The sequence below is a fragment of the Esox lucius genome, chromosome 1 (genome assembly GCF_011004845.1).
Source record: "Esox lucius isolate fEsoLuc1 chromosome 1, fEsoLuc1.pri, whole genome shotgun sequence".
Lineage (NCBI taxonomy): Eukaryota > Metazoa > Chordata > Actinopteri > Esociformes > Esocidae > Esox > Esox lucius.
This window is the reverse complement of record NC_047569.1, coordinates 7,193,018-7,261,917: the sequence shown is the minus strand read 5'-3', so window position 1 is coordinate 7,261,917 and position 68,900 is coordinate 7,193,018. Positions and strand designations below refer to the sequence as shown.

The window sequence follows — 68,900 nt, the reverse complement described above, 5'->3', positions numbered from 1 at the left end:
CAGAGAAAGAGAGAGCGACAGACAAATCTAAGACTGGCCTTACTCTGAAGATCGGTTTACCATGGCCAAGCGTACGCGCTGACACACATGTACACCCACAATAATTATAATTTGAGTGAAATATTTAACCTTTCAAGAAACAATAATTCTGTTTTGCTTTTTTGAAAGGTGTTGGTGCACCCCAACAACAGAATTGACGGAAATAATATGACTCATAATCCCCATAAAATAGTATGACTCAATATCCCCATAAAACCTAGTGGCAAAATACTCAACTGTCTAGTTTTCTAGTTTCTGGTTCTTTTGGCATTTTCCCCATTCATTTTTCCCATAGTGGATTTTTAGATCCAGTTCAAATGATCTCTGTGTTTCGTGTAGGATTACAACACCTCGCCATCTTGATAACTGTGTAAATATATATAAGACAAGGTGACTTACGTTCGATGTCATCACCAAGTGCCGCCTGTGGTAGCTGGAAAACTGTTCCTGTTTCCCACAGAGGAGAATTTAAACAGCAAGAATATAGTTTGATTGTTGAGCTTTTTTGTCCAAATCACCCCTTTATAGTTTCTAATTTTAATAATTGGATTGGCTGAGCACAAGTTAATCTTCGCTGGAGCCATGTGTTAAGGTACAGTACTGTAAAATAAGTTAGCTGCAAACAGCATTTTGTATAATTTGTCGCAAAAAGATATTCATGATGTGTAGTATGGAATTAGGTTTTCCACCAGGCCATATATATAAATATATGCTACCTAGCATGCTATCATGTTTTGAGTTTTGGAAAACTTTGTTCTGTACACTAACTTAATTATGCAAACGTTAGCTATGCTTGTATGCATCATTTCCAGTGTGTTCCAGTTAACTCCGGTTGAAATTGGATTTCAACCAGATAGATAACTAGCACATGGATTAAATAAGGATTTATTCAGGAAAAACAAACACTTCGCTGCCTACACGATTCTCGTCTTTTCACTAGACAAAAAAGTAAGTTATAAATATATCGTTACATATATTGATAGATACTCAATGTCATTCATGAAAAGCTAATTAGCTGTTAAAACGGCCAGTGGTAAAAGAGGATTTGTTCAGAATAGACAAAAACGTTGCTGGCTACAATCTTCTGTAGCTACGGGAAGCCAAAAATGAAACTGTAGTGATGGCCAAACAAGGCTTTATTAGCATTATTTTAGCAGCAGGATATTTGCTGGCAGCACTCAAATTTTCATTATCACAATAAAAGCCATCATTGACATTTAGAAGGCCATATAGTTAACAATCTAGTATGTAAAAAAAGAACAGACAAGAACAACATTGGAACGGATATTAAACATAAAATGACAGACTAGATTGACAGACTAGATTATATAATTCAATGATGGCTTTATTTTGAAAAAGAACATCTGAGTTAGCGCTGCTAGCATAATATCCTGCTGCTAGAAGAACAGCCATCACTAGTTTACTGTTATATTGCGACTATTTCTGGTGAATTTTTGAATTATGTCTTAGCATTTCTTCAGAATAGTCAAACACTTTGCCGGTTACACGATCCTCTCGTCTTTTCACTTGACGTAAAAGTCTGTTATCTTCGTCTATATTGATACAGTATTGTATCAATGTCATTCACGAATGGCAAATAAGCTGTTAAAACAGACAGTGGCAAAAGCCATACAGCTAAAAGATACAATTTGTGGTGGAGGTAAACTTAATAAGAAACTTTACTAAGTTTAAAACAATGCGTAATGGCGTCTAGCGACATATTACTGGCTAATAAGCTTTTGAAACGGCCAGTTGCAAAAGTCATACAGTTCATTCAGTAGATACTATTTGTGGTGGAGGTAAACTTCATAAGAAACTTTACTCAGTTTAACATGATGGAAGATGGTGTCTAACAAAATATTCAAACTTGACATTGTACACTGAACAAAATTATAAATGCAACACTTTTTCCCCCATTTATCATGAGTTGAACTCAAAGATCTAAGACCACAATCACAATGTACACAAAAGGCCTATTTCTCTCAAATATTGTTCACAAATCTGTCTAAATCTGTGTTAGTGAGCACCTCTACTTTGCCGAGATAATCCATCCACCTCACATGTGTGGCATATCAAGATGCTGATTAAACAGCATGATTATTGCACAGGTGTGACTTAGGCTGGCCACAATAAAAGGCATTAGATCTTTGAGTTCAGCTGATGATAAATGGGGGCAAAAACATAAGTGTTGCGTTTATAATTTTGTTCAGTGTATAATGTCAATATGCTATAATGACACCCGGCAAATCGTCAGCTCTGTGGTGTTGTGGTTAAAGACACAGGCTTTCACGTGGGCGACCTAGGATAGAATCTTGAGAGGGCAGCCATGATCTACACTTTCTATTGCGGGCCAGTTGAACTAGGCTTGCTTGGTTTCTTGTTTTTCTTGTATCTTGTTAGCTACACTCACCAACACAGGATTCACTATTTCTGCTCTTCCGCTAATGTCCACACTTGTAGTGGTCTTATGCCCTTTTAATGCTCATCCATAAAAAAGACATATGGTCTGAATTGACAGTAAAGTCGACAAACTAGCTAACTATTAGTAATATTTCTGTAAGCAAAACAAAACAATGTATTTGTAACTGCACTGCTAGCTCTCTAATGGCAATGACTAGCATAGAAAGAGGACTATTTCAAAACAACAGCACAAGGATTTCGGAATAATTGCACTGGTCAATGTTAGCTAAGGATAGAAATGACGTAGGGATGTTTACTTCAGGGAATTGTAGTCTTACATTAGGTATGCTAGGTTGCTAATTAGCATGTACATGTTTGTAGGGGTAATTTAAGCAAATATGTTGACATTCTTCACCTTGTTCTGACAAGTTTTAAACAGTTATCAAAACAGCTAGGTGCCGTAAGTGAACATGAAACATTAATGGGAAAAATGCGAAATGAACAGGTAACTAGTAAGTATAGCATTTTGCCATGAGATTTTATGGGGATTGTGACACGTTGACTATTTCGGTCTATACATTGGTCTTTGAAAAAATGTGTTGAGTAGAGCACTGATTGGCTAGCTCATCACCTTCTATGTCACTGATTTGCCAGCTCATCTGCTGCAAAACCAATAACTAGCTTACAGATTTTTCTGCAACCATTTGGGACATAGTTGCTAACATTGAAAAAAGTGTAAATCAGGGGCTTAGGTTTCATTATACATTAGTGGGACATGTCCCCCCCACTTTTTGAAAATAGCATTTTGTCCCCCCCCACTTTCTATGAACACAACAGTTATTATAAGAAAAGCTCAAACTCTAGATCTTTGTAGTGGCAGTACGGTAAGCAATTGGGTAATTCGAATCAGACTGGCTTTAGGACCACACGCAGGCACTTCGCTTGAGGTACTGTAGTTGCTGGATAGGTCTGGTTACGATAGTAGAGACTACGGTTGGAACTAGTACCGCAAACTCTGGCTCATGTAAGTTTGGTGACCTAGCTGCTATTAGCCTACCTCTAGCTAATTACCTCCCATAACGTATGAATGAGGTAGATATTTATCTTATTAGAGTGTTTTTCTAAAACGGTAAGGTGCAGTTAGCCTAACTTTATATATGAATGATATTGATAGTTGCAAAACATATATTAGCTTGCAAGCTAACGTTATTTCACTAACAAGCAAACGGTCTACATTACACTAGGCTCACCTCACTCACAGCTAGCACCGTATGACACCAGCCAAGAAAAGACTGAAGTTAGACAAACTATCATTTTTTATGCAAAGACAAAGTGAGTGGTACAGCTAGCTATTAGAAAATATAGCAAAGTAACTGGCTTAATAGTTGATCTCCTAAAGTTGGCTACGGTGTTAGTTCCCTACAGACGTACGTAGCCCCAGCAAACACGTTACGTAACCACGACCAACCGTGACGTAGTGGATTGGTCATGTCGTGACATTCATAGACATAATAAAGAGTAGACGCCGCATCGACCGCTACTGCCTACTGGCGCTGACGAGCCGTGGGACTGCCATCTTGGACCGGTCCGCCACTCCACTCAATGTAATCTGTTTTGGCAGGTGAAACGACCTGTCAGTGCATTTAATTAATCATACCTCAGTGAATACCTTACTGATTTTCAAGCCGGTTTTTTTTGCTGCAAAGGTCATACATGTAGCTATGATACAGGACACATGGTTCGGCGTATTTTAATATTCATAGTTTTATATTCATCAAAATTGTGAACAGGAATATTTCCAGTTTGACTATCATTCTGATTGAAACACCTAATGTGTAAACAGTGGCAGTAAAGTCAGAAATATATATTTCTCTCTCATTTCACAGCCCCCATCCCAACATACACACATGGGTCCCACTCTAAAATAGCAGGATGAAATGAAAAGTGACAGTTTTTATTTAAACTGCACATTTACTTTGTTGAAACTCCCTTGAAAAGTCTGCAAACTTAATGTAGCAATTTTCAAAACACAGTTACAAGTGCTTTTCAGAACACAGAGGGAAAGAGATCAGGGCTAAGACAATCACAAACATAAGGACATAATGTAAAGATAAACTTCATTATACACAAGCTCACAAACCCAGTGTAAGGCAAAGGAGACCAACATTTGGATTCCTGTAGACACACACCATGAGGCTAGAGTTCATGAAACACAAACAAACAGAGGTATTTACAGACCCACCAACACTTACAGCAGTATTCACATAAAATGTGACAGACCACTGTTTTCAGGCAGTTTTAAGCCATTGCTTTCAGTTTCAGTGTTAATCTTGTCAGAATGATGACAGATATGACATAAAGATACTATGTGTGATGAGTAAGGTTAAAGTACAGATATAAAGCTTAGAATTAGTTTTGGGATGCTGGAATTTAGGATTAAAGTCTTGAATTGTCGTGGAACCACACACACGCTCTAAAACCCCTGAAAGAGGACAGTTCTTCCTCGTGCTCCCTTTCTGCAGTTCAAGAGAGGTGAGTTTGGTAATGTGGTGCAGCCTTATTTTGAGAAACACAGACACAACCAATGACAACAAGTCAGAATGATGGTTGTCGATGCCAAACTGAGTCTCCTCAATGTGTTCCCCAAGCAGAAAAACATCCTCCGTTACAATCTCCTCCCGGACGATGTCTGTGACTGTCGACACCTTAGGAGCTGGCATTGGTGAAGCTTGGCGGATCACCCTCTCTGCAGCACTCAGCACCTTATTAAAATAATAATTTAAAAAAATACATTATATTTATACAGTGCTTTACACAGGTGAGACACCACACCGAACCATCAGGCGGCGGAAGATGGCCTGGAAGTGCCGATGGATTGTTATTCCAGCCTCCTTATATGGAAAACAGGCACACAATACATACATTACTCACAAGACATAAAGATATTCATTAGGTATATTTTCAAAATTGTAATTAAAAGAAGACCAACCCTACCTGACGCTCTGATTGAATTAAATAGGAGCTCCAAGTGATCTTGGCTGAACCTGTAGGTGAGCACATACAGCTGAACTAAATAATAAGCTTGTTTGAAAACCATTCTACTATCAGATGTTCTGTTGCCTTTATTTTAAGTGGGGTGGGTATGAGACATGAGAGGTAACTTACTTTTGTTAGGGTGAATTACACGTGAATAATACACAGTGTTGGGCAAGTTACTTGGAAATTGCAGTGAGCTAAGCTATTAGTTACTCTGTCATGAATAAAGCTTCACTACACAAAAGCTACCACCCAGTCAAATGTAGCTTCTTTAAGTTGTGCTAATTTCACATGACAAGAAAAGTAGCTTGTGTGGCCAAGCTACTTGGTAAATAAAGGAGTTACTACTACTGAAAAGTTACTTGATTCTGGAAATAGTGAAGCTACCACCAAAATACTAAGTTACTAGCTAAGCTAGTACTGCCCAACAATGATAATACCTTTTATTTATATAAATATATAATTAGCTGGCCAATGTTATACCAGTAATATTTGCTTTATTTCTACAATAGCATTCTTAAATCAGTTGTAATCTAAGTCAGTGTTATAGAATATGACTTATCAAGTCTCAGTTCGCTGGGTGAACACCGGCTGGTGCAGTAAACATAGCCTAGCTAGCTGGATACGATTTCAGTACAGTAATATCAAAGATCCTTGCTCCTTCTCAACTCTCTGGTAATATTCTAGTCACAAAATACAACCATTAATATGGTAATGTTAAATCTTACTTGTGAAAAGTAATCCCCCGAGCCCTGCTTTCGATGGTCCGCCGATATGAGCAGGAGTATGCTCCACAGTGCTCTGGCATCGTTGCTTCTGCTGCTACGCAAATAGGATTATGACCGGTCAAAGATGGCGGCTGTATTTCTCGCGCCCCAGCAGCCAATGCGGCGTCTACTCTTTATTATGTCTATGGTGACATTACCTGCTCAGGACGTCGCAGAAACGTAAATAAATGACGTACCGACAATGTACAAACCTACGTACAAGTTTGGTAACGATCTTACGTAACTACAGCAGGAAAAGTTAAACTCCTATTTTCGTTGCTGCAGCATACTTTGTTTACGATGTCATTACTTGCCACCACATCGGAAACCATATTACAAATATTTAAGATTTCAGCAGAAGAAACAGTAATACTCCAATAAACGCAATTGCTCAATTCAAATGCTATGTATCCTAATCTCTCACCAGATGGAAGGTATGCACAAATTAACTGTGCTTGCACGGAAGAGCCGCAGCTCGAGGGTCCCGCCATGTCTTTGCTGTAGTATATGTACTCCTAAATAGTCGTGAGAAGTTTACCTCAGCAATTACATTATCGCGGTGGTTGTATACTTCTGATGTGTTAAACTATATTTATGTTTTTTACTCCAGTTTAAGATAATTCTGGTTTAGTCGTGTCTGTGTGATTTCACATGTACTCTTCTACTCTGGTTAGCCCAATAGCAATTATAGTGCTTAAGTTTCAGCCGCTGTCATAGTTTTACAAATTGATAATTGTTTTTCTATTTACAAATTATGTAATCATTTATGTTAACCTTTCAAACTGCAAGGTACTTTCGTTTTTTCTAATCTAGCAATTTTCCTATTTAGAAATGCTCTTATTTAGTCGTGTAGCCTACACAGTATACTTTAACGTTCCCGGCTAACTAGCTACTGCAGCTAGTTAACACTGCTGTAAGACTACTTAAACATCTGCTTAGCTCGTTAAGCCGACATCATTTCTGGACAAGGAATCTCAGGTAAGCTTATTTAACTTCTTTACAAAGCAGATAGCTATCTTTTCTATCTGACAAATTAGCGAAAATCACTTTGGTAGTTATCATCGAATAACATTAACTAGCGTTAGCAAGCTACAGTACTATAAGTCAACTACTGTAGCTAGCTTGATTGATTGGTTGTTTTTTCCCCAGCCAGGCAGAGCTCAGTGCAAGAAGTCTTTAACTTACTGGGACAGAAATGAATACTCAAGTCGAGTTTGACTATTCAAGGTGTGACTAAGCACGCGGTAATCAGCATGTTTTCCAAGTATTTCCATTGTGTACTTTATTGCTGTAATGAGCACTAGGCTACCGAGTGGAAAATTAAAATATAAATTTCCAGCACAAGATCATTTTGACATGGAAAATCTGCTAAACAGATTCGAGGAAGTACACAATTTTGTAGTCATATTTTAACAAACTTTGAAATCCTTAATATGCATTCCCATTTATTGTTGCAACTTTCCCTGACCACAGAGCAAGCTACTGAAGTGACTGTAAACCCAGATGATCAATAGAATAATACTGTAACTAGAGGCTTGTGCAATACGCTTGTTTATGCAGCGTTAGGGTATTGATAGCTTATTGATATAATTGGCTTGTGTGTTCTTTAATATCAAGTAATATTTCAATTTCTCTAGTTATTGGGGTACCAATATGTGATGCATAAAAAATGCAGAGCAACTTTAGCTTTTGTTATCATACAAATAATGTCCCCTTAATATTTTGGTCAGTCTCAAGGAGGATATGTAGACAGACCAGTAATACAAAAATACTAATAATATACAGCTCTGGAAAAAATGAAGAGACCACACCTAAACAAGGTCAAGCCACAGACATTGGGGACAACAAATCTACAGACTGGCAGAGGGCAAAAAGACAGTCCACTTACCGAGATGACTGTCAACTAATTCGAATGCCACTCAACAACCATAGGATGACATCAAGTGACCTACAAAAACAATGGCAAACAGCAGCTGGGGTGAAGTGCACGGTGAGGACTGTTCGAAACAGGCTCTTAGGGGCAGGGCTGAAGTCGTGCAAAGCTAGAAAAAGCCCTTCATCAAAGAGGAGCAAAGAAGAGCCAGGCTGAAGTTTGCAAAAGACCATAAGGATTGGACCGAGGAATGGATTTGGTTATGGTGATGACCTAATCAGTACCTCATTAAGTAAAATGAGGTGTGCCTGTGTTGGAATTTAATGGCTGCCATACATGTATAGATGCTGATTTAAAAAAAATTAGAAGTGGTGTCTTAATTTTTTCCAAAGCAGTATAACCATTGAGTCACCTCTTTAGTATTCAAATTTAAAGATATTTACTGAGTTCACACAAAGCATGATTCAACAAGACATTTGATAATAATGTAAAATTGATATAATAAAATTATTATGAAATAACTGAATCAGAGTGTGGACACTTATACTCTTTTTAAACTTGTTTTCATTGTCCATGATCAGGTGCAGTTCTGGGTCCCAACAACAAAAGAAGGTGAAGATAGAATTGATGACCACTCAGACTAATTTCTGACAACGAGGAAGAGTAAAGCTTCCATATTTGCTTGTTATTGTATTTTGATGGTTGGATAATATTTGTTGTTTGATCAGTTTATAGTTTAAAAACAACTCGTGATTTTTCACAATTTCTCACCATTAGAAGAACCCAATGAAGAGTAAGGCATTAATAAAAAATTGCCAGTTTGATAATATCTCTTATGTGATCAGTTGATAGTTGGATTTCAATTTCAGTGATTCGAGAAGGATATAACTCTATTAGTGGAAAAAGTAATTGTTTAGTCTGGTTATTGCCATTGAAGGCCTGCAATTTAATTGTACTGAACTAGGTGGGATTACCTACTTTATCCTTCCCGTTTGTTTTGAAGTCCCACACAGTTCTGTTTGTAATTTCTGTACCATTGACCAATTTGGGAGAGTGTGATAAATAAAATGAATTTTTAATGATATTTTCTTTTTTTAAATTTTTTTTTTAATGACATTTCATATGGGGCTCTTCTATATTGTGTCATGAACTTTGTTAGGAGAAAATACCTGGACTGATGGTCTAACAGCATTGACATAATAATATCTGGAAAGGGGTTAATAGAATAAATGTATACATAATACCGCTAAAGTCTGTTTAGAGCCCTGCTGATTTGTGTTGTGCACATTTAAGAGGGCATGGGACAGTTGGAGTGGATAAACACAAAGTTTTAGTGTGTCATGTGATATACACTCACCTAAAGGATTATTAGGAACACCTGTTCAATTTCTCATTAATGCAATTATCTAATCAACCAATCACACGGCAGTTGCTTCAATGCATTTAGGGGTGTGGTCCTGGTCAAGACAATCTCCTGAACTCCAAAATGAATGTCAGAATGGGAAAGAAAGGTGATTTAAGCAATTTTGAGCGTGGCATGGTTGTTGGTGCCAGACGGGCCGGTCTGAGTATTTCACAATCTGCTCAGTTACTGGGATTTTCACGCAAAACCATTTCTAGGGTTTACAAAGAATGGTGTGAAAAGGGAAAAACATCCAGTATGTGGCAGTCCTGTGGGCGAAAATGCCTTGTTGATGCCAGAGGTCAGAGGAGAATGGGCCGACTGATTTAAGCTGATAGAAGAGCAACTTTGACTGAAATTACCACTCGTTACAACCGAGGTATGCAGCAAAGCATTTGTGAAGCCACAACACGCACAACCTTGAGGCGGATGGGCTACAACAGCAGAAGACCCCACCGGGTACCACTCATCTCCACTACAAATAGGAAAGAGAGGCTACAATTTGCACGAGCTCACCAATATTGGACAGTTGAAGACTGGAAGAATGTTACCTGGTCTGATGAGTCTCGATTTCTGTTGAGACATTCAGATGGTAGAGTCAGAATTTGGCATAAACAGAATGAGAACATGGATCCATCATGCCTTGTTACCACTGTGCAGGCTGGTGGTGGTGGTGTAATGGTGTGGGGGATGTTTTCTTGGCACACTTTAGGCCCCTTAGTGCCAATTGGGCATCGTTTAAATGCCACGGCCTACCTGAGCATTGTTTCTGACCATGTCCATCCCCTTATGACCACCATATACCCATCCTCTGATGGCTACTTCCAGCAGGATGATGCACCATGTCACAAAGCTCGAATCATTTCAAATTGGTTTCTTGAACATGACAATGAGTTCACTGTACTGAAATGGCCCCCACAGTCACCAGATCTCAACCCAATAGAGCATCTTTGGGATGTGGTGGAATGGGAGCTTCGTGCCCTGGATGTGCATCCCACAAATCTCCATCAACTGCAAGATGCTATCCTATCAATATGGGCCAACATTTCTTAAGAATGCTTTCAGCACCTTGTTGAATCAATGCCACATAGAATTAAGGCAGTTCTGAAGGCGTAAGGGGGTCAAACACAGTATTAGTATGGTGTTCCTAATAATCCTTTGGGTGAGTGTATGTTGACTGGACAGAAATTAACTACCTATTCTAGCTGTGGTTATGAATATACTAGTGCAAAGAATTGTTATGGCATATTAAAATACCTGGTACAAAATATTGTTTCACCAATTACAAATGGGTTACTTTAAATAAATTGCATTTCAGGTTGTATTTATTTAAGGTCATATAACTGGTTCCAAATGTAAGTTACCTTGTCAGTACGCCGTGACAATGCAATATTGTTTTCTGGGAAATGACTACATGAGCAAAATATCTAGTAGGGTTGATTATATGGTTTGTGGTTTAAAAAGAGCAGGAGATTATATTGGCATGTACTTGAAAAATCAGCAGGAACATTGTGAAATGTAGGAATATAATGCAGAAAACAAACTGAGTAAACTCAGACTTATTTAAAAAATAGAACCACCATGTTAATGGGATATGGTTGATGCTGCAGAGGGCCAGGAGTAGAAGGTAACAGGTAGGCTAGCTACAGTAGTTGTACCTACATCAAACTGATTTTGCTAGTGCAAAAATAAGCATTGCATAACCAAATACTGCAAACCTGCCAATGGTCAGCAAATGACATTGTCAAGACGTACAGGTGACGAAATGAAAACTTAATTTAATTACGTTGTAGCAACCAAAATATGAACGTCACTGTTCCGGTTGCTGCAACATCTTATAGTTACGTAACCGGTACGAAAACGGACTCGTTACGTCGTGACAGTGTAATATTGTTTGCTGGGGCTGCATTTTACATTTCAACCTAATGTGGGTCTTATAGATCAAACGTTGCCATCTGGTTCTGCAGTTTGTCAATGTAGCTCAAGTTGTTCATGTCAAATGATGTCCTGCATTTTAGCAGGATCCGATCCTGACCATGAGACGGTCCTTGTCAGGATCAGACAGCCATGGAGAAAAGGTCAACTTTGGAGCTGGAAAAATGTTGTCTTTAAAGGTGGATAACTGAAGTAAAATGAGTTATGTTATGTGTAGCCCATAACTTGAATGTCCATATTTATTAGCAGAACCAGAAGGATGTTGAGTCAACCAGTGTAGTCATGCAAGAGAGTGGTGGAGCTTGGGAGGTGAGGTTGTGAAATTTAAGTGCAGTACTGGCAAAATGTACATGTAGATCACATTATATCAGCCACACACATTGAAATACAGAGGTCTGTAGTAGCTCTTCACTAACAGCACACATCATAGAAAATATATTAACTATGTAATATTAAATGAAGTGGCTGAAGGCTGTATTTTGCATGTTTGTTTTAGCAGAATCAATGAGATGTTGTGTCCATCAATGCACGTACAGCATATGGCCAAAAGTATGTGGACACCAAACCATCACACCTATATGAGCTTGTTGGCCATCCCATTCCAAAACATGGGCATTTGCAACAACATATTTGTCCCCACTGGTGTAGCTATCTGGGGTGCGGTTGCACCAAGTCCCACAGTGGGTGTACCAATGTACCAATGAATTCATAAAAAATCCTACAATGTGATTTTCTGGATTTCTTTTTCTCATTTTGTCTCTCATAGTTGAAGTGTACCTATGATGAAAGTTACAGGCCTCTCTCATCTTTTTAAGTGGGAGAACTTGCACAATTGGTTGCTGACTAAATACTTTTTTGCCTCACTGTAATGAACTTTTTTAAACAGTTACTTTAGGACGTTAATACTTCCAGTGGTACAGAAAGCGTATTCCTTCTTTTTATGGGCATTTTATTGTTACAGCCCAGTAAATAACTATTTAGAACTGTTTCATTTTACAAAGCCCCCAGAGATTAAATGAACTGCCACCAGTTGGCCACATCTCATTTAACACAGGGCCTTGTGTCTGTGGGGGACATCTGTTATACTCTCATATGAACCAGTGACTAATAGACAGTAGAGCAAGAGATATAGCAAGAGCGAGGAGAGCAACACAGAGGGAATCCAACAGAAGCAGAATGGTGAGAGAGCTGAGAGTGATACCATATATTCCAAGCAGACAGTCAGGTAGGAGTAGATATATTTCAGTAGTGATACAATATGACCTTACCAGACAGAGGTATCCCAGAAAAAGTGTGCACACACAGAAAACAATTGAGCCCTATAATATTTTATATAATGTAGCACAAACATGCCTTTGCTTGCATCAGTATTGCACCAGCGACCCCAAGAGAAAACACAGACCAGTGCCGGAACATTCCAGAGGCATCTAGCAGGGCCAGACCCTCCATAACACAGAAGCCGCCCATCAGGACCATGTCAGGGCAGACATAGAAGGGGCATAGGAAAGCAGCTCAGGGGAGATTATGAAGCAGCAGAAGGCACCAAGGTTACGACTCCAAAGCCTGCTGCCCTCTGCTGCTATGCCTCAACAATGCAAGAGCTGACGAGAGAGAAAGACAGCCAGGAGATGAAGGGCCACCTTATAATATGTTATGGGAAAATAAATATTGTGAAAATGCTAAAATAGTTTATTGCCAAACCCCAGGCTTAAGACGTTTGCGCAGTACTTAATAAATTCTAGTAATTTTTACGATTCTACTTTTGGTAGAAAAGTAACTAAATGTTATATTCTATGCCCATAACAATATTTCAAACAAATCAGGAGACCGCTTTTGAGGTCTGGGGAAAATTTACAAAGTTTAGATTTTATTACTTGTTACCTTTTAGTCAGTTGTGCACCAATCAGAGAGGATTGTTTTGCTACCAGTGCTGAAAAAATTACCACCGATACAAAGAAATTCTGATATGGTTCTGCCGGGATGCTATAGACTATATTCGATGGGTTTGACAGAGGTCAAATGTCACGTTAGCTTTACACAAGCAAGCACCTTTTCACAACTGAACACACATCATGTTTACATACACTCACCTAAAGGATTATTAGGAACACCATACTAATAATGTGTTTGACCCCCTTTCGCCTTCAGAACTGCCTTAATTCTACGTGGCATTGATTCAACAAGGTGCTGAAAGCATTCTTTAGAAATGTTGGCCCATATTGATAGGATAGCATCTTGCAGTTGATGGAGATTTGTGGGATGCACATCCAGGGCACGAAGCTCCCGTTCCAACACATCCCAAAGATGCTCTATTGGGTTGAGATCTGGTGACTGTGGGGGCCATTTCAGTACAGTGAACTCATTGTCATGTTCAAGAAACCAATTTGAAATGATTCGAGCTTTGTGACATGGTGCATCATCCTGCTGGAAGTAGCCATCAGAGGATGGGTATATGGTGGTCATAAGGGGATGGACATGGTCAGAAACAATGCTCAGGTAGGCCGTGGCATTTAAACGATGCCCAATTGCCACTAAGGGGCCTAAAGTGTGCCAAGAAAACATCCCCCACACCATTACACCACCACCACCAGCCTGCACAGTGGTAACAAGGCATGATGGATCCATGTTCTCATTCTGTTTATGCCAAATTCTGACTCTACCATCTGAATGTCTCAACAGAAATCGAGACTCATCAGACCAGGTAACATTCTTCCAGTCTTCAACTGTCCAATATTGGTGAGGTCGTGCAAATTGTAGCCTCTCTTTCCTATTTGTAGTGGAGATGAGTGGTACCCGGTGGGGTCTTCTGCTGTTGTAGCCCATCCGCCTCAAGGTTGTGCGTGTTGTGGCTTCACAAATGCTTTGCTGCATACCTCGGTTGTAACGAGTGGTAATTTCAGTCAAAGTTGCTCTTCTATCAGCTTGAATCAGTCGGCCCATTCTCCTCTGACCTCTAGCATCAACAAGGCATTTTCACCCACAGGACTGCCGCGTACTGGATGTTTTTCCCTTTTCACACCATTCTTTGTAAACCCTAGAAATGGTTGTGCATGAAAATCCCAGTAACTGAGCAGATTGTGAAATACTTAGACCGGAACGCCTGGCACCAACAACCATGCCACGCTCAAAATGGTTAAATCACCTTTCTTTCCCATTCTGACATTCATTTTGGAGTTCAGGAGATTGTCTTGACCAGGACCGCACCCCTAAATGCATTGAAGCAACTGCCATGTGATTGGTTGATTAGATAATTGCATTAATGAGAAATTGAACAAGTGTTCCTAATAATCCTTTAGGTGAGTGTAATTCCACCTATATTAGTTCTCTAGCATTTTCTTTTTATTCCTCAAATCAAAGGGTAATAACGGCAGAACAAAGGGCCATATATATATAAATGTATGTTTTCATATTGATGTTACAGATGGAGACAGGCCTTCATATCCTATCCCATTTCAGAAAGCCTTTCCATTTCTAAAAGAAGACTGTGATCATTGTTTCTTGATTATTTAGTTGAATAGAATCTTTCCTATGATTTTCTTTTTCCCAGACGGAAGGCTTACATCCAATAGTGCCTTTGTTGTATAATTAACTTGCAAATTAGTTAATGAATACATTCTAAGAAGTTTAGCATTAACTTGAGTTGATTTCCTAAGTACAAAAAAAACATTCTTATTGGATTTCTGGCAGCTTTACGTAACGGCTAAATATATTTCAGAGAGCTATGTGTAAGGGGAGTTGGTGGGGAGTTTCCACTGAACTTCACTGGAAGCAACTAACATATTCTTTAAGATAAAAGCAGGGTTCTGTTGGGACAGGAGACAACCATCCCACTAGACCCCCCCCCCTGTCGGTGTCCTAGCCGGCAGGAACAGGAGAAAGGAAAAGCTCCTTTGTGTTAGTGACTCATTCCAATACTGCATCTGCTGTCTCTGGCATACACCCTGTTATATAACTGTTTATATCAGTTTATCAAAGATTTCTTGACATAGCAACCACATACTATTAAAAAAAAGAGTCTAGCATCATATGCCTGCAAACCATTAATACAGTGGCTCTCAAACTGATTAACCCAGGGGTGGCCAAACTTTTTCCTATGAAGGGCCAAAAATCAAACTTGATTGAGGGCCGTGGGCCAAAAGTGTATTACATTAAAGTTGCTATGGGTTTATTTATTTCGTAATATTTAAAATAAAAATAAAACAACTTTAATCTGATTAACTAATGCAGTTTTATTAGTAAAGTTTTGCATTTTAATGTACTTATTACAATAAAACCAACAATCCCCAAGTGTTCAATGTACAATACAGTTCAATGCCAAATACACAAGCAATAATAAAACCATGTGGTTGTAATGTCAATGGTTGTAAAACTCATCTTGCCAAGCTTTTTTTAAATTTCTCTTGTCTGTGTGCCACTGCCTTGATTTCTCCATTATTGTGTTTAATTTGTTGACGTTTATTGACGTCAAGTGTCGCAAAGCACGCGGTGCTGCGCCTTGAATTGCGCATTTACAGTAAAAAATCTAATTCATTTACATTTAATTTAAACATTTAATTTCAGTTTACTCTGTTGTAGTTCAACAATAAAACAAACAAAAATGTTATGTCAAATTAGAAATCTGTGTCGAAGACTCTCTCTCTCATTGGTGGGCCAAATCAAAGGTTACCACGGGCCAACTTTGGCCCGCGGGCCCTAGTTTGGGCATCTATGGATTAACCCGTTTTTCACTTATTATTCTGTTAAAACATGAAATGGATTTAAGTCTTTTTTGAGCAGTTGCCACTGATCATCACAACAAAGTCCAGAATGTCAAAGTGAAAAATATAATCTACAAATTGTTCAAAATGAATTACAGATACCAAACAGAATATAATTGATTGCAAAAGTATTCATTATTTTTATTAACAGGAAAAGGACACACAAGGGGCCTGGAAACAACATATCAGACCTGGAATGAGCCATCTTACTACAAACAGTAGTACAAAGAAGCTGGAAGACCTGTGCAATGGTTAGGATCAGGATCCATATGGATTACGCAATGGAGTCCAAGCAGTCACCAAGGGTAAACCAAGTATTATGTTACAGGACAGACAAAAGAGCTTACAGAATAGACAGAAATCTCAGAAATAGTTGTACTAGCCCCAGGGATGCCGACAGGAATCCCAGGGCCCGGGATAGAATTTAACGTTTAGGACCCAAACCCAGGCTAAAAAATAAATAGTAATTATATTACTGTCCAAAAAACAGGCCATAAACATTTTATTTTGTTTTTATGTAATAATTCATAACTAGGTCCCATTCAAATCCCTTTGTTTTCAACACAGGTAATTATGTCACATCTTTTCAATTCATAACCTACTCAGTCACAATCAGCCATTACTTAACCGCTACACATATTTAGACATATATATGAATTCCATCATTAATGCAATTTTTCTGTTTTAATAACTGTGTAACTTTAAACTCAATAGTACTGAGTACTAACACTGACTAACAATAAATATGTTATTGTGGCCAGCCTAAGGCACACCTGTGCAATAATCATGCTGTCTAATCAGCATCTTGACATGACACACCTGTGAGGTGGATGGATTATCTCAGGCAAAGGAGAAGTGCTCACTAACACAGATTTAGACAAATATGTGAACAATATTTGAGAGAAATAAGCCTCCGGACCTAACTGTATACATATTTTCTCACATTTACTCCCTTCTTATTTAATGATGTCCAATTTCCAATCATGGCCTAGCCTCATCACAACTCCACAGGAGGTTCAGGAGAGTTGAAGATCAAGTGTCCTCCGATGCATATCTCACTACACCCTCCTATGTCTTTTAGTTTTTTTAACGCCATTTTTCTCCCTTATTTGATACCCAGTTTGTAATTAAGGACCTGATTATTCATAGCAACTCTGAGCAGACAATTTTCCAGAACATATATGCTAAGGAGCACATTCCCTGTGACCGAGATTCAAATTCCTGGAGTTCCTGTATGGCAATGCCTTAGACCACTGTGCCACACTGGGTTCCTTATTACTGAAAGTTCTGCTAACTTTAGTAAATTAATGATAGTTTTGACTAATTTGAATCTGATAGGTGAGAGTGGACATCTAAGAACATGACAGGATATAAACAAAGCAACATTAAATGCAGACACACAATGTAGCAGGTCATGTGGGCTTTACCATTAGCATTTCATTCCTTGGTTGCCCTTGTGGAGGAAATAAAAGGAGACAGAAAATCTCAAAGACAAACTTACAATTCATGCACGCACACATAAAATGATTAATCACAAAGATTGTGCAATCAATCATGTCTTGATGATTACTGAAAAAAAAAGTCTGCTTGACTTGGGAGTGTCTGTCTTAGATGATTAAATAGTTTCCCATTAGTAATGTTAGGGTGATTTTAACAGGCCCCAGTAAGCAGGATTGTTTTAAACCATAACAGGTAACTTTTGTGAGAAATGCACTTCTAATTTTTCTCAGTTTCCTCCAGTTTAAATTTTAGGAGGAGATGAGGTCCTGGTCCACACCTGCGGATTACCTGGTTTGGGGAGCCCGTTGCTGTCCCTGTCCACCTGGTCATACTTCTGACCTAGTCTAAAATCAAATAGCCTCTGGATTTAGCCCAGAGAAATGTATTAATTATTCCAATTGGACTCTTAATATCTCACCCGGCACAGCCAGAAGAGGACTGTTCACCCATCTGAGCCTCGGTCCTCTCTAGGTTTCTTCCTAAAATTCAGCCTTCTTAGGGAGTTTTTCCTAGCCACAGAAATTCAACACTACTGTTGTTTGCTCCTTGGGGTTTAAGGCTGGGTGTCTCTGTAAAGCACTTTGTGACAACTGCTGTTCTAAAAAGGGCTTTATAAATACATTTGATTGATTGTGGAGTAAACAATTCGAGCTTAGAGAAAGATTGGTAGAATGTTACGCAGGTAGAGTCATATATTACATTGTTTTACATTTTGTTACATTTTATTGCATGAACTTCACAAATAATCAAGTTTTTGGAAGACTTTGCTTGTTTACACATGAATTCAGCCCAATCTTCTATTAGTTTTTTTGTTATTTGCTTTTTTTCATGATCTGTCATCAAGATTAAGATGAATGTCTTAATGGGCTGTCTCTATAAATCTGGACAGGAACTTTTCTATGGCATTTGAGTGGATTTTTACCATATGAGCAAGCAAGCATAGCTGTTTATTACAGTATATCAAGCATGGCTGTTTATTACGAGCACGCTCATATTGGAAGTTAAAGTCTAATTTCACTCTGAGTGGACAATGAAGCGTTTTCGAATTAGATGAACAAGACAGGCCATAAAGGAACTCTGAGGCTACAATCACAGTGAACCATGTCAAAGACTGAGATGTTGCTGCAGGGAAAAATGTACTTACGTCTTTCTATCTTGAGTGCGTGTACAAGGGCAGACCAGACATTGGCCCTGACATTTCAACACACTGGCCCATTTTGATAAAGATTTTGCTATACTTGAACAGGCCTTCTGGGCTACAAATGAAACAGCCCATCTGGCATTTGCCTAAAATGTGTCAGCCTGTCCTTACATACACTCATGCACACACACACACACAACCAAAATGTCCTTATTCACTGCGTTATTTCAAATCCATAGTGCTGAAATACAGGGCCAAAAGACATTATCCGTCACTGTCCAAATACTATATATGCACCATCTCCGATCACAATGTCGTATTCAGTGTCTGAATAACACTGACTAATGACTATTTTTAACGTGTTAACTCGAGGAGCAGTAAACACAGGAGTCATGGTTGAACTCAGATCAGCTATGCTCTATTCTGTATCTCTCCAACAATTCACAGACAGACTGGACAACTAGGGTTTAAAATCCTTTTTTAACCCCTAATCAAAGATTGGCAAATGTTTCCATATATCATTAATAATTCTGATTCCCGTGTTTGATGACTGCTATAGCTGAATATTTGCTTACCTCCTGACCCATCACACCGGTACATTTCATTGGACACATTCCACAATGCTTATGTCACAAGAAACATTCTGGATTCAAGACAGCTTTGATTTGGAACCAGACGACATGCACACTCCAGCACGCACACACTTACACACCCATACACTCACATTGGCTGAATTTCAGAGGTGGGGCAACTGCATGGTGTAGGCTCTCCAAACAGATTCCACACAGTGTGTGAAAGTTGTGACAGGTGCTAGGAGTGGAGAGAGGGGATTGAAGAGGAAAAAGACAGTGAGAAGAGAAAAGGGCAGTGGATATATGAAAAGAGAGGAGAAAGAGAGAGAGGAGGGTGAAAGTGTGTAAACAACCTGGAAGCTCCAGGTTTAATTTTCTTGTAGTAGCCAATGTAGCTACTGCAGGAAATTCTATTTTGTCTGCTGAACTCTGACAGTGTTTGAATCATGTGTTTTACTTTCCCATGATTATAACCTCCTATCTTCTTAGATTCATGTATCTGAGTTTCATTCAAAATTTCAGTGGTCCTTTTACAAACTTCAAACTTTACAAACTCCTTCCTCAGTCTCAAATTAATTCCTGACCTGTGGCATAACTGTAGCAACAGAATTACCCCATTACTTTAAATATGCCATGTGGTGATATATCTTTGGCAAATTTGGCAAAACATTTAACCAAAACGCAATGCTTGATTTAAGATTTATGGTTAAGGATTAGGGTTCATCTCAACATATATTTTCACTACTTTAGAAATTTCTATGAGCCATGAGAAACTGTGATCTATGGTTCAGTTGTCATTTAACAGCTGTTATAAATCTAAGATAACTCTTGTCAGTTCTAGCTAAAAATCAATGAAAGTAATAACAAAGTGAAAGGCCATTTAATATTTCTACAAAACATCTTGCTATTATTAATTGTTTAGAGCCTAACTGCCTCAAGCTGAATAAACATGTTAATGTTTTTAAAGAGTTATAATGAATATACATGTTGTGGTGTTGAGAATTAAAACACTGTGAAGCATTTTGTTTAAAATTATAAATGCCTGAATGTGTTTTTTTATTTTATTATCCTAAACACTGGCATTTATCCTAGGCTGTATTTCAGTTTTCCACATAAAACATAATTTAGTTTTTATTTACGACACATCACACCAGACTTCAAAATGATGTTTGTTCAGTTGGAGAAAGCATACATACATTAATCGAAAACCAACCACTGGGGGCAATAACCATACAGTGGTTTGCTAGGGTTTGTGATTGGTGATGAAAGATGGGTGGTTAAACAGTCAACTTTGATTCAATTTGGTTCAATTGCAGTGCCATTAAGCCTTTCCAAAACCATTTTATTCAAGACCACCAGGCAAAATGCCAACCTATGTATGCTGTGTTGATCGGCTCCCCCAGGATGTAGACGTTTGTTAATTTTGATACTTTTTAAATGTGTTCAATCTCCACAAAAATACTAGTGTACTAGTAAAGCAGGTAACCAACTGACTAGTTACTCGTTTCTTACGAACATCTATATTTGCATTAAGTGGAGTACTTCGATTTCACAAAAAAAAATGTTTACGCAAATAGACTAAATAAACCAGCAAATTTTGGTTTGCACCAGTTCAGACCATTATTTAGCTGGTCGGAAAGTGGAATGGAAAATTTTTTTATTCTGTTCAGAACTAAACAATTGGACACTTATTTTGGTTCCAGCCCCTGACCACAAATATTACTTCAACACAAGATGCCAAATAGTTAAAAGACTATTTTTGGATTATCTTACTAAACGCTAGTATGCTTCTGGAACCAGAACAGTTCCGTGTTGTAAACAAAATCAACCACCTATTTGCATAAATATTTCCCTTTATTACTGCTAGAAGATACCTGTTAAACAATCCAGTTTCAGTAATGCAATCATTCAACATAACATATTCAGAGTAAAAGTCAGTCAGGTTTATGTTAAACAATAGTAAATATATGGAAATACATCTTTATTACCTATAAAGACAGTCAATGAAGCTGATGTTACAAATATTCCTAGGCTACATGCAAAAATATTTCAATGAGATTAGACTGAAGTGTATAAAATTAAGATGTGAATGCAAAGGTAATTTAAATGGAGCTCAAAATGCAAAAAAGCTACACTTCTCTGCAATAATATTTTTTTTACTTATCATAGCAAGCTAGAGTGACAGTTAGACTTTGAAAATTCAATAAGTACAATTGAACAGGATAAATATAGAGAACTAATTAGTAATTAGTTATAGTAAAGATTTACCCATTAACTAAATTGCTGGCAGGACCTCCTCATCATTTTATTTATTTTTATTATTTGGACTACGAAGCTAAACATGTCAATGTGGCTATACTCCAGCATATAGCATATTTCAAATTAAATGTTTCTTATGAGGCAACAGCACAGAATATCATTTTTTTTTTTTTAGCACTGACAGGTTAATAAATTCATGTACCAATTTTAGGAGATACATGCTTTATGTGGTGATTGCATGCTATAATTTAACTTTTAAGTACTAGGTATAACTACATTAAATGGGGTACTTTACAGAATTTGTTAAAAGTAAAACTGACCTTAAATTAATAGTTGACATTCTGTGCTGTCACCTCATATGATATTGATGTATTTGAGCTAAAATCAAAATGCTGGATTATAGAGGCAAACTGTTGCTTTTACTGTAAAAATACATATACAGCTCTGGAAAAAATTAAGAGACCACTGCACCTTTTTCTTTCCTTTCCAAAAAAGTCACAAAAAGAAGGTTTTGTGTGAGGAACAGAAGGGTTAATATTAAGAGACCCCTGCAAATTGAACGCTTCTGTTCCTCACACAAAACCTTTTTGGAAAGGAAAGAAAAAGGGCTCTTCATTTTCTACCCCCTGAGAATTCCATTCATCTACATTAGACAAAAACTACATTCAGCTGAATTATAACATCAGATGAAACTAAAGACAGCTGCCAGAGTGAAAGGCTGAGAAGTTCTTAGTTAGTGTGTATGTGTGATGCACATTACCAGCCCATTGGGTGCACTGCTGACGGATCGATGTGTGTGTATACGGCACTTTAGTTTGAGTGCGTGTCCTTCTCTAATCATCAATGGTTTGGACTTCAGTGGCCGCCGTTGCAAGCGAGGTCGAGGTACCGGTCCCGTCCCTGGGTTTGGAATGCGGCCGCATCATAGCCTCAGTGTTGTGCTCAGGCTTGATGAGCAGGACGTAACACTTGGGCAGGAAGATGCAGGCCAGCAGGCCGAAGCTGGAGGCCAGGATGGCAAAGATCTGCACAGCTACCATGAACTTACCACGTGTACTGAGATAGGCCGGGACGAAGGAGATCCACACGATGAAGAAGACCAGCATGCCGAAGGTCATGCCCTTGGCCTCACTGCAATCAAGAAACAGAGCGTTGAACACTACTGGGTCATATTTGCGAAAAACACACATACGCATTAGCATTTTCTGTTTATAGTTACAAATAATAGAATTTTACATTGTAGCTGGTCCAACGAGATAACGTGGCACTTTATAGTCCCATGCTAATCTCACCAGTTTATTATTTTTTTGATTATAATATTAAAGATCTTACACTGCACAATATATCCATTAACCCATGCCATTTCTTTCTTTTTGCAAACAGTTCTTATTTCCTTGGTCAGGAGTATAGCTTTTCCCCTCCTATCCTCAGATGGGGAGGTTTGCAAGGGGCTAACATATGCCAGATTATCTGATTAACATCTGCAATGTAGCATTGTCCCGTGCAAGTAAATAGATTATTTGTATTGTTGTTCAAATTCTTTTTTTAATCATTGTTAAAATCTGTTTCATTCAAAAGATTTTAAGGGTAAATGTTCAAAAGCAGGGAAAGACAAGTCAATACTTCTAAACGTAACAATTTAATTTTAGATTCTATGATAAGTTACGTTATTATAATATTTGCTATGATATGCTTTGAAAAGCAAAGTAACAACGACCTACTGCTATGATGCTAATACACTGTTCACATAGCCTTCGTCTTCCTAGTAACTTTGGCTTCCAGGTGAGCTACCTGAAGTGGTCCTCCAGTTTGCGTGCCACAAAGGCAAAGACAAAGGCGAGCAGGGCCAGCAGGAGGTCGTAGGCGAAGACACAGCAGATAAACACCACAGAACCCTGGTCGCACTCCAAGATAATGTTGATATTCTGCGCCGCCATGTTTTTCACCGGGTGAGGTGGGAAGATTATAAGCCACAATGTGCAAGCCACTGTCTGGATCAGAGTCGCCGCAACGGCCAGGATCCTCTGGTGGATGGGACGAAGAACATCCACGTCGGCACTAGTTACAGCCACGTTGTTGTTGCTCACGTTGGTGGCGACAACGTCAGGGCTGGCGTCGATGGTGGCGCATTGAGCAGAGGCTTTGGTGCCGGCTTTGGCCTTGCTCCTCGCGGCCTTCAAAGCCCTGGCCCTCAGCATCAGAATGGCTGCTTTACCTAGAAACACACGTAATCACGATTATGCTGGCGCAGCCGGTGTGTTAACAGCGCCCTCTGCAGGTTGGCAGAGTAGCAGCCAAACCACTAGAAGCCAATGATTCCTTAGGGAATCCAGCGATGTAAAGACTTGCACTCCCACCCATGATCGAGGAGAGGCAGAGGGCAAACCCCAAGGCCAGAGCCACCTGGCTGGTCATGCAGCTCCAGGGCTGGGGCTCTCCCAGGAACACGATGGAACTGAGGAAAGTGACTACCAAAGAGAAGAGCAGCGAAAAACTCAGCAGGGGATCGTTGGCCTTCACCAGAGGAGTTCCCAGGTGAACCAGGAACACCACCTGGAGGGTAAAATCACAAACACCCGGTTCTCAGTTGTAAATAAAGACATTTGGGAGTTGCATCACAAAGTCTGTCAGACAGAGGTCAAATAACAAGGTACTCCCCGACACTGGGGGATGCTTTTGGCTACGCACCCCCACGGCCAGTGTTGTCAGGGCTCCAAAGGCTGATATGACTATCAGTGTGATGCCCAGAGGTTCGCCGAAGTCCAGGAACTCAATGATTTTGTGGACGCAGGCGTCTCGGGCCGAGTTAGACCAGTAGTCTTCACTGCACTGGATACACTCCCTGGCATCTGAGAGGGTTAAATTCGAGAGGACAGTTTCAGGTCAGTCTAGCTATATGTTTTTCACATGTAGTCCTTGAGTTGGCACTAGCAGCGAAACTCTTTTGGGGAGATCCATAGTTATTCAGCTCAATGGGGGCTTTATGACTGATCCAGTCGAGTTTGTCTCAGGCTACAACAACAGTGTGCTGCTGGGGTTACATAAGGACTGCAGCTGGACCCAGCATGAAAACATCCACAGAAGTACAAACACACAAGACACTCAGCTGCATAACACCAACAACTGCAGTGTATTATTGGACAAACTTCTGTTAAAGCGATAGTTCCCACGGAATTCTTATCTTGTGTTGCACAAAGCCACTCCAGTGATCCACAATAAGAATTGTTTAAGTTGTATATGTTAATTGTCAGACTTCCATAGCAATTACCCTTATTGTTGCTTCTTTCAAATACAGTAGCTGCTCAAAAACCTGACCTATCCTGAACCCTTGAATTTTAGTCCTCACTCTGAGAAAACACACATCTTTCTTTCTCTTTCTCTCTTCTTGAATAGATATTTCAATTTAAAAAAACATGGCTATTACTGTAAAATGTCCCATTTAATTACAGAAAGGAGTCAGGTAACCTAGAGGCCTATCTAATAGCTCTGCATAAAAAAGAGAGAATATCAGGGGGGTTCAGTCTAGATTTCTTTCTCTCATTCTCTCCATGGTAATTTCTTTGTCATAAACGGGGAAATCATTGTGGTAGATTGCATGATCGTACATCCATCTGATGCAAAGGTGGATAATGTTTTGACATGACCTGATGCAGTCAAACATTTCTAACTTTGTCAGCATGTTCCTTAGAACGGTTCTGTTAGATGCATGCAGTTTAACAAAGTTTTGTCATTTATTTGGGGATTTATGACCATTTAAAACTATACATTGTAGGTAGCAGAGAGGTCCTATCAAATGGACACAATCCATGTTCATTACAAACACCTGTAGACATTTGCTATTTGTTAAAATATTACATTTAAGAAAATAAGGCATCTTGGAGACTATAACCCTAATGCAATTATAGAAAATGAACTAAAACTGTCTATACTGTGTTTTCTCTGAAATAGGTTTGAAGTAACGTATTTTAGAACTTGATATTATATACTATGTAGTAAGTGTGAATGACAGATACACTCACCTAAAGGATTATTAGGAACACCATACTTGTTTGACCCCCTTTCGCCTTCAGAACTGCCTTAATTCTACGTGGCATTGATTCAACAAGGTGCTGAAAGCATTCTTAAGAAATGTTGGCCCATATTGATAGGATAGCATCTTGCAGTTGATGGAGATTTGTGGGATGCATATCCAGGGCACGAAGCTCCCATTCCACCACATCCCAAAGATGCTCTATTGGGTTGAGATCTGGTGACTGTGGGGGCCATTTCAGTACAGTGAACTCATTGTCATGTTCAGGAAACCCATTTGAAATGATTCAAGCTTTGTGACATGGTGCATTATCCTGCTGGAAGTAGCCATCAGAGGATGGGTACATGGTGGTCATAAAGGGATGGACACGATCAGAAACAATGCTCAGGTAGGCCGTGGCATTTAAACGATGCCCAATTGGCACTAAGGGGCCTAAAGTGTGCCAAGAAAACATCCCCCATACCATTACACCACCACCACCAGCCTGCACAGTGGTAACAAGGCATGATGGATCCATGTTCTCATTCTGTTTACGCCAAATTCTGACTCTACCATCTGAATGTCTCAACAGAAATCGAGACTCATCAGACCAGGCAAAATTTTTCCAGTCTTCAACTGTCCAATTTTGGTGAGCTCGTGCAAATTGTAGCCACTTTTTCCTATTTGTAGTGGAGTGGTACCCGGTGGGGTCTTCTGCTGTTGTAGCCCATCCGCCTCAAGGTTGTGCGTGTTGTGGCTTCACAAATGCTTTGCTGCATACCTCGGTTGTAACAAGTGGTTATTTCAGTCAAAGTTGCTCTTCTATCAGCTTGAATCAGTCGGCCCATTCTCCTCTGACCTCTAGCATCAACAAGGCATTTTCGCCCACAGGACTGCCGCATACTGGATGTTTTTCCCTTTTTACACCATTCTTTGTAAACCCTAGAAATGGTTGTGCCTGAAAATCCCAGTAACTGAGCAGATTGTGAAATACTCAGACCGGCCCGTCTGGCACCAACAACCATGCCATGCTCAAAATTGCTTAAATCACATTTCTTTCCCATTCTGACATTCAGTTTGGAGTTTGGAGATTGTCTTGACCAGGACCACACCCCTAAATACATTGAAGCAACTGCCATGTGATTGGTTGATAAGATAATTGCATTAATGAGAAATTGAACAGGTGTTCCTAATAATCCTTTAGGTGAGTGTACATTTCTTGTTTTGTTGTCCGATAATCTTCCATTTATATCCCAGTAGGGCCTCTTTGAGACCTATCTAAATTCTAACCCTATTTCACAAAATGAACTAAAACAATTTCTTAACTGTATTTTTCCAGCTGGATAGTGATATATGATTTAGAACATGCTATGACACATCATGTGAAGTTTAAATGTCAACTACATAATTCTTATGTTTTCAGATAATCATGCCTTTACATCCCAATAGGGCATCTAAGAGACCTCTCTTAACCATAAATAACCCTAAATGCACAATGCAGACAACGCTGCAAAACAACAATAGGTAACATTTCAAACCTGGTAACTTAGCTACTAGACACTTTGATCTATAAGATATTACAAATTCCCTTTCAAAATTTTCAATTGAAGTAATGGGTGAAGCGGCTTACCTGTATCTTTTCCCGAACTCAAGATATGGCCAAATATCTATACAATTCTGATAAATCATCATATAATGTTGACTATTAATGACTGCACTCAACATACAACCATGCAAAAATACAAATACGTTACATTTTGTGACTTTTAAATGAGCAAATACACACTTGTATCTATAGGTTGTAACCAGATCAGACAGTTTTACTGTGGAATTTTAACATTATTGATCCTATAAATTACCTTTCAAAGTGTTCAATTCATCCTCATGAAACGACTCTTGACCTCTGTGTAAAATATGAAAGCTTGGGAGTTGAGACTTGTGCTTTACATATGTCAACTAATGCCTAGTCTTAAAGGAGTAGCTAAAGTAGCTTGCTTGTATCCTTTACAATCTTTTCCATAATTTTACTGTAGTAACCAGATCAGACACTTTGACTGTGGAATTCTTATGTTATTGATCCTGTAAATTAACCTTGAAAGTTGAGACTTGTGTTTTGGATATGGCAACTGGAGGCTAAGCCTGAAGTAATGGGTTCAGGGGCTTACCTGCATCTTGTTCCAAACCCATGATATGGCTAGAAATCTATGAAATTCTTATCAAAATCGCCATACAATGCTAATGACTTGTGACCACACTAAGCACGCAACTATGCCAAAATAATAATAAGGATGAACTGAACGATTTAAGGTTTAATTTGCAGGATCAATAATTAATGAATTCCACAGTAGAATTGTCTGATCTTGTTACAACCTATAGATACTTGTGTGAAGTTGCTAACTTTAAAGCTCCCATAATGTTACCTATTGTTATTTTTGAATGGTAATATGTTTAGTGCAGTCATGAAAAGTCAACATTGTATGGTGATTTTCATTATAATTTCATAGATCTTGGGTTTGGAAAAAGATACAGGTAAGCTTACTTCAGGTGTAGCCTCCAGTTGACATATACAAAGCACAAGTATCAACTTAGGGTTAAGAGAGGTCTCTTAGAGGCCCTATTGATTATCTGAATAAAAAATGAAAATGATGTAGTTGACATTTACACTACACGGGAGGTGTCACCGCATGTCCTAAATCATATAACAATATTTAGCTGGAATAATACAAGATATTGTTTTTGTTCATTTTATGAAACAGAGTTTCATAAAACTCTCAAAGAGGCCCTATTGGGATGTAATTGGAAGATTGAAAATGGATTGTGTCTATTCATTTCCTCAATTTTGTATCCATCTGATATGGCCTTTCTGCTACCTAAAGCGATTATAGATTGAAATGGTCATTAATCCCAAAATAAATGACAACATTTTGTAAAACTGCATGCAACTAACAGAAAGGTGTGTTTTCTGTGTTTTCTCAGAGTTAGGACTAAGTTTCAGGGGTCAGGCTTTTGAGCAGCTATTTGAAAGAAGCAACAGTAAGGGTAAGTGTTATGGAATGGAAGTCTGATACTTAACAAAACTTAAACACACAGTGATATTAGTATACAGCATATTACATTATTGGCTCCAATTATGACAATTTTTACAAAAATTTATTTACCCAGCCAATAATGTAATAGCCAGCCAATAATGTAATAACTTATTTACATTATTTGTTCAGAAATGTTATTACATTATTGGTAAGTTATTACATGATTGACTTTTATTACATTAAGAATGGAAAATGTATTACGTTATTGCCAATTATTACATTCACGGTAGTTATTACATTATTGGCTGCTACAGGCTTTCAGACACCACTCAATGTAGAGGGCAGAGCACATTAGTGTAGAGAACATATTTTCTCTACACTATCCATTCAAGCATTGTAGAGAAAGCGTATGTAATTACAACTGACCTGTGGTGTTGCTGATCTCGCCGTCAGCACAGGGGATGCAGTCAAAGCAACAGACAGGCTCCCCTTGTCTAATCCCCTTCCTGGTGCCAGGCTCACAGCTCTCACTACAAACAGAGCGCGGAGTCTGGAACAAGAACCAGGGATGGACACAAATCAGAAACACACACATTGCTTTTCTATCTTTGTGGAGAAAGGAAAACCAGAAACCCATGTTCCCCATCCTCTAGCTCCAAACGTAACCTTTACTCTTTCCCTAATCTTAACCAAATTTTAACCCCAATTACCTAACCTATATCCCTAAACTTAATTTAGCTCTTACAACTAAAATGTATTAGTTACATTTAAAAGCAACCCCAATTCCAGCACTATGCCCAATTATGTTTCACCAGAAAGCTAATCTCAAAACCTGAATCCCATTTTTTTGGACCTGAAAAAACCCTTTGTGGGAACTGATTTGTCAGGTTTTACTAACTTTGTCGTAACATCTGGTCCCAATATATACACATACACACAAACACACAAAAACACACACACTCAGTCCATATGCTCTTACAGACCTGCAGGTCATCATTGTTCCATGCTATGGAGTCGTTGTCGATGGTCATCCTGGCCTCAGGTGGTGCTGTGCTGTTGAAGCGGCCGACAGTCACGTAGGCAATCTCCCCATCACTTCTGACCTGCCAGTTAATAATGTCATAGTAGCCGTCCACATCGCCGTCCAGGAAAAATAAAGGCTCGTTGGTGTGAGGGACGTTGAACCGCACATTCTTCAGGTAATACATCAACTACAGATAAAAGAAGTAGAAGGGGGTGTGGTAAATGGCCATTATGGGTTGTTCTTAAGCATGATGCAACACAGAGTGCATGGACACAGAACTTAGCCATGGTATACAGGCAATATAACCCTAACCCCAGAAATATCTTAGGGCTAATATAAACTGTTTACCAATGCAATTAGAACAGGTGTGTGATAGCCGTGGTTTACAGCCTGTTATCAACCCAGGTGGTTTGAATCCTGATATCAGTGGTATATGACATTGTACACCAAGGGTATGGCATCACATTTTTACAGTAACCGGTATATAATAGCAATGAGGCATCTCAGGGTTTTGTGACATATTGCCAATAAACGTATTGCTAATTGCTGAGTCCAGCTGTTAACCATTGTATATTGGCCATATACCAAACCCCCTTGCGCCTTATTGCTTACATATACCACAGACTTCAGCCAATCAGCATTCAGGATTCGAACCGTCCAATTTATAGTAGCACAGTATAGCAGTTACAACCAGGGTGTAACTGCACAAACACAAACATGTAAGAGTATATACACACATGAACATATCACACACACACACGCACATATGCACACAGAGTATCCACATAAAAATGCAAACAAATTAATAATACACCTACACACACACACTGACCTGCCAGGGTTCAAATTTGGTGATATCAGCACAGGTGTTGTTGCTGAACGGCCCCTGACCTGGCAGGCACACCTCCATGTTATGGAGGGCGTGAGCCACCGTGTACACCGCCTTGTACACACTGCGACACATTACATTATCCATCATCATCACCATCATCATCATCATGGCCACCGTCACCACCGTCATCTTCCTCATCATCATATCTACCTGTATGTGAGGCGCAGCTGGGACACGTCAGAGTAGGTGTTATTGAGTTTCTCCAGGGACTCCTCTCCCGAACACAACCCGGCTGGCGCCCCTCTTGCCGCCCTGGCCCGCATCGTGTTTTTCCCCTGCAACCCAGCCGCACTCTCCTTCGCCAGCCGTAGGGCCCGGCCGTAGTCCAGAGTGCAGCTGAACGCTGTTTCCCAGAATTCCTCTGTGAGCGGGTTGGAGTAGGGGTCGATACTCATCAGGTGCTGCTGAAGTCCGGGGATGTCGGCGCGCTTCAGGCCAAACCCCAGGGTACCGCCAAGCACTGAACTCACCTGGACACCGAAAACACCGGATCAAGCAAACCGCTTTCGACCTGTCAGAGGAGACTGCTTTGAATGGGCACCTATGCTTTCTCCAATTCTGTGGTGCACATGACCCCTGGGTGGACCCTCACCTTGGGCTGATTGATGAGAGCGGAGGTGACCCAGGCCTCGCTGGCGATCCAGGTGCGGTTGGTGACGTTGAGTCTGAGCAGCTCTTGGATCAAGGGGCTCAGGTCCACGTCAGAGGAGAACACCACGATGATCTTCGCGGTCGACTTCACCACTGTCTCCACAATACGCGTGATGTCCCCTGGAGAGCTTACCTGAAGGAAGAGAGAGGTAAGACACTCTGAAAGGTTGTTTTTAGGTTTATATTATACACAGGTAAATAGGACAAGTATATTTTGTTTGTCTGTATTTCTCACTGTGCAACAAAATATGCCCCTCGCTCCAACTATTCTCTCAAAACATATATTCAGACACACAAAGACACAGACTACATTAGAGCATTGTCAGCTTGGGCTGACAAGTCCTTTATGCACTTGTTTAGAGTAAAATATTAAAGATTAGGTGAAAAAGAGAGTAGGGCCGGGTAGCGGCACTGATCTCCTGATTCGATTTGTTGTTCACAGGGTCTCGATTCAATTTCTGAATCTTTCTGATTTAATTTGGATATTGTGATAATTACAATAACAACACTGCTTATAAGACAGTTTCTCTGAGAATGAAGTCCATGAACTGTTCAGGGAACCCCCTAGCTTATATAACATGGTAGATTACTAAAGATTAATGTTAAACTGACAACCAGGCCCAAACATTACATTGAATTGCTATTTGTTGAAAAAAATATAAATAACCAAAATAAATCACTAAATTTTATATTTCTGTACAGAATTTCTATATTTAAAAATAAAAAGTAAATAATTTATAAATGACCAAGAAATAATAGCAAATTTGCTAAGTCTCTGACTTAGCAAATTTGTACAATTCGTTCCAGAAAAGCACGGTTTAAGTCAGATATTCACAAATCTTTTTGATAAAACGTCTATCATCAAAACAAAAATCTATTAACTTCATTCATTATTGTGCCCTGCATCCAATTAATCAGTTATAAACCAGTCTTTATAATGCTGCAGGCTTGAACGTAAACAGCCGTTGGTTGGAGGACCTTGAACGTAAACAGCCGTTGGTTGGAGGACCAAGGGCTGAAGGATACGATACAGTCACAAAAAATAATTTGTTGCTCTTGTGTCAGTAAAACGTTGTTCCAAAACATTCACAAACTGCACATCACTGGTGACAGAAAAGCTGCTGAGTTTGCTGGCTGCTGCCCCATGAACCTTTCTAGGATCTCTAGGACACTGTTACACTGGGTCACCACGTCAATCAGCAGCTTGTGTAAAGGCAGGTCCAGCAACTTCAGCTTCTCTTTGGGCACATGTCTGGCTGTAGTAGTACTGTGGAAAAAAGTTTGCAATGCGCCTCACCTGACTAAACAACCGTTAGATTGCAGGACGTTTGAGAGCAGCCTGCGGTGCTAAGTTTAACGTGTGCAAAACAGCCAACGTAAAGCCGCCCCTTCCATGCCACAACACATTATATTAGCAGTATTTTCCGTCACAATGGATGATTATTTCTCTATAACCTCCCACTAGTTTTACACCTCCATGCACGCATAGATTTATAAAATAAATGTCTAGATTTTAAGAATCAATTTCAGATCATACAAACAAGAATCCCAAATAATCCGAAAAATCGAGAGAGGAGAGAAAGAGAAGCGAAGCAGCCACAGATAGAGAAAGACTAAGTGGCAAAAATGGAGATGATAACAGTTAACGTAAAGACAGTGATATGTCACCTTGGGCAGGGTCTCGGAAAAGGAGATGCAGACCCCAGCCTCCTCCACATGCTCCTTGAAGGCCTTGATGCCGTACTTCCCATAGTCATCATCCGCGGCAATGGTCCCGACCCAGGTCCAGCCGAAGTGAAGTACTAGACGAGCCATGGCATCAGACTGGTAGACGTCATTAGGAATGGTCCTCAGAAAGGTGGGGAACTGGAACTTACTTTCCAACACGGAGCAGGATGACGAGTAACTCACCTGGGGAAAAGGTGAAGGGTAAGCTCACTTAGCTAGCTGTGGTGAAGAGAAGAAATGTATGTTGTTAGACAGTGCCGCCTGGTGCAACAGGCAGCCTAGCGGATAGAACATGTAGCTAGTAACTAAAAGTTTGCTGGTTTGAATCCCCTAACCAAGGTGAAAAATTTGTAAATGTGCTCCTGAGCAATGCAGTTATAAAGTTTTTGGTTCCCCACTTTTTGTCACCCAATTGCTAATACATCACATATTTCTTGGGATTTGTTAAGACTTGCATGAAAACCTGAATTCAGTGTGCTTTAGGTCGTGGAATGCATCTTTAACCCTTCAGTTGCTCCCGTCAGACGCTCTGGATAAGCATCTGCTAAATTACCAAATCGTCAATATACCTGAGGGAAATAGTAGAGTCCTAGTATGCGAGCAGTGGCAATAGACAGATCTGAACCCCCAGCCCCCACCAAAGCGGCCAGGGGCGCCCCCGTACCACAGCGATAGTTGGGCACGGCCTCGTCCTGGCCCGTCAGGAAGGTGAGTGTGCCCTCTACAGCCTTAGAAATTGTGAAGCAAGAGTCGTATATCACATAGCCCAGGTCTGTGTCAGGGAGCAGGTCGCTACGGCTGTTGATCTCATTGATGGTGAAGAGCATCGTCTGAGTCCAGCGGAACGCCCGGAAGTTAAATCTGGAGGAGAGGTGATGTTGATCATAACAAGAGGGTCATGCTGCTAATGTTTATGGAGTTAATAATTATGATAAGGGTGAAGAGTGGATCCTGTAGCAATAGTAGCATAGCAGCTTAGTAGTAGTAGTAATAATAGTAGTTGAATCCTCACTTCTAAGCTGTTTTCAATAGTATCACATACACATAGCAATTTTGCATGACTCAGCCATGTGAGGGCGACAAAGACCACAATATATTCACAATGGTTTCCCTTTGGGGCTCCATAATGACATTCTTCAATTGCTAGAATGACAACAATTACAAATCATTTTCATTTAGTTAATTAGTTAATATAGGGGCAGAAGTGGTTTAGAGGACTCAAGGGAGCGATGTTGAGGGACAGACTTGGGTGCGAGGGAGGCAGGATGAAAGAGGAAGCTACTCAGTGGAATCGCAAGCTTGCATATTTTTTCTGGTTCTAAATTGTATTCACCAAATAAACCAAAAACAGGACTATGTTGTTATTATGATTTCGTACACTTTCCTACTATTAGCCTACAATCTCTACATCTCTCAATCTACATGACTGCTATAAACGTGATTGTATCTCATGGTCTTATTCCAACACCTGTACTCACCCCTCACATCCCAAGGACACGGGAACCGAGGATGTGTTGTCATCCACGGAAACGATGCGTTGGTGAACGGGAAACATCCCTCCCACAACAACCTTTTTCTTCTCTACGTTCTTGTACCCGCTCAGGTTAAATTTAGCCTTTAGTTTACAACTGGACTCGGCCGAGGATGATGCGTAAAAGTGGAGTAACCCACATAATCCGTACAGTAAACGGTATTTCAAATTGAATCCAGTAAAATCCATGATGTGAATGTCTTGTGTAAAGAAGCTGACCGTGTTCACAGTGACAGACTGAAAAAACTCCATCCGTAACAGGTGCCTTCACCAACCCTCAGGGGATGAATTGGCCATGTTGCATAAGGCACCCACACAAAACAGCCTCCACACAGATACATAGCTGTTAAAATGTATAGGCTATGATGGAAATTAAATACATGAATTTCATTTTATTGGAGAGAAAATAAGAAAATTATTTGGTGGAGTAGGTTATGTGCACTATGTTGTTTTAATGTGTTACCAGCATTACTTTAAAATAGCTTAACCCTTAAATGTAAATCCATTAAAAACCATCTCACTCTACGCCATACCTGTCCTACCAACACAATATCATCATTGACTGATTACCATTGCTGCCAGCTCCCACTTTCTCCTAAAAAAAACCCAATAACTCTTAAACTGTAACACATAGAATAAATATGGTTGTTGTATTTGTTTAGGGAGATGTTTTGTGTTTCTCAGGGAGGGAGTGTATCCAATGTAAAATATGTGCTCTACTTTTACTGATTCGGAGGTAAGCTACACCCAAATTAACCACATATAATTGTTTAATAGGTGATGTGCAGTAACAAAATAGTAGATTTCTGTGGTAGAGCCTTAGCCCTCATTTTACCAGGTATGATTAAAAACCTATTGTGATTGTAAGTAACTAACTAGGAACTATTAAAGGTTAAAAGGGTATTGCCCAAGAACATAACGGCAGATGTTTTCCCTTGCCGATCAAGGAATCTTTCAGTTAAAGGTCAGATGTTCTAAACGCTACAGGCTACCCTGTCGCACCCATTAAATCAGTAATCTTCCAAAACACACATCAGAGATCTCATGGCCAAAAGGACGAATTAGCACATATCATAGCAAATGGATCAGTGCTCATCTGAAATGACATGTGAGTGTCTATTCACCATAACAAAATAACACTAATTGCCACTGGCTCTGATTTAATTGGCAGTAGCGTGTTAAGACTTGCACTGGCAATGTGGAAGAGGTCTCACAGGACATTGGCCTTGTCAATTAATAACCTAGACACTGTATCGTTTACTCAGGAGCGTCCCCTGGGCTTCTTTCTGTTGTTGTGAGTCAGAGCTTGTCGACACTTGTCCTTCAATCATCTGGGAGAGAAACACCTGAACCCATATAGTAGAGTCGTCCGTGATGATAGTCTTGCTGGCGTTGATGTTTGCACAAACTGTACTAAAGGTTATTTAACACAAATATACACTGCACTACAAATTAAAAGCACACCAATACTTATTTTATGAAGATGCTGACCCAGACTTATAGCTCCTAGCTTTTTGGGGGCCCTAGGAAAGATTGAATTGCTCATAAAGCAGCAAAACAATTTAACGACCAACTCCAGACAGAAACAAGAAATTGTTAAGTTCTAAATAAATAGCCTGCCATCATACCCCTTTTTGCCACGGAGAGCAAATATCTAAATTTTCCAATCTATACCCATCTTACCATCAGGTACAGAGAAATAGACATGATATCCATTAGACTTAGTGAGAAATTGTGATATTGGTTATTTTTGCATTTCGTCCATTAATTGCTTCAAATAAGGTCTGTGTTACATTTCAGGTACCCAGCTCTTTTCAGAACTGTAATATCTGGCCAAAGTGATATTGGTCAACATTTTTGCTTCAATTAACTTTAGAAATAATATCTTAATAAAAGTCATCTTGCCGTATAGATATTTACACAGTTAGCAAAAGGTGGTGTAAACCAACACAAAACACCTTATTTGAAGTGAATCTAAAAACTCTATGGAAGAACTCAATGGTGGCAGAACGCAAAGCGATGCTTTTCAAGTTTTTTCGTTAGGTTTCATGGGTGGACAACATAAATCATTGTTGTCTATCCATGTAAAAATAAACACAAACTATTTTCATAGTTACAAATCAGGTCATACAACAAACCTCACTGCTAGTAACAAATATCCTCTCCTTTTTCATTACAACAACTTCATGAAATGTTGCACAACATTTATATAAACGATTTTAGTCAGTTTCTGTTTTTGTAAATGTGATTGCTCAATTAGTATCATATATTTTTAGCAAGATCCTAATATTTAAAATTAATAATGAAAAATAAACAGTAAAATCTATATTCCTTGATTTAGATGGCACAATGATTTAAACACATGATTTAGATGGCACAATCATTCTCTTCACTCCGTATGCTTTGCCTTTTGAACAGAAATTGAGTGAAATGTATTGAATTATCGGAACAAGGAAATGGCAGAAGGACTTTGCTTCATCATTGTTTGTCACTGTTCAATAGAAATTCTGCATTTGTACTTTGGTACAGGGGCTCTCAAATGTATTCACCACCCTTGGATTTTCTACATTTGAACATGAAATCCAAATGTATTTTACCAGTTTTGACACCCTTCAACACAAAAATGTCCATAATCTCAAAGTAAAAAATACTAATAATAATTTTTCAAAAATGTTTTGTAAATACTAATATAATACTAAATATTTTTTTTACTGCATAAGTATTCACCCCCTTGCTATGACACACTTGAGTTGTGGTGCAACCAGTTGTCTTTAGGAATCACAAATTTAGTTGACAGGGGTGAACCTTTGTTTTCACATGATTTCATATACAGTTGTCTTTGGGAGTTCCCACAATTTCTACCACTTAATCATGAACACAAAATAACATTCAAATAAAATCCTGAAAAAGTTTTTTCAGAAGCAATAATTAGGGGAATAATATAAGAATATTTCGGACAATCCTTAGGGGTATGTTTTAAGAACATAAGGATTTGAATACCCCCCGGAGCAAGTCCATGATTAAAGAATGGAGATAATGTGACAACTGTAAATCTGTCTAGATCAGGCTGCTCTGAAAATATACAGTACCAGTCAAAGGTTTGGACACATCCACACATTTAAGGCTATTTTTTTTATTTCTACAATTTTCTAAATCGTGGAATAACAGTGAAGACATCATCCAAACCACAAAATAACACATATGGAATCATGTCTATGGAATCATGTCCAAACGTTTGACTGGTTCTGCATTCAGTTTTACATTATTTTAGGTTCCATGGCCGTGAGCCCCTAATCTGCCACTTTGATAATGACCACAGTGAAGACAGTATAGAATAGTGCATTAACCTCTCTGCCAAAGCAGATATGGGATTCTGTTTTTTTACTGACACAAAGGATAATGGAAGATGTCTATAACAGACACTTAATTGCTGCAGGCGATCTTTTTGAGAAAAAAAGTAGGAATACTCTTGAGTCATGGTCTGTTCAAAGAAAAAGATGTCCTTGATTCCTTACCAGCTATAGACATGAAAAAAACTACCTGGGCTGATAAACTTGATCCATGTTGTTAGTTAGTGCTGAACCACTCTGAAGTTTTACTAGACATTTTTAACTTCACAGTAACTTGTGCCTCCACTTTGGGGTGGGGATTCTAGAGACCATTGCCCTATCCCGGAATTACCTCAATGGGAGATAATTGGTCATTGGTTAATACAGTAGTTAGTTTTGACATTGACATTGGTTGATTTTGGATATAAGGCTATTTATCCTCTCATCTCAAACCATTGTTGGAAAAACAATAGTTATCAAACTCATTAAAGACTGGCTACTCCAAGAGACTCCATAGGTATATAGTTGGACAAACTGTTTTAGAATACACTGCCCCACATACATAACACTTGAGGCAGAGAATACAAACCTTAAGCTTGATGTCTTGGTACTCCTGATGTTTTATAAAACCTCTTCATAAGCAACATTAAAGTCCCCAACATGTGTCCCATGGAGTCACAGGTAGTGTATAATTTCCGTAATTCTAGATTTACTTTCCAGACTGAAGAGTCAATGGAAATTAAACCATGACGACCTCCTTAAACCACGTGAAAAAGGTCCAGCAGTGACTCGTGACAGGACGTGCCACGCCAGTTATCAATTAGGTGCACTACCATCTCATATCCCTTAACAGCTGCATTCCAGACAACCCATTTATTACACTACACAAATAGTAGGATAGGTCAAATACAAACATTAAAAAACAACATTGGTTGGTTGTGAATATAAATATTCACATCTTTAAACAGTTGGTAAAGAGTGTTTGAAGGAAGATTCAACATGGAGTTCTTTATTAAAGCTCTGTTTTTCATTATACAAATTTCTTAGTTGAAACTGCATGCGGTGGCTTTGTTTGAGGCACGTTACTAAGGAATAATTAGCATTGATCAGTTTAAACAAAAACAAAAAGTATGTGACAGAATTGCATAAATTAATCTTATTTCAATATTGCAGTAAAATCCAACTACAAAATTAAACATCCATTAATTAAGCAATTTTCATTTTCCAAGCAGACATATGCATAATAAAATACACACGTCAAAAGGCAACACAGAGGGAGAGACACTATGAACAAGTGGCAATTAAGACATTTAACGAACAGGCATTGGGTATTTTCGCTAAAATGACAACATAGTATTGACAATGAGCAATACAAAGACAATAAATAGATGCATGTCACCGCACAGTAAAATGGAACCAATGACATTGGGTAGACAGAGATGCTTGCTTCAGGCCCCATTAAACACGGAGTCCTGACTAGCTCAGCAAATGAGTGTTGAAAACATTTAACAGAGAGCCAGGTAACTGGGAATGCCTATTCAGGAGTCCTCAAGTAGTTTCAACTTTCAAAATGGTCACTGCCAGTCTTTAATTTGACCTTTGACACTATAAAGGGAGATGTTTCTTGATTGGGTTTTAAAATCCATTCACCTTTCGACTGAAAACTATCCCTTCTCTACACGTTAGGAAAGCACCAAGGCTTTATGGGTAAAAAGAAAATGTGCAAAAGTTGCCATGTGCCAGTTTGACAATGATGACAACAAAGACGTTCACACAATGTTTTTGTTTTACTATACTAACATCTCAGTCCACCTAGTTTCTCTTAAAAAGCATATATTGCAGCATGAAAAAACAGTTCTTCCCAGTCAGGGGGCGAGTGTCAAAAAAGAGAAAAGATAAGGAACAGGCACAAAAAAGGACACCCCGTCATTTCGGGGGCTTCCTGCACAGTTACACATCTGTCATAATAAACATCTCTTTTCTGATGACCACTGTTGGTAGCTTAACAATCACAATTTTCATTTAAGTCAATCGTCAACAAGAGTTAAGTAACCAGCACAGCTTATCTACATTTGGCAAAAAATAAATGTTTAAAAAATAGTAATTGGTCAGTTCTTCTGCTGATTTACTCCGGACAGGCAGCCCCTGCCTCTTTGCACAGTATAACGTTGGAACAGAAATGGATGAGTAAAAATCATCTCGGAGCAAAAAAAGTCATCTGACAATACCAAAGTTAAGTTTGTCAGAACTGGAGGAGAAAAAACATCCAAAAACTGATGACATTTTAAACCACTGGCTAGTTGCTGCTCTTCCTACTCCTTTATGTCAAACAAGTTGTTTTGCTTTGTTGTATTCTTGTTCTCATACTGCAAATGGTGGCACGCTGTGTACATGATCCACTTCCTGAACTCTCTGATCCTTAACCCTTGATCTAAACGGCCTAAATCCAAAAAGCAGCACTTCTACCAAAGAAGAAAAATAATGCATTGTCACGCATGAAGAAACAGATTCCAAAAAAGAATGATGAACAGTCATCAATATTAACAATAATACAACCCCCAACAAAAAAAACGTGGGGGGGAGCAGTGTAGCGGCTTCAGGTGTGCGCTGATCACAGTACTGCCTGCTTTCCGTGGGAATGTTCTAGAGAGAAAAGGGACGGGAACGGAAAAGGAGAGGTGTGATTGGGTGATGGGGGGGCAGGCCAAAGGAGTGCAGAGGTGTTGGGAGAGAGAAAGGGTGGAGGAGGAGAGGGAGAGAGGAGATTGCCACTCCTTCTGCCTCCCTCTCATTATTAAGCTCTACTCCCACTCTGTTGTGCCAGGGGGTTTGGATGTCAGGTCAAACATCACCCGGGAGATGCCAGGGATCTTCTTGATCTCATTCACCATCTTCAGCACCACCTAAGGAGAGAAAAAAAAACATAGAAAAATTGTTATGGCTGACGCGAGAAGGCAGAACTTTTGTACTGGGAGTGATGACGTAATGGCGGGCCCGATCGTCATTAACTGTTGCACCTCTTCGGGGATGTGGTTCCCTGGCGTCGCCGGGATCCCGGTCATGAAGTCGCTGGTGATGAAGGTTCTGACGACCACGGAGCGCCGACAGGACGGCTGCTTCTGCGAGGAGTCGCGGTCAAAGTGCAGAGGGGTCAGGATGACTGGCATCTGACTAATCTTACCGGAGTAACCTGGGAAACAGGGCACAGCTTTATCACAGCCGACATGGCTACCAAATGCTCACCTCCCCATTTTCCATTCAGCAACCCACAGTAAATCCAATCATTTCGACTAGCCGTTTTCTTTCATCCCCCCTTTCATTAAGCAGGAAACCACTTACCAGACTCTCTGAGGATAGAGTGGGCCACGAAGTCGGCCTGCCTGAGTGTGCTGAGAACGCCCGTGGTCAGGAAGGTGGGAGTGATGTCCGTGGGCGGCTCCTTAACGTGGGACCCGAATACATACACGACTCTGGGAGAATGAGAGAGAGGTTTTATTTTATCAAACCTTTACAAGGCAATTCAATTAAAAACAGATTCGCATTACAACAAGGGTCTGTCAGGGGGCAAAAGGCCTCCTGTAGGGAACGGGTGTTGGAATTAAATAGAGACAACACAGATGCAGGACACCTGGCAACATAGAGACATTAAAACCAACCACATACAGACACTAAATAATACAAGTACCACACAGACAACAGCATAACATGATTTCAAAAAATAAAAACAAGGTAGACAAAAAAAATAAAATAAAAATAAAGCAGGACAAACACACTTGCAACAACAGGAAAGGACAACAACAGGACATGTGAAGTGATAGCGCACAACACTACTGGGAAAAAAGGGGTTCGCCCACCAACACACAAGTTACCTGTTTATGGTGTGGCACATACGAGGGATGAGTCTGGCCAAGAACATAAGGGATTCCCAGTGTGGAGCCTCTTTACTGGTGACCCCACACACGTAACTATAGGAACGACAGTCACCCTACAGACAGACAGACAGATGTTAGTTCTGCAGGGCATCAGTTCTTCATTACTGAGATGATTAGTAAGTCAAATGAGATTTATTGGTGTCTGTCCTTCACATTAGGATGTCGTTACCAAGCGCTGGGGGATTTGAGTAATGTGCCAGCCATTTGGTTTGTAAATGTAGTAGTTTCTTCCCTGAACTCATGCACAAACCAATCCACTAACAATATGCCCTTCTGTGTGTATTCTGTGCGCCTCCAGACACAACTGACACACCCACCCCGTTTAGCTCTCTGTGGCTTTCATCAGGAAGTGAGGGCGGGAGATACACCCACCACACGAGAGGGCGGAGCCCCCGAGCACCGCCTGTCAACAACGATAAATACTATGTAGCTGCGACACACCAGATAACACAGCAGGCACAGACCTCCAAATGAACTGTTGGCACTGCCGAGGGAGGCCATTGAACCGCGGCCCGATGATCAGATCAGCCCGCACATTAGTGGGGGAGACACCTGATCTGGTGTCAGTCGTGAAAGTTGTACCCAAAAAGCCCTGGCAGTGTAGAGCTTCCAGAGTTACGAGTGAGAGGCCACAAACAGATGTTAGGCCCGGTTTCACCACACACTGTCAAGGAGTTCTCAGTTCTCGTATGAACACAGCCTGTCCGAGTTGCCTAAAAGCAAGAGATGGCAAGGAACTGACAGCACGACATCATGGTAGACTGCCAAGCCAAGCAATGGGTCCAGAGTGAGGACAGACCTGAAATTACAGTATGGCTTGTAGGTCTACAGAGAGAGGGAGCATGTCATCTCACTCACCCTTGCGCTTTTAGAAAAATCGACTTTCTTTCGCCAAGTACATTCACTCGCACTCCGAATGTTACTCGTGACGGGATACAGAAAACGTACACGGATTACATTTGAGAAAACCCCCAAGGTTCTGCCTGACGAGTGGGCAGACCAGCCTGGTAAGGAGGTACGCAAAGCGCACACGAGTACAATAGAGGGCATCACCTGGACTCCGACGGTCTTGATCGGCAGCAGGAAGGCATTGAGTGAATGAAGGCTGGTGATCTGCAGGAGTTTCTCCTCTTCCTCGTCTGATATACACGACTTCACCCTCTGCAGTAAAGTGTGTGGCTGGAGGGGACAGAAGTAGGTGTGATTAGCTCGTTCGACAAACTGTCAATAAGAACGGGGAGGATCAATTCCATCAACAGTCTGTCGTTTTGTGCTGTGTCCAATTAGGCTGGGTGGAATTCAAATGGTATTTGGGTTTTCAACCGTAAAGTAGCTGGATTCAGGGTTCCCCTCTGACCTTTTTGACCATGGCAGAGAAGTCTGTGATGATCTTCAGGATGTTGTTGGTCTCGGCGAAGTCCTTACAGATGTAGGGCTCATCCGCACAGATCACCCTGATGGCTAGGCCGGGGCCTGCAGGAGTGTAGAAATATGGTTTCAAGTACTTCCTGTGTTGGTTTCACAGGATGTGTGTGTGTGTGTGTGTGTGTGTGCACGTGCGTTGGGATACTGACCAGGGAAAGGGTGCCGAGAGACAATCTCCTCTGGCAGTCCCAGTTCTCTGCCAAGTGCCCGCACCTCATCCTTATGGAAGTCCTTCAGAGGCTCAATGACTTTTCCCTGCGGGTAGAAGAGATGAGAGACGGCTCAGAGCGTGAAGGAAAACAGCCGGTTGGTTTTCTGGCGTTTCAAACAGGCGCGGGCGGGTACCTTACCTCATCTCGGAGCTTGCGGATGAGCTCTGTGTCGTTGTGGTGCGTCTTGATGACCTCTGCCTTGCCGCTGGCGAGGTGGGATGCGCTCTCGATGAGGTCGGGCCTTAGCGTGCCCTGGGCGAGGAACACCTCCTCCGGCTTCAGGTTCATCTCCCCGATCACCTCATTGGCAACCTGGAGATGCCAAACACACGCACTCAATGAAAGTCCATTCATACACCTGGGAATCAGAGAATGGGGCGGAAGGCAGACGGACAGAAAGGGCCGGAGACAGATGAAAGGACAGACAAGCGTTACCTTGACGAAGGTGTCTCCGATGATCTTTCTCTTCTCCTCAGGGTTGGTGGTCATGTTCAGGGTCTTGCTTATGCGCTTCCGCGGGGTCCGGTCCTCGTCGGAGATGGGCAGGGTCGTCGTGCCGTTATAGAAGGTGTGTGCCGCGTTCACCACTGGAAGAGAGAAGGACACGACTCCCGTCATTGGGGCGCGTCGCTGTCACACACCCTACATACGGCTCCGTTACGCGGCCGTTCCGGAAGGGGGCGCGGGGGCCACGCGCTCACCTTTGAGGTTGATGCCCAGCTTGGTGAGCGCCTCCTCGACCGTCTGGCTCTCCCTCTTCCTCATGAAGCCATTGTCGATGTGCACCGCGATCACCTGTTCCTGGTTCAGCGCTTTGTTCAGCAGGGCCGTGCACACGGTGGAGTCCACGCCACCGCTCAGCAGAACCTGTGCGGGGCGACATCGGACATGTGTCGTTCAACACTTCCCTGTGGAAAGGTCTGGGCCTACCGGACACTTGGGCTGAGGGCGCCCGTTTCCTCAACCGCGCTGTCTATCTAGCTCTTTAGAGTATGGAGCACGTTTAGGACGCAGGCGTTGGGTCTAACCGTGTGGTCGGCTGCTCACCAGCACTTTGGACTTGCCGACTTTCTCCTGGATCTCTTGGATGCAGGACTGCTGGCGATTCTGGACAGTGAAGTTGGAGCTGCAGCCGGCGATCTCGAACAGGAAATTGCGTAACATCTCAATGCCCCGCTCTGTCAGATCCACCTCTGGGTGAAACTGGGTCCCGTACAGCTTCTTCTGCTCGTTGGCGATGCCTGGTGGAGGAAACAACAAGGTGCGGGGGTGAGGCCCAAACGTGGAGAAAGAAAGGGTCGGGAAACTAAATCTTAGAGGGTCGATTGCGGTCATGGTGAAATTTCAGAAGAATGTCAGTAAACTAAACCGGTTTAAACTCCTCCGGGCCCGGGGGCCGTTTCTTGGAGTGCTTACCCGCAATGATGCTCCCTGACTGGGCTACTACTTTGAAGCCGTCTGCCACCTTGTCCACACTGTCCCCGTGAGTCAACAGCACCAGTTCTTCTTTCTGCAGGCCCCTGGAAGTCAAGTTGCAGAAAGGGTAAAAGGTACACCGCAGACATGGAAAACTCCAGACGGACATTTCTTCCACTATTTCTGGAACCAGTGGGAACACAGAAGCAGCAGACACAGTTTGTCTCACTGTGTTTAATGTCTGAGAAAACAAGGACTGTGGTTTCCTTATTTTGGATCCTGGCGGGTTTCTGCAACAGGCAGGGGGGAAAATGTGAATAGAGAAATTGTCATCCTGTTCACATCCAACACATGGCTGGCTGTGAGACAAACCAAATAAATATGTGACGGTGCCCCTTTCACCCACAGACCTTCCCACTGAATGGACAGGGAAATGGTTCTGCGTCAACGCTTTACAGTACGTTTATGAAAGTCAGTGGACTCCCTTCTCCAGAGTTACTACAGTCATCTTAAAAATGCCAGCTGAGAAATCACAACGTTAGTAGTGAAACTAAAGCGATTTTCCGGGACAGACGCCTTTGGGCAGAGCAATTTATAGAAGAGTGCGCACACATTTTCAAGTTTTTTTTTTAGTACTGGCCCTGTGTGCGAGTTGAACTGCTAACCCTGGGGTTAACCCACGCTCTACCAACTGAGCTACACGACAAGTTCAATTCTTTGTAACCTACCTGAAGAGCGAGCAGGTGCTGTCCAGCCCGATGTTGAACACTCCATCCTCCCTCACGCTCTTCCTGTGCACCGTGCCTCCGAACACCTTATTCATCATCTGTGGAGAGGACAACCGGTCAACGGCCTATCAACTGGTGGCGGGTGACATGCATACAGTCTGTAGGGGTTCATCCGACTGAACCATCTATATGCAGTTAGCATCTTGATGCTATGGTGTTGGGGACCCTGATGTGAAGCTTTGTTACTCCACCTGCATGCCATAGCAGATGCCCAGCACGGGCTTTCCGATGGTGAATATGGCCGGGTCGAACCAGGGGGCATCCTCTGCATACACAGAGTTTGGTCCGCCGGAGATGATTATCGCTCTGTAGAGAAAGGGGGAGGGAAGGTTTGGCTGGTTAATTAAACAACAAGAAACAACAAAGAGAGGTAGCCTTTTTCAGATTCTTGAATGACACAAGGAAACAGTTGCAGGTAAACACCTTCCTTTCAGTACGACCACATTTCAGATTGTGTGTATTGGCTGTTTAAACTGAAGCATTCTGAAAGTGTTCGTGTGTCTATTCTGTGGGGGTGGAGGGATGACTTCTCACAAACTGTAATGGAAAAATACAGCCTGTGTAACCCCCCCCCCCCTTTCTTCTACAGGGAGATGGGAACCTATCTTAAGCAGACAAATGCTGTGTGAACACACTCCCTCCATTCAAAAGTGAGATTGGATGAAATATACAGTAACATATTTACAGAAGGCCTGCTTAGTTTGGTCTATGGTTCATGTGTCCTTAGGAAAGAACTGCACACCCTCAGCGGCTACACAAACACTGTGTTCCAACAGAATTCAAACAACAGATGAAGAGCGCTTGAGAATGACCGCACAAGCGTGCAACTTCTGACAAGCACATCTCTCCCACACACATTTTTAATGTGAAAGTTTGTTCTCTCTTATTCCCCCGGTTTGGCTTTCTTGTGAACGCTGAAGCCTTGTGTCTAACCTGAAGCCTTGTGTCTAACCTGAAGCCTCGTGTCTAACCTGAAGCCTCGTGTCTAACCTGAAGCCTCGTGTCTAACCTGAAGCCTCGTGTCTAACCTGAAGCCTCGTGTCTAACCTGAAGCCTCGTGTCTAACCTGAAGCCTCGTGTCTAACCTGAAGCCTCGTGTCTAACCTGAAGCCTCGTGTCTAACCTGAAGCCTCGTGTCTAACCTGAAGCCTCGTGTCTAACCTGAAGCCTTGTGTCTAACCTGAAGCCTTGTGTCTAACCTGAAGCCTTGTGTCTAACCTGAAGCCTTGCTCTCTGATGGCGAATGCTGGCGTCTCCAGAGGCAGGATCTCTGAGCGGACAAACAGCTCCCTGACCCGCCTGTCGATCACCTTGCCGTACTGAGCCCCGGCATCCAGGATCACCACCGCCCCCTCACAAGAACCATTCTGGGGCTCAGCACTGCTGATGTCCAGCTGAGGAAGAACACAAATACTGGTAAATGCACATCCGCACACAGAACCACAATAACTGCACTGTCAAGACCAGAGATCAAAGGCCGACATACAACTGAAATAGATTCCACCATATTCACTCCTGAAAAGTGGCGCACTGAGTTTTATTTGATACAGTACACAAACACGTCGCAACAACTACCAACAGGCGCGAGTTTAAAATTCAGATGCGTTTTCACCCAAGACATCTCCACCTGGCCATTTTGCCTGCCCCACAGGTAACGTCTAACTGGAAAGTCAGTGAGATCAGTGTGTGAGAACGCATTCACTAAGACCCCAGTTAGCTCTTTCAGGTGCCTTTCAGGGTTGAGAAACAGGTCTAGAGGGTTAGGCCAACGAAGGATCGCTGGTTCTAGTCCTTGACCCAACAAAGGCAACAACTGTAATTTTGTTCTTGACCAAGACAGTTAACAATAATTGCTCCCAAGTCATTGCTGTAAATAAAAATAAGTTAACAATACGTACCTGGTAAAAAATAAGTCAAATGAACAATACCATTTATTCCAAATATAGCGATTAACCCAGAGTTTATGTTAATGAAGTATTGCAAAATGTTGCAACCCTTCAAAGGCCACACTGCGACCTCACTAGCAGGAACGGGATTCATTAGGGCCGTAACACAATTGAAGACATGTGAGTCTCAGTAAGTACTGAGAAAAGGACATGGATTAAATGTTATGCACTTAATTTGGTCCCTCATCTCAATCACGAGTCACACAGAGACAGGCCCAGTCCCAGTTAAAAGAAAACCAAACAGCCAAGAAGGAGTTGTCACATTATGAGGGGCTTTCAAGATTTCCATTCAAGTCAATTTGTAATGTGCATAACATACTCATGTTGTACAATACTGACTACACAACAATACTTTGGCTACTTAAAGGTTCAACACAACGGAACAATAAGAAGAATGGAATGGTTGGTAATTCATAAAAATGTAAATAAAGCTCAATGGGGGAAAAAATACATACTAAGCAGAGGTGAAAATCTTTAGCTAGTATTCATAATCTATCGGATTATATATGCTAATATATTGGTGCATCCAGTCAACTGTTCAATCAAAAGGAAGGGTAATAATGCCTTAATATCTTAAAAGTATCGTGGAAGTCCTATTAAAATGTAGGCTACATTTTTTGTCAATACACCTGGGCATATGAGCAAAACACCATGTTATATACAATGTGGGAGAGCTGCGTGTCCCCACGTGCTTTCTGAAATTCTACTTCCGTCAATGACAAACAACAGGCTTTTGCTCATCAAGCACTGTTAACTGAAGTGACAGCCTGTAATATCCTAACAACTTTACTGAAAAAATACCGATGTTACCTGCGGAGATGTGTGAGACTGGGCCTACGTTACAGTGGGAAAGTAAAATGGAGTATTTGTTTGTCTGAGCGTTGCAGAGCAACTGGTGTGGTGGGTGGACAGACAGGAGAGGATCTACTGTAGCCCAAATTACTTAGCTGTCATCCCGATCAAAATACCTAACTAGTTATGCACATAATAGGCTATTGTTTTTTCTGTAAAATACATCAAATGCACGCTCATCACAAAGGTTATATGTATATAAAGGAAAAGACTATCAGTACACTAACGTAATTTATACTGGTACTAGCTAGTTAGGTATATGAGCTACATGGCTAACGTTAGTTATCCATCGGCGTCTACACGGCTGCTACCAACGTTATCAGCTAGCTAACTTTGCTAGGCTAAAATCCACGCGGCTTCTGCTAGCTTCCTAGCTCACACTGTATAGCTTAGCGACACCAATAAAATGTGCTACATCGGCATAAAAGTTAAATATACAGTTTGTTTGAATATTATGCATATATTAAAAAAACATGTTTAAATGACAAAACGAGACAACAAATATACAGACAACCATCACCGGCATGGGTGCACGTACGCCGCAAGTTTGCTTAAAACACGACACAGGCCATGGCTATCCGGGGACTCTCCCATCGACCAAATCCCGAAGCCGACTACCACGGTCAGACCGCTGTTACACATCGACTGAGAATCGGGATATGTTTTTTCCTTTGCGGCATCTAGGCCGATCTTTGACTGACCTTGGTGTCTCCGTTACACAGAGCCATGAGTGACTGTAGCTGAATGAGCTCTCTACTCCTCGGTCTTTCAGATCTCCGTACGCAACAAGAGAGAACTAGTGGTGGTGTTTAGTCGCGTAGTTGGTGCCCCGACCGCTGACGAAAGTATGTGCTACTAGCGCTTCCTCTAGCTACAGTGATCACTGCCTGTATGACCGTACACTGTTCCGACCACTTCGCTCAATGCCTTTTGCTGTCCCCCTTTGGTGAGTACAGACTGGCTGTCTGCGTGGGAATTCGGGGCTTTTGGGGAGGAGTTCTTGGATAATTCATAAAGTTGTTGTTGCAATTTAATTGGAATGATGTGCCTGATACGCGTCCTCATAGTGAAGCAATGTTGCCTATGTAAAAACTTGATTCTAATTGCTGGATTTTGTTATCACAGGGCACATAAACCATATGAACAAACCAGTGCCCCGGAAAAACAGCTTTCGACTATTTTAGTAAATATATGTGATGTTGACCATGGAGATTCACAGAAATAGCACAACTCTTAGCCATGGAGATTATTTAATGCTTAATTGGTTTTAGACTAACAGTACTTGGTGCAGATTGTCCTTTTCTTTCATCAATAGTTAATTTAAACAATAGGGGCACAATGGGTGTAGTATAGGGCCAATACACCATGACTAAGAGCTGTGCTTAGTTATGACATTTCGGAGTCGTAATATATATATCCCCTTCCAATGGGCCCTTGTCTTTCACAGTAAGATCTAAATAACTGTTCTGTCCCATGGACCACAGGTAGATGCTATGAAAGATTTCACACCCTTTTTATTAATTTTTTAAACAGAGGTGCTATTTCAATGAAACTTCAAGTTGCACCTCAAATAGTCCAGTCAATTCACCATGCGACGTGCCTAAGAACAGCTCTTCTTGTGCTTATACCACACCCACTCATGGCTTCTTTATTGCTGTATAATATGGGTATGGCATTACATAACCTTTTACTCTTCTAATTGCATTCTGGAAGAGATTCATTGTGGTGTATTGTACATTGTTGTGTATTGCCAATATACCATGACTAAATGCTGTACCCAAGGCACTTGGCAAATGCCTTGAGCCTACCACACCCCTTTGTGCTTAATTTCCTAAGTCTACATTTAGGTCCGGAAATAACTGTACACTGACACAAGTTTTGTTATTTTGGCTGTTTACGAAAATTCAAGTTACAGTTATATAATGAACATGCGCTTAAAATGCATTCTCATCGATAATCCAAATTGGAGGAAAAGTAATTGGACAATTGACTCCAAAGCTGCTTCATATTCTATGAAACAGCGGTCAAAGGAGCTCTCATATTCTATGAAACAGCTTTTGAGTCAATTGTCCAATTACTTTTGGTCCCTTGAAAAAGATAGGGCTTCATATTAAAGAGTTGTAATTCCTAAACCCTTCCTGCAATTTCCTCCATCCATTTCTTCATTATTTCTTCATCAATTAAGCAGGTAAAAAGTCTGGAGTTGATTTCAGATGTGGCATTTGGAAGCAGTTGCTGTGAACCCACAACATGCGGTCAAAGGAGCTCTCATTGCAAGAGAAACAGGCCATCCTTAGGCTGCAAAAAACCCTGAAAATCCACCAGAGAGATAGCAGGAACATTAGGACTGGCCAAATCAAGTTTGGGGGAAAAAGAACGCACTGGTGAGCTCTGCAACACAAAAAGGCCAGGATGTCCACGGAAGACAACAGTGGTGGATGATCTTAGGATCATTTCCATGGTAAAGAAAATCCCCTTCACAACATCCAGCCAAGTGAAGAACACTCTCCAGGAGGTAGGCATATCAATATCGAAGTCTACCATAAAGAGAAGACTTCACAAGAGCAAACACAGAGCATTCACCACAAGGTGCAAACCATTCATGAGCCTCAAGATTAGAGAGGCCAGATTTTGCCAAAAAAAAACTAAAAAGCCAGCCCAGTTCTGTAAACAGTATTCTTTGGACAGATGAAACTAAGATCAACCTGTACCAAAATGATGGGAAGAAAAAAATATGGAGAAGGCTTGTAATGGCTCATGATCCCAAGCATACCACATCATCTGAAAAACATGGTGGAGGCAGTCTGATGGCACTGGGTCACTAGTGTTTATTGATTATGTGACAGAAGACAGAAGCAGCCGGATGAATTCTGAAGTATACAGGGATATATGTTGTCTGCTCAGACTCAGACAAATTCAGCCAAGTTGATTAGACAGCGCTTCACTTCACAGATGGACAATGACCCAAAATATACTGCAAAAGCAACTCAGGCCAAGTCACAAAGTATTGAAATGTAACATTATTTTTATGATTGTATTCATTTGTCTATTTACATTTGAGACCCTGAAATATGAAAATGGTTGCAATTCCTAAACGTTTCATATGATATTTTTGTTCAACCCCTTGAATTAAAGCTGAAAGTCTACACTTCAATTGCATCTTGGTTGTTTCATTTCAAATCCATTGTGGTGGCGTAGAGATACAAAATTATGAAAATTGTGTCAAATATTGTGTCCAAATATTTCTGGATCTAACTATATCTGTTCCATAAATCAGCTAATGGGAATCCTAATAACCTAAACTCCTAACAGCTAGTAGAAAGGCATCCCTCCATGGGTGAAATGCAACATGAACTATATGAGGAAATCCAACCCCTGGAATGTTCTGATCAATGGTTCAGTTTCAAAAAGAGGAACAGAGAGTGCTTGCAGAGTGGTCAAAAGATGTCAGTTGGCCCAACACACCAATGGGATATGCTGTTTTCACACACTCTTCAGTCACACTCTTTTACAGCTGAGCCCTGTGAAAGTCTCAGTCTGACTGTCTCTATAAAGTATTTATGTTTAAAAAAAAATAATTATGAAAACCCGGGCACTGCATAGAACAATTATTAATGGGAGACTTCTGAATTCAGGAAACGGATGATTAGAGATGTGTTGCTATGTCAGGATATACATGTGTGACTTCAGTAGAAAGGTTAAAGCTGCAAAGTTTGTTTTTACTGTAGGTTTTATCATGGAAGGATGAATATTCCATTATCACAATGTTTTCTGTTTGACAACATCTCTCGTGTTCATCAGATGTTTAGAGAAGCATAACATAGGGGAAATTCTCATCTAAATGGCAAACTGTCAGAAGATTACTGCAGAAATGTGTAGCTCTATATCATGGGAAGACATGGAAATAACTCAAGTATGCCATCTGCCGGAGAAGAGTTAAGCAAAAACTGGTTATATGTTAGAACCATGTAATACCAAACAAATTCTCATGTTAGTGGGCAGTGAAAAAAATGCAGGTCTAACTATGCCCCGGTCACCCTTATCCCTGTAACTTTCAGAAACAATATGTCTTTGTATTGCACAAGCAATCAGTGTCAATGGATTAACCCTACCTCGTCTCAACTTGTCACATGTGATTTAAACTAGTTTCACGTGGCTCTCATAGCTGTGCTATAGGGTAGCATGCAGTCATTCATTTTGTTAGACACAGAATAGAGACTTGACCTGATGGATGCATTACATTGCATTTGCTTATGTTACTATTACAGGGACCCCCTCTCAGCACACATCTTGTCATGGGGTAGGTAGTGGAAGGGGTTAATGTGAAAGTATGATTCACCCCTCAAATATCTGAGCCCCCCTATCTGTACACTTTGACAGTGTCCTTCTAAGCATTTAATTATGTAAACAATCAATTTACTGACATACATTTGTAAAACTTAACATTTCCTGACATTTTAAACCGGTCCCTGTATGAAATGAAACTGTTTCCTGCATTCAGTAGAGCGTGTTAATTCTAAGTTAATTCTGAGGGATACCGTGTTTAATTAACCACAGAATATAAGTTTCCTCAAAAGGGAAAGATCGGCACCAGGTGAAGAGAGAGGCTTTTTCTGAGCCATCCAGATAATTTCTCAATGACTCTTATTTGATTCCTCAACACTGAAAGAAATGCAGTGTGAGACAAACAGCAGGACTGAACCCGTCTGGTGGTACAATAAGTAGTGGTCTTTGGAGGTCATGTTTCTCTGTAGTTACTAGTAATGGTCACTAGGGGTAGTAAGTCCATTTTGAAAGGTGCTGGTCTCCCCTGTCTAGACTGCAAGGGTTGTCAAACCTCTTCAGGGGAACCATAGCCATCTTATAATTTTGTTATAGCCTTGAACTACTTCACCTGATTCAAGCAGTTAAGGGGTTGATAATTAGTTAACAAGTTCTGGGTCCCCAGGAAAGGTTTGAGAACCACTAGTCTATTGTACAATATTTCTATTGTACAATATGGCATGGAAGTATATAGTTCTATCAAATAAGATGTGTGTGTGTGTGTGTGTATATATAAAGTATGTAAAGGGTGTTGTATGTGTCCAAGATACTACAGTAAAGGCAGGTGCCTGGACCACAGTATTTAGTGGTATGTGTATGTGGTATGTGGTATGTGTATACCACTGGATACAGTCTGTAACAGTGGTTTGTTGGCCATACACCAGAAACCCCAGAGATGACTTACTCTAATTTTGCAACCGGTTTATAAAAGTAATTAGAATAGTAGGAGCATTTTCTGGGTCATAGCAATGGTACATTATTTGATCTCATACACCACGGTTTTCAACCAATCAGTTTCAGACCACTTGGTTTATGATGTCAAATTATTACCATCCTTATTGATGGAACATGATGTGATGACATTCCAGGTGTGAGAGTGGATAGGAGTTCTAGGTCTCACTATCGCTTTAGGTTTCTATAAATAAAGCCTCAGCGGTTGTTTGTTAGACTCATATTACACCGAGTAATAGTCATAACAGTGCGTATGTTCGCGCGCAAGTCCACATTATTTTGCCGAGCATACTTATGCTTGGCGGCTACCTGCAATAACAAGTGCTCAAATTTCACCGCGAAAGCAACTTGCAGTACATTTTAAAATAATGGTCCAAACTCAGAATATATTTGTGGCAATATAATGTGTAGCAAAATATAAGACATTATGAACACCACTGCGAAGTTAAAATATTATCCACAGTTAAAATAAGGCACGTGGGTCAGTGGTGGGTTTGACCGATAAGTTCTGATCAGTGTAAATAGTTATTTTAAAAAGCAAACATCATTCGTAACCTATCATCGAGTATGACGGATGTTTTCCTAAGACTATGTGGAAGTGCCATTTATGTGAAAGACGTTATGTTATTAAAAACGATGGAAACAACGCAGTAGTGTACTTTAAAGTACTTACTGTATTGTTAAGTACTGTACTGTGTTTTAATGAGCACTGCTCTATTCTGTTAAAGCTGTACTATTGAACAGTATGACAGTAGCTTGTGAGAAGATATGATATTAAACCCCCATCAACACCGTGCTGTACTCAGCATGCAGACCTAAAGAGGAACCGATATTCATAGCATTTTGACACGTCATCTGAAGCATTCGAGCACGTTTCGACGTTACACATAACTCATCCTCCAATAATATTCAAGCTAGCTAGCTACCCATGTTACCGAGTGAAGGCAAAATAGGTAGCTATTTACGTTTTAAAGGCAATTCATGCATGGTTTTAAAGAAACATTTGCTTTCTAATCAAGTTGTGTACATTCAGTTAGATGAATGTTGATCGACATCATTAGTAAATCGTTACCGGTATTTGGCTTGTCATGTGGCGTCGCATGACACTAGGACAAGGTACTGTAATAACGTTATGATAGCTAGCTAACTAGCTGAAATGCTTATCTGTCATCTAATGTTTGATTTCCAGTTACTCTAATGTTTATTTCGTTTGTCGCCTTAATGTTTACCGATGTTTTTTTCTGATTTCCTATTCCTGTGACGTCCGTCATATTGAAAATGTTTGCTTTGCTCTCATTCAGTATTGCGGAACAGGTATTCTGTTTTAGTAGTCTGTACTGTATGAATTAAACAGGATTTCCTGCATTTTAGGTTGTCATGTTACTGCGTTGTTTTAAATGCATTTAATTGCTGTGACTTAATGGGTTAATTGAATAGGTGTTGCACAATAAAGCTGAACACTTAACATCACGATGATTGTTCAAGATATATGCTTGTTTACTTTTCAAAAGTAGAATAGTCTGCATGTCATCAGTGAATACAGTTAAAGGAACAGTATCACAGGTTAGTTACCCATCTAATATCCCCTAAAGGTCAGGTGCAGTACATAGCAGATATTTACCTAACTTAACCTACTAACCACTGCTTGCTTCTTTACTTAATAGGTTTTCAGAGGGCACAGTTTGTTTGATGCCCAACGCTCCACAATGGAGCTCTCAGACTCAGTCACACACAAAAACGGGCGGCAGAGGAAGGTTATTGCCACCCAGGAAAACATGAGAGACGCAGACAGTGTACGCAATACAACTCTGGAGGTGGAGGAGGGGGAGGCGCTAATCCAGGGATCGGACAACGAGGACAATGGACACCCCAAGGTCGTGCATGGGATAAAGGGGGAGCTGGGAAACGTGGCCCTGCTTCTCTTCCTGTATGTCCTCCAGGGCATCCCTCTTGGCCTGGCGGGAAGCATCCCTCTCATCCTCCAGGGCAAGAATGTCAGTTACACGGACCAGGCCTTCTTTAGCTTCGTCTTCTGGCCCTTTAGTCTCAAACTGCTGTGGGCCCCACTGGTGGATGCGCTGTACCTGACCCGGTTCGGACGCAGGTAAACCATTGGCTTATTGGAATGACATGGTTATGCTTTGCAACCGGAATGGCCAAAGCTTTTTTTTTTTGTTTGTCTCCTGCCCTCCCTTTCAGGAAGTCGTGGCTTGTGCCAACGCAATACCTTTTGGGTATTTTCATGCTGTACCTCTCAGTGACCGTGGATATACTGCTGAAAAGCGAAGGAGGGAGGGGCCCGGATGTGGTCACGCTGACAGCGGTGTTCTTCATGTTGTCTTTTCTGGCTGCCACACAGGTAGACAGGCAGCCACTACCTCCCTCACTTCCTTAACTCATCCACTATTTTCTTTACTCACTCCTTCTACTCCCTCCCTCACTCGCTCTACATACTTCGGTTATTTGCTCAGGATATTGCGGTGGATGGCTGGGCGCTGACCATGCTTTCTCGGGAGAACGTAGGATACGCATCCACCTGTAACTCTGTGGGGCAGACGGCTGGCTACTTCCTTGGTAACGTGCTGTTCCTTGCCCTGGAGTCAGCTGATTTCTGCAACAAGTACATCCGAGCAGAGCCTAAAGCGACCGGGCTAGTTACACTGTCAGGTAAGGAATTATGGGAAGGAGGAGGGGAAAGTGGGAGGGAGGATAGGCAGATGTCAATGTCATCTATGAAGTGGAGAGTTAACCCAGATATCAGGTTTAAACTTGCTATGGTAAGCTGCCATCACGCTTAGATACAGACATGCAAAGCTTTTAGAGTCCTTCTCGGCTTCGGGGGAAAAGCAGTTGGTCAGGTTTTGCATTCGATCTCTATCTCAGAGTAAAGAATTGGTACTACAGGTCATGGTTTCAGGTGTGCCTATACCTTCTTTTCTACCATGTTCACTTTTTCCTGTAGGTCAGAACCTCTGGAAGGATTACCAGTTTATGCATTTTTCTACACTTTTAGAAACATTATTTGAGGCCAAGCTACTTTTCAATTTTAGGGTAGTCTTCTGATCAGAGTGCCTATATATTGGCAATGTGATTATCTGTTATATATGAAAGCATGGTTACCAGAAGAGAAAATACACTCATGCTGGATTGAAATATTGGACACCAATGTCTCATTGTTGCTTAAGATCATAAAGTTAATATGTCTGTGTCATGTTTAACTGTAAAACATATAATAGCAGGCAGGCCATGTTCTGTTGTACACAGAGTGCTAATCAAAGCTCATAAGAAAAACTGGCTATATAAAACACTTATAAAGCCAGACATTGTTAACTAGTTATTTAGCTTAGATAATGACATTTTGTTGGATGTTCGACTTGCTGGCTAGTTAGGGTTTAGAATGAATAGCTAGCCAGTAGTTATGAAGTTAATTATAAGCTTGTTCTGTCTACACTCATAGCCATTCCATGGCTGGCAGTAGTAGTAGGAGTTGCAGCAGTATGGACATGTGTGTATGCACTACCGGTCAAATGTTTTAGAATACCACAATCTTCTGGTTTTTTTATTGAAATATAAGGACTCCAAGTCCAATGAATAAACTGAAGTGGTACAAAGGAACACTCTAAACTGCCAGAGGTTAAAAAAACGATTAGGTCACACAAAATGAAAAATAATGTTAATATTATTAATATCAAAAGGCTCTTTTTAGGTAACAAGTAATGGGTTGACAACATACAGTTGTTCTGCAGAAATAAATGTAAATTAAGCCTTGAAATAATTCCTACAAGTGTCCTTTTGTTGATTATTTACAAACTGAGCACAGTGGGTACAGTTTCCTACAACATCAAAAGGCACTTGGAAACTCTGCCAGGAAGAGGTCTGGAAAGTCAAAGCCACAATAGAATCAGAAGACAAGTTTCTGAGAGTCAAGAGCTTGCTTGATCGGCGGCTCACAGGACAACAGCTTCAAGCACAGCTTAACACTGGTTGAAGTAAGCAAGTCTCAGTTGCTTACTTCATGAAAAGAAGACTTCGAGCTGCAGGTTTGACAAATTGTCTGTCAGTAAGAAAGCCATTGCTAAGATGGCAAAATAAGAAAATGAGGCTTGCCTAATTTTTTTAAATATTCAGTTAATCATGCAAGGTTTTTGTATGACAATTGAGTAGGTGGAAATATGGTTCCTCAGTGTGGGACACCAACTATCAAACATTGAGGAGGAAGTGTGATAGTCTGGGGCTCTTTTGCTGCATCCAGATTCAGCGAGTGGCACCCTGAACCAAAGCGGCTACCACAGCATTTTGCAGCGCTATGCAATACCCTCAGTTGCATGCCTAGTTGGTCAGGGGTTCATCCTATAGGAAGATAATGACCAAAACTACCCTAAAAGAAAATAACAAAATGGTATTCAACACTATTGTTGTTTGCTCCTTGGGGTTTAAGGCCGGGTGTCTCTGTAAAAGCACTTTGTGACAACTGCTGTTGTAGAAAGGGCTTTATAAATAAATGTGATTGATTGATTGATTCATGGAATGCCCAGCAGAGTCTCCAGACTTAAACCCCAATGAGCTGGTTTTAGATTGAACTGGGCAGAAGGGTGAAAGCAAAATGACCTACAAGTGCAATGCATTTGTGGGAATTTCTGCAACAGAGTTGGAAAGAGAAAATATTTGAATTTCATTGTAGAAGAATGCCACAAGTGTGTTAAGTTGGCAATAGGTGGCTACTTAGAGTATAAAATGTAGATTACATTTTGTTAAACAAAACAATTCCATGATTTCCTTTTTGTCTCCAATTGTTTTTGTTCTATGTAGCAGTTTAGGACATTTAGACATGAAACTGTCTGAATTTCGATAAAAAAAAAATGGAGATGTTCTAAGACTAACCGGTAGTGCATATGGTGAGAATTAGTTTAGTATGCAATATGAAATCTTAAATGGCAGTTCTTGTTAACTTTCATTGCATTGCCTTTCTAAAATTCATGTTATATTGACACTGTCTGTGATTGGCTCTGTGCGGCGCAGAATTCCTGTTCTTCTGGGGTGTGGTGTTCCTGGTGTCAACCACGCTGGTGGCTGTCATGAAGAAGGAGACTGCCCGGGGGCAACACGGCAAGAGGAAGGTCCGGGAGGAGACGCAGAGTGTCATGGAGACGTACAAACTGCTCGTGTCCATTATCAAGATGCCTGCAGTCTTCACCTTCTGTAGCATGTTGCTCACCGCTAAGGTAGCCATATGTAACCCATTTGGGACGCGTTCACCCCGTGTAGCCTCTTGCTCATTTTTGAGGTACCAAAATCTTAACCAACCTACACAGTCACCTAACTCTGCTGTGTTCAACCGACTTGCTGTAATGGATTCAGGGATCACACATGCGTCTCTCTCCAGATAGGGTTCTCAGCGGCTGACGCGGTGACCGGCCTAAAGCTGGTTGAGGCAGGTGTTCCAAAAGAGCAGCTGGCATTGCTGGCAGTTCCCATGGTGCCTCTGCAGATACTACTGCCACTAATCATCAGTAAATACACCGCCGGGCCACGCCCTCTGGATGTCTTCTACAAGGCCTTTCCCTTCAGGTAAAACGCACAACAGAGCTGAACTGATGGCGAACCTGAAAACGGTCGACACAGATCACATAGGGTTTTTCAGATATCAATCACTGTAATTAGTAGCCTTTAATTAGAAATTGTGTGGGTGATTGTTAAATGGACACTTAATGGCTCAAACTGAAGTTTCAAATACAATACCAATAAAACGGGAATGCACATTAATGTTGAGACAGTTAACCGCAATATGGATAGTTTTTCCAATATTGCATAGCTCTTGGGGACACACAACCCTATTTTATCTAACATTAACTCAAACTTATAACCTAAACCCTCCTTGTGGGGCTGGTGAAAGCTATCCACAAAATCACATTTTTTGTTTGACAGTTGGGGGGTTTAAGAGTCCAGCAGGTTAATATGGTGTGTACAAACACGTTTACACCCAAATGTGTGTTTTCCCGTGTAGGTTGTTGATAGGTTTGGGGTATGCTCTGTTGGTGTGGTGGACCCCCAGTTTAAAGGAAGAAGGGGGATTCCCTGTCTACTACTATGGCATAGTACTGTTCAGTTACGCACTGCATCAGGTAATAAGGCTTACTGTCCATCCATCCCTTTCTCACTTCTGTTTTATCTGCCATTTTCCTTACATCTCTCCCTCTATTTCTGCTCCCCCAGCATATTACAATGAAATGTTTAAATCAGCTTGAGCCACCGGTTTCAAACCTCCTACCCACAGGTGGCGCTGTACAGCATGTATGTAGCCCTGATGGCGTTCAATGCCAAAGTGAGCGACCCGGTGATTGGCGGGACCTACATGACCCTGTTGAACACGGTCACCAACCTGGGGGGTAACTGGCCCTCCACCCTGGCCCTGTGGCTGGTCGACCCGCTCACCTCTACGGAGTGCCAGGGAGCTGCCGGGCAGAGCTGCAAGTCGCCAGTGGAGGCTGGGGTGAGTGGGTTTTGAGCATGCTTCTAAACAGAAGAGCTAATTGGACATTTTCCCATTTGAATGTTGTGTAAAATTTCTCTTAAAGGGGATTCTGTTGAAACACTTCACTTAAACATCTCTCTCTCCCTCACAGCTGTGTGTTAAGGAGGGCGGTACGTGCGTGACGACATTGGATGGCTATTATGTGGAGTCGGTGGTGTGTGTGGTGATAGGACTGGGGTGGTGGTTGTGGTTAGGAAAGAGAATGAAAAGGTTGCAAGACCAGAGCCCAGCTGCATGGAAGTGCAGGATCGCCCAATGACAACGATCAGCCCGGTTACTGTCTGGCAGGACTGTCCAATGACAATGCACCACCCCCCAACTACCAACCAGCACAATCCCCATCCTCACTTCAAAAAGCTTCTCGACAGGCTGCTACAGTCTGATGGAAAAAGCTTCTGTCAGCTCAACCTCTGAGTTTGAAAACTCAGTGGAAATTGTTTGTTCTTCTCACTCACTTTTCAGTTACTGTTGGTTTGTCTTACTCTGACTGTCTTTCTTGTATCTGTCCCTCTCTTTGTCTTCCTCTGTTCTGCCTTTCTTGGGCGGATATATCATTTGGTAGCCTTTCTCTCTTTGAATTACAGTTATTGTGCACAGGCCAGCACAAGACTGTGGAACACATGGTCCCTACCCACTCTCTCTCTGAGAGCAGAGGGATAAATATCACATTATCACCATGGCTTCTGTCTCTGCCGCTCCAACAATGTCCTGTCAGAAAACAAAAGGAGGAACTTTTCGTCTTGCTAGGAATATTTACTGTAGACATTTACTCAACAAAATAGCTGCTTTGCCTTGTCATTCTGCATTCCCCGCTAGTTGAACAATTCAACTTTTACTTAGTTTATTCGTGCCTTGCTTTGTTCTTGAAAGACTGACAGTCGTCTGACATCTCAAATAGCATCGGCCATATCCTATGGTTTAAGCCAAGGCCTGGTTGATTATTTGTTCAGATTTGGGTCGATTACACAGGTTCTGTTTTTACACAGGCAGCACAAGCTCTGAAAGAGATCTGATCAATAACAAGATCAAGAAAAAAATGTGTCTGCCTGAGTGACATAGCCATACTCAGAAATCATAGCTCGACAGTAAACCAAACTCCCTTTGAAATTCTTAAACGTGACGGACTTGTTTCGCAGACACAGATTAAGCCTAGTCCTGGACAACAACAAAAATCAAGCTTAATGGAGCATCTACACTGAAATATAATTGTATGTCCAAGACAAGGCTTAATCAGTCTATCTACCTATATTAAAGATTGTATGTAACATGATTTCTCTTAAAACAGCAGTATTTTCTCTAAATCAGCAAGGGGGGATTGGGGTGGTGGGAAAAATATTGACAGCAAATGAGCAAGACCCAGATATGGGACTGTAATGCTTCTTTGGATCATGTGTTTAGAAAAACTTATGTTTTGTGTCTATTTGTTGATTTTCTTTATTTTAATTGGTTTTGGAGTTCTGTACTGTCTCATCAGGCTGCACTTAATCATTTGCATTGATCCGTGGCTGGTAAATTGACAGTTCAGACTCTAATTTCCTGCATAATTTCAGCCCCTAAGTACAGGTCAAAACCAGATGCGACATGGCTCATTAATGGTAAAAGTCAGGGTATTGTGTGTAATAAGCTGGTTCTAAGCCAGGTAGTTCTTTGGGGAAGATGATATACGCACTGAGTTTCCAACCCAAGGCAAAGCCGTCTTACTGTAACAGATTTTTAGCCTTGAGCATATTTTTACTTTCGGTTAATTTTTACAACTTGTTGTGGTGATGCTGCTGTTTGTACTGGACAGGGCCTTTTATGCTAAGGTGCCAGTACCTTTACAGTTGTTGTTGTTGTACCAATTCAAGTCTACCAGCATTCACTTGCATATGAATATGTTTATTTATTAATGATTTGAGTTACCAAATATTTCACTGAAATGAATGTTATTTTTGTGGTAATTAAGATTTTTTTTAATCTCAGTTTTGATTAATTTCAGTGTGTACTTTCCCAAGTTAAGATTGGGGGCTAAGCTACTCAGATTCTGTTAAACCAATTTGTGATAGGCAGCTGCTGTAAACAAAAATTCCCAACACACACACACACACACACACTCACTCTTGAAAACCTGGTATTGAAGACTTGTTTAGGGGTTTAAGTTGTCCTTGCACCTATTTAGGGAAGTGTTAATGTGACTCCTTTTAAAATGTAAAAGATCAGACATTAGTGGCTGTACCCTATGAAACTTACTTTTGTACCAACATTCCCAAAATGTAATATTGAAGAGATTAACTAAATATACGTAATACAATGAATAGGCACACTAAATGGTTTCCAATGTTTTGTCTGGTTACATAGGCTGCGTGTGTGTCGACTGTACGCCTGGGATTGTGAAAACGCGAGACCAGATTTAGGCTACTTTTAGTTTTTGGTCCAGACTACTTACACTACGTGGGCGGATCGATTTTCGTAGTCTTTCGAAATGTCAACAAGACCGAGTGAAGACGAAAAAGGACAAAACCCGACAAACATAGTTTCTTCCATATCGCAGTTCGCTGACGATAACTTAACCATTATCCGGGTAAGATAACGATGTGATACTAACCGCACATTCAACCATTCAAGGTATTTTTAAGGCGAGTAGTAGATGGTACTGTGTGTTCATTTCGCAAAACAATTCAAACCGTTGAGTTTTCCAAGTATAACAACGTTTCGTTAGAAAATGCTGGTGGGTGTCTTCCCTTTTCGGTTTGTTGGGCGAAATGAATACAATTCCGCTTTAGCTGTCAGATTGATGGGATCTAAAAAACAAATTCCAAATGTTCCAAGTAGCTAACTTGTGTTCCCCCTAGAACATCAGCACTGGACTTGCACTTGCCGGAGTTGTAATAATATCAAGGAGTATTAAATTGGTAAGTTGCCTGAATAATGTAGCCATTTAAAAAGGACCGCCAGGAGATGGTAGCATCTAGCAAGTCAGGTTTTACACATACCCTGCTTAATTACTGGAGGGTATATTTCCTCAATCACGTACCACTAAGTGTTATTGGAAAAAACAAATAAACTCATCGACTTGCATGCGGTTGTAGCCATGGTGTACACACTGGACTCCATTTGCAAAAGGCTTCAATGAATGTTATGGTCAATCTTCCCAAGTACTCCCATTATTTCATACCGCGCATCCACACACACTAATGACTTTCGGTTGAAGGCCCATGGCCATGGTGCTTGTCTACCGATCAGCTAGGGTAGCTTACCTTCATGTTATGCTCACTTGGCACCTCAGCTCCTCGTTCTTCCACCTCTGGTTTCTCGGCCAACCACCCATACCTGAGGGCAGCTACTGTTTAGCACAGTTGAATCTCTTCTATTTCCTGGCATCCCAATAGTGGAACCAGCTTCCATATTCAGCAAATTAATTAATTTTTTAAAAGTGTATCTCAATTTAATATTATCTAATTCGATTTAAAATAATTGACTTTGTTGCATCTGCTGTGATTCAAGAGTTAATGTGTTAATATTTTTGCAGATGTCATGTTTTGATAAGTGCATTTATCGTGCATCCTGTTGCCATGGCCATTTGCCATTATAGAAAACTTAGCTGATGGCTATTTATTGGTTAATGTATTTTTTATGTGCTTATTGCTTGAATAACTTTATTTATGAGTTGCTAATCAAGTACTGATCAGCTGTATCTAATATTTTTTTCTTTCAACCATAAAAACATTTATTTTTTGCAATCAACTCAGTAGAGCTAGCTGATTTTCTTTTGAGTATTTGTATTGAAAATCTGGACTTAAGTTTCACCTATTATCTGGAGATATATAAAGGACATCTGCAACTTGGAATCCTTCAGAAAAAGGCCAAACATCAAGGAAGAGGTGGTAGGAAAATAATTCAAGAAACAACACTATCCACAAAGTTCTGTACATTGTCTTCTTTTTCAACTCTACCAGCTTTACGCAATGTAAAATCTGACTGTCTTGAACAAGTTAAACATGTCCATTTCTAAATGTTCTGTCGTTTAAACATGTCTGTTTAAGACTGGCACTGTTTAACACGCAGTCCCTAACAAACAAATGTTTTTTGCTTGACAGAAACATGGCACAGAAATGGTGATTCCTACGTACTAAATTAAACATGTCTACCTGTCAATCTGCTCAATGAACCATGAACCCAGCTTCAAAAATGGGAGACAGCGTCTTTTCTTTCATTGGACCTCACCTCTGGAACTCCCTTCCTGACAGCTTCAGACAGTCTTGACTTTTAAAGCCTTAAGACACACCTTTATCAGTTGGCCTTCCCTTCTCTTTAATCAAATGATACTGTCATATAATAATATCTATTATGATTTTAGTTTACTATATTATCATTATAGTTTAATGTATATATTCTGTATACATTTCATTTTAGCTGCTAGTTTTATTTATTCAATATAATATTTTTTTCATGCACTTTCAGAACTCCTCTATAATGAAAAGTACTTTACAAATGCAATGGATTATTATTATTTGGAAATTTGACAGTGAAAAGTAATTTTCATTAATAATTTTGTTTTTAAAAATGACACTTCTGTGTATGTTGAATATCATTTTACTCCTCTTTCCAATCAAAGAAATATAATTATGCACACGATCCAGAAAAAGAGTAATCCCATCTCTAATTGTCCAGTGTCAAAGGCAATCTCTTAACACTGACAGATCATGCTGTTTTAACCAGAATGGAGATGAGATTAGCACCTCCCCCTTATTTAATTACAAGCCAGATGGCTGTTGTGCCCAGGTTGTAATGTCAGGGTCAGTTTTGGATGGCGGGTTGTAATTGATGAGCTCATGCAAGGATAATGTGTTCATCCCAGTTGATGTGGTTTAGTTAGTCCGCTTAACAGCGTTTTCCTTAAAACCGGACCATTGATCTCCATCGTAGACCTTTAGAAGGGTCTTAGAGGCCAACAGGTAAATAATCACTTTTGTTAAGCAAACATGGACGCATTTCAAATTTGTCATCTAAAAACATTTTGCAGTGTCTACATAAAGGTACAGTGGAACAAACTGCAACACGTTGTACTTACACATTCCCATTAGGAAGCTGTTTTCTAACAAGGTCTCCAATGCGTCCCCGCCCTTGTCAGCTCACTAGGTTTGGTGCAGCCTCCGAAGTCCCAGCATTGTTCATAGAGAAAAATGTGGTTCTCAGAGGGAGAGTCCATGCGGTTGCAGAGAATGGCTTGGAGGTGGAGCATATCCCAATCTACGTCCCACTTCTCTCCCGGATGCTGGATAAACGTAAGGGAAAAGTGGACTGAGTAAAATACACACACGGACCATGGAGTAAAAAAAGGGCAATCAAAGTGTGATTAGGATTAGGATTAGCCTCCCAGCTGTTGGAAAGTCTGCTCAGCCACACAGCTGTCTTCGATTACACATTTGACTAGTCACTAATCCCAGCCAATATGGCAGATAAAAGCAGGGGTGCAACTTTGCAGTTATTAGGGCATCCTAACTGTCAGCAATAAACCAAGTTAATTCTTACTTATGTTATTTGACTTCAGTGTAGGGGTGAGGTTGTCTTTGATATTTGCTGAGTTATTGTACTTCCCGGTGGTGACAGTTTGTAGAGTTCCTAAACCTACAGTCACCACTGCTTTTATCCAATTAATTTGATTTGATAGGCAACGGATGACGGCACAATGTTAGTTGAAGGTTATTTTGACAGAAATCTATTTCTCATCTTTATCTTATTATGACTAACCTTTTTCTATAGTGTCACCTACTACAGTCATTCTGGGACACCAGAGGGTCTCTTTTTATTGGATTAAGATTGCATAGTGAGCCTATTAGAGAAGGGAGGTAAGCCCCTCTATTAAGTTATTCCCTGCAGTCAAACGGAGTTAAAAAGGTTTTAGATCGCTCTTAGCTTCACCTGTGACCAAAGAGATTTTCTTATGAAGCTCTTTTCTAGTTAGATGACAAGTCTCTGTCTAAAGTGTTGTCACTATGATCTGTTGTTTTATGCCACATGCTAGAACAGTTTGCATTCATTCACCCTCACTTCTGTCCAATATAGCATTTATATCGCTGTAGTTGTACAGCTTTCCCTAACGCATGCCTGCTACTATATCTTGTGACCAACTTAAAGAAACAGAATCACAGTAACCTCAGTAATCACAGGGAGTATCTGTTGGGAAAGTGTCTCATATTACCTTGGAAGTTGACATGTGACAATTGAAATTTTCAACTGGTCACACTATAAGAAAAATGTCAACTGGCAACAAGTCTTGTTCATCTAAATAACACTGTTGTAGTGTAAAAACGCTTAGTTAAATATGCCCCCTCCCTCCCTTTTCCTCCCCTAAGGTAATGGTGGAGTTTCCCCCATGGCTGTGCGCCTGGCGGGGGTGGAGCTGACCCCTGAAGGGAAGGCGTGGCTGGAGTTGCACCTGAGCCCTGCCCAGATGGTGTGGCTGAAACTGGTCAGCAGAGAAGATGAGACATTACACTGTCTGGTGTCTGTCAGTAGGGTCAGTTAATGTCTATTTGTTAGCAGAGCCTGTCACGGTCTGTCTGTCAGTGGGGTTTACACAGTATCCACAGTATATTGTCCACAAAGCATAATACTGAAAAGTGTAAAGCATAAAGACAAATAGAATGAATCTACTTCTCTGCACACTCCCCAGGGTCCAGTGAGGAGTCTCTGTGTGAACGAGGAGGTTTTGAGGTTGGGTTTGGCACGCACTGTCCCAGTTTTTGGGCTGCAGTACGACTCCCGTCTCTACCTGCAGCTCCATCAAAGGTTGCTCAGGGCACAGGTAAAGGCAGAGCAAAAGGGACGGGGCATGTGGAAAGAAGACAGCCTATGGGAGAGGACCAAACTGGCCATTCGGGAAAATGCACTGGTCCGACTAATCTGGGGGATCTTCAAGCGGCTGTGATTGGTTGATTCAAGGGGACTTCAAAGTATGTTTTTGAATGGTTTTCATCCAGTTCATGTTCAACCGAGGGAGAACGTCTTACATGGACTAGAACCGGCTTCTCCAAAATGTGTTGTTTAGTGCAGCAAATTCCTTCTGCTCTAAACTGTTATATTTACCTTGGTCTGACTAGAAGTTTATCCGGACATTTTGACCTGAACATTATTTGGCAGTTACAATGACCCTGGCTTAAAGTATTTGAATGTGTCATAACTCCAATAGTTTTATATAGCAGTGGAAATTGGGGTCCTCAATCCAAAATATTTTCATCACAAGGCATTCTTATGCAAACAAAAAACCAGAGAATGTCACTTTTAAACATTTAGCCCAGAAATACCAGCTACATTCATCCACTTCAGTGTTTCCCAACCTTTTTCAGTTACTGTTTCACCAACAGTATTTTGCTTTGCTCTGGAAACCCCTGAAGTACCCCCTCATGTTAATTTTAATAGTAACCCTATGTTGTCATAAGTGTTCAAGTACCCTCTGTTGATAGATCAAGTAAGGGGTCCTCATACCCCTGGTTGGGAACCACTGCGCTAGACCATCAGTAAAAAAACTCAAATAAAAATATCCATAATACCTACAGTAAATATGAAACATTTAATTCCAAAATAATTCAAATTATGAATTGATGTTTCTATTTCGACCCTTGTCTTTTGAAATATTTCTTTAAAAGCTAGGTACAGTAGACAAAGACAGTTTACTGAAACCGTTTGCTGATTGAAAAGCCCGAAACAAAGCTACAGTGTAACAGTGGGTAATGACGAGCATCACAACTGTGGACCGTACATTAAGTGAAAGTGTACTTTTTGTGATTGGACAAATGTTTGTTCTTGATCCCACCTCAAGCTGGTTATTTTGTCACTGTGTTTCTGGGGCTACTGCTCCAGAGCAGGGCCACCTAGCCCTGTGCTGAGGTTGGTGCTTCCCTGCTTCAAATGTGCAAGTGTGAACACTTGGGCTAATATCTCCCTCAGCCCAGGGCTAAGGAGCCTCTTTGGTGCCATGTGGATTTCAGTAGGAGAGAAAATAGAGACAGCAGCTGAATATGTCCTGGCCTCATGCATTACATCAAGAGAATATAGTCCTATACATGTTTGATTTCTTGCCTGTGTACACTATGTTTTTGTATACCGTATTATTATTGATGCCTAAATGTGTTTGCGTTGACAGTAGTGTTAGCCATCCCTTCATAGCCATAAACTACACAGTAAAAACATAACTGCCTAAATAATTAAATTAATTGGGTAGTGACTTACAGGTTTAGGGCTGGTTAAACATCTTTACATTACACACTACTTATATTATTGAAATAAATTCCGGACTCTGCTGAGATTCCTGGAAAACCTAGGGCTAACAAGATGATTGGGACCTGGTGTGAATAGTTGAAGACATGTGACACGAAGATAAGTCCGGGATGTGTTTGTGGAGTGATGGGAACTGGAGGTGTACGGGACGGTGGCACTGATCCTCACCGCACCGTGACAGTACCCCCCACCCCCCCACCCCCCTAAAGGCGTGGGCTCCCGACCGCAAGACAGGGAACAACCCAGGGGACGACGGCGGGAGCCTCCGGCCCAGGCCGGGGAGGCGGTGGCTGCAGGTCAGGAGAGGGCGCCGCGGGACGAGGCGGCGGCTGCAGGGCAGGAGAGGGCACCACGGCGAGCCCGGGTGGGGGCGGCCAGTCCACGGCGGGC

The 68,900-nt window shown here is 40.9% G+C and overlaps 4 protein-coding genes across 7 annotated transcripts; 2 read left to right on the top strand and 2 right to left on the bottom strand.

Annotated features, from left to right (window-relative positions):
• Positions 1–22,247: 22,247 nt before the first annotated feature.
• Positions 22,248–34,754, bottom strand: LOC105028727 (vomeronasal type-2 receptor 1). The gene is made up of 12 exons (XM_020045973.2): positions 34,493–34,754; positions 33,584–33,875; positions 32,955–33,197; positions 31,228–31,419; positions 30,786–31,105; positions 30,576–30,696; positions 29,703–29,930; positions 29,146–29,269; positions 24,370–24,530; positions 24,039–24,234; positions 23,473–23,896; positions 22,248–22,812 (listed from the first exon to the last, which is right to left on the bottom strand). Exons 1-12 carry the CDS (start codon positions 34,732–34,734, stop codon positions 22,515–22,517), a joined length of 2,841 nt encoding a protein of 946 aa, XP_019901532.2. The 5' UTR covers positions 34,735–34,754; the 3' UTR covers positions 22,248–22,514.
• Positions 34,755–38,862: 4,108 nt separating this feature from the next.
• gmps (guanine monophosphate synthase) lies at positions 38,863–49,403 on the bottom strand. The gene is made up of 16 exons (XM_010901652.5): positions 49,147–49,403; positions 46,866–47,041; positions 45,839–45,953; positions 45,588–45,685; positions 44,860–44,963; positions 44,491–44,684; positions 44,145–44,310; positions 43,879–44,030; positions 43,582–43,755; positions 43,381–43,486; positions 43,164–43,279; positions 42,860–42,985; positions 41,744–41,859; positions 41,214–41,344; positions 40,892–41,064; positions 38,863–40,777 (listed from the first exon to the last, which is right to left on the bottom strand). Exons 1-16 carry the CDS (start codon positions 49,171–49,173, stop codon positions 40,676–40,678), a joined length of 2,076 nt encoding a protein of 691 aa, XP_010899954.1. The 5' UTR covers positions 49,174–49,403; the 3' UTR covers positions 38,863–40,675.
• On the top strand, positions 49,306–62,545 carry slc33a1 (solute carrier family 33 member 1). 4 transcript variants are annotated; one of them, XM_010901651.4, is made up of 9 exons: positions 49,306–49,391; positions 55,384–55,823; positions 55,919–56,078; positions 56,191–56,386; positions 58,739–58,941; positions 59,103–59,287; positions 59,724–59,841; positions 59,994–60,209; positions 60,343–62,545. In XM_010901651.4, the coding sequence occupies exons 2-9, from the start codon at positions 55,426–55,428 to the stop codon at positions 60,508–60,510; spliced, it is 1,644 nt and encodes a 547-aa protein (XP_010899953.1). In that variant the 5' UTR covers positions 49,306–49,391; positions 55,384–55,425; the 3' UTR covers positions 60,511–62,545. The 4 variants fall into 4 exon arrangements, with proteins under 4 accessions (XP_010899953.1, XP_010899952.1, XP_010899951.1 ...); XM_010901650.4 differs by lacking the exon at positions 49,306–49,391 and adding an exon at positions 54,577–54,672; XM_010901649.5 differs by lacking the exon at positions 49,306–49,391 and adding an exon at positions 54,601–54,835.
• A 114-nt stretch (positions 62,546–62,659) lies between these two features.
• On the top strand, positions 62,660–68,595 carry c18h3orf33 (c18h3orf33 homolog (H. sapiens)). Its single transcript, XM_010901654.5, has 5 exons — positions 62,660–62,811; positions 63,083–63,142; positions 65,362–65,515; positions 66,587–66,750; positions 66,907–68,595. The coding sequence occupies exons 1-5, from the start codon at positions 62,713–62,715 to the stop codon at positions 67,159–67,161; spliced, it is 732 nt and encodes a 243-aa protein (XP_010899956.2). The 5' UTR covers positions 62,660–62,712; the 3' UTR covers positions 67,162–68,595.
• The last annotated feature ends 305 nt before the right edge of the window (positions 68,596–68,900 follow it).

Bases quoted from the DNA above. Each gene is read 5' to 3' on its own strand.
- LOC105028727 (XM_020045973.2), bottom strand. From the start codon at position 34,734: ATGGATTTTACTGGATTCAATTTGAAATACCGTTTACTGTACGGATTA. The intron at 31,106-31,227 runs GTGAGGGTCCAC...TTCGGTGTCCAG, and splicing joins CTCTCATCAATCAGCCCAAG to GTGAGTTCAGTGCTTGGCGG. The intron at 29,931-30,575 runs GTCAGTGTGTGT...TTTTATCTGTAG, and splicing joins CCAAATTTGAACCCTGGCAG to TTGATGTATTACCTGAAGAA.
- slc33a1 (XM_010901648.5), top strand. From the start codon at position 55,244: ATGTCATCAGTGAATACAGTTAAAGGAACAGTATCACAG. The intron at 56,387-58,738 runs GTAAGGAATTAT...TGTGCGGCGCAG, and splicing joins CGGGCTAGTTACACTGTCAG to AATTCCTGTTCTTCTGGGGT. The intron at 60,210-60,342 runs GTGAGTGGGTTT...TCTCCCTCACAG, and splicing joins AGTCGCCAGTGGAGGCTGGG to CTGTGTGTTAAGGAGGGCGG.
- c18h3orf33 (XM_010901654.5), top strand. From the start codon at position 62,713: ATGTCAACAAGACCGAGTGAAGACGAAAAAGGACAAAACCCGACAAAC. The intron at 63,143-65,361 runs GTAAGTTGCCTG...CGCCCTTGTCAG, and splicing joins TATCAAGGAGTATTAAATTG to CTCACTAGGTTTGGTGCAGC. The intron at 66,751-66,906 runs GTCAGTTAATGT...CACACTCCCCAG, and splicing joins GTCTGGTGTCTGTCAGTAGG to GGTCCAGTGAGGAGTCTCTG.
- gmps (XM_010901652.5), bottom strand. From the start codon at position 49,173: ATGGCTCTGTGTAACGGAGACACCAAG. The intron at 44,685-44,859 runs GTAAGCACTCCA...TTCCTCCACCAG, and splicing joins GTCAGGGAGCATCATTGCGG to GCATCGCCAACGAGCAGAAG. The intron at 40,778-40,891 runs GTGCAACAGTTA...TTCTCTCCTTAG, and splicing joins GGAACCACATCCCCGAAGAG to GTGGTGCTGAAGATGGTGAA.